Source organism: Lutjanus erythropterus, chromosome 23, assembly GCF_056507025.1.
Source record: "Lutjanus erythropterus isolate fLutEry1 chromosome 23, fLutEry1.hap2, whole genome shotgun sequence".
NCBI classification, from domain to species: Eukaryota; Metazoa; Chordata; class Actinopteri; order Lutjaniformes; family Lutjanidae; genus Lutjanus; species Lutjanus erythropterus.
Window position 1 is genome coordinate 27,113,985 of NC_139339.1, and position 61,758 is coordinate 27,175,742.

The 61,758-nt window shown below is 39.1% G+C and overlaps 1 protein-coding gene across 1 annotated transcript; it reads right to left on the bottom strand.

Annotated features, from left to right (window-relative positions):
* Positions 1-51,860: 51,860 nt before the first annotated feature.
* znf16l (zinc finger protein 16 like) lies at positions 51,861-59,276 on the bottom strand. Its single transcript, XM_084712980.1, has 3 exons — positions 57,920-59,276; positions 54,443-54,652; positions 51,861-53,286 (listed from the first exon to the last, which is right to left on the bottom strand). The coding sequence occupies exons 1-3, from the start codon at positions 58,662-58,664 to the stop codon at positions 52,580-52,582; spliced, it is 1,662 nt and encodes a 553-aa protein (XP_084569106.1). The 5' UTR covers positions 58,665-59,276; the 3' UTR covers positions 51,861-52,579.
* Positions 59,277-61,758: the final 2,482 nt, after the last annotated feature.

Genomic DNA, 61,758 nt, shown 5'->3' on the forward strand with positions numbered 1-61,758 from the left:
GAGTTCAACATACTCATCTGGGCTGATAGAGGAATTTAGTGCGTCTCACTGAACTGAAAGAAAATGAATAAATAAGACAGCCAAATCTGATTTGACTGAAAACAAATCTCAGCTGTCCTCATGTGTCTACAGCTTCTTAATCTATATTTGATTAAACTGCACCTCGCAAGATTTGCACATTTTCCAGCACATTTTCCAGTTTCATCTTATGTCATATAACCTTCTAAACCCCAGCAGAATTTAAAATGTTGCTGCAGTTGACGTGGTAAAAGGTTTTTGGCAACTAATGTAAGAAAAAGTGCTGAATATATGTGGTACAACCTGGTAAGTCGTCCCTACCAACTCTTCATCACATTTTACTGTGGAAAAAACAGCCTCAGTCAAGAGAGCTCAGTAGGTCCCACTGTTTTACTGATGGTGATTATGTGATATGATTTCCAGCAAAACACTCACATTGGGCCTCATTCATGAACAGTGTGTATGCACGGATTTGTGTTTAAATCGTGCATACAAACATTTTGGATGCAAATCTGGGAGTCATCAACATTTTCTTACCTGAATTTGTTCGTACTCTAGGAACAAATTTGGACCTGCCTTGAACCATGTGTACACACACATGATGACAGCCTGGCTGTCTTACAAAATGTTGAAACACACCTTTTAACTAAATGTAAAGCAAATCAAAACTACATTTATTAAAAACAGAAATTTTAATAGCAGTCTTGGGAAGTGTTTTATAGTTGATTTATTTGATTTTATTTTCCTTGTTTTTAGGATTTTATCATAAATGTCATGATGATCTGAAAATGTTAAGCACATTTGTTGCATTTTATTTTTTATTATTATCATTGTTATTATTTACTATCATCATCATCATCATTACCGTCACTGGGTGAAAGTTCTTGCTGGATGTCATCACTTTCACCTTTGATTTTTTTTATCCCACTCATGGATTTTTCCAGTAATTGGAGTGAGTCTCTTATCTCGGGCTGACGGATCAGGAGCTTCCTCTTCTCCACCTGTTTCCGGTCTTTATTTATGGTCTGTCTTTCTTTAACTTTAATATCAAACTATTCCTTTTTCATCTGAGACACAGTTTGTTTCTTCTGGGACACAGCGCAACATGCACCTCTTTGGTTTGCAGCCCAAGGAGTTTTTACTGAGTCGCAAAAGCGTCTTTTCTGTCCTCGATAGGAGAAGGCGGTGCTCAGTGCTGGTGATGAATGATTGGTGAATGATTCTGATTCACTAACATACGCACGGTGGTATGAACAAAATGGGCAGATGTGCTCGTTTCATGAATCAGATGCTAACTTTGTGCTGGAACTTATTTTGTGTGCACAGCAAGAACATTTCTATGCAAATGTTAGTGAATGATGCTCATTGTCTTTGTTTTCCATGATGGTTTTGTCAGTTGTGTTTTTGGTAACTGCTATAAAAAAAATTACTGAATTTATATCTGGAAAGGTCTCGACCTGGTCAGTCTTGAATACTGATTCTACATTACGCCACCCCTGAGACAACAGTGTCTGCCTCAGGCTGTGAGAGCTGCAGAGGTCCTCTTTGTATTTGACATTAACTCAGATAATCTGTTAAAATCTGATAATCTACTGAGTTACTGATGTTCAAACAAAAAGTGTTACTACCATCCCAGGTCTCCCCTATTATATAAGAGTGAATGCATCAGTCATTATTTCTTATCGGACATCGATAATGTTTTTTATCCAATAAAACAGACTTTTTATTTATCTTACTAAGGTCCTCTGCTAAATCTGGCACCATGTTTCACTAAAAACAACACTTACGGCAGACAAGCGTTATCTGGGAATCATCACATTTATACTCTACACGGAGTGAAAACTAATACTGAACTATGTTAAATGTTTGTCAAATGAGTTAGTGTCTGTTAATGAGTCGTAAGAAATCCTAAATGATCTTTTAGAAGGAGGAGATGTTTTACTGTGAGCTCGGTTCCATTAAATTAAACAGTATGTTAATAGAGCATGGCAGTGCACCCTGAATCCATGCAGACTATTTCATCTAAATATACTTATATCACTCTAAGTGCTAAAAGGGAATTAACATACATATTTTGGAACTGATTAACTTATGTAACTGATATTTACCTTGACAGAAACAGCAGGATGGTGTTTTTGCACATTTCTTTAATCCACAAGGCGCTCGTCTTCATTGGGAACGATACAACAGTCCTTCTTTCAGTTTTAATATAAAAGAACGAGAACAAGAACAAGATGTCTCACCTTTTTCTTTTCATTTCTTTACACCTAAGGGGCTGCTGGTAAAGACTAGGCACACACTCAACAGCTCAAAATTTCAAGGCAACGTACTGCAATAGATTTTTGAGTTTAAAGCCCAACTCAAACTCTTAAGTTCTTAAATAAACTTTCAAATGTTTTGCTAACATATACTCCTTAGTTTACATAATTTATTTTTCTTCTTTAGATAAACTTCAGTCTTTGCGTCTAACAAAAAAGTATTTCAAACATTGTCACAGTGAGCTGTGAATTTGGTTTGCCTTATTTTGGTGCCTGAAAATGAAATGGTTTTAAATGAAAATAATAAAATTGTAACCATCACTCCCTTTCACTACAATGGGTTTACTCCAATTTTTCTTAAATGTAATTTTTTTGAGGTTTCTACAACTCAAAGATTTAGGTTTATAAAAAGGAGAAAAGTAAATTATCTCAACAAAAGATTAGTACTTGGCAAAACTTTTTCAAAACTTAAGAATTTGAGTTGGGCTTAAAACTCTAAAACCTATTGCAGTACATTGCTTTGATTTTTTTTTCTCAACTTTTTTGTTTTAACAGTGTTTGCCAGATTTATTAGTGCTTTGAGATGGCTAATTATTGTGATCTAATTAGATTATCCACCCAAACAGAGACAACCATTTCATCTCGTCTTTATTTGTCAGGGAAGAATGAATTATACTTATCAATATTTTTTTTTCATTTACAAATAAAAGTACATCATCAAATACTTAGACTCAAAATTTCCGTTTCTTTCATTCCTTGTCAGATTGGAAAGCTCTGAGTAAACTGAGCCAGTTAATAACCAGCTTCAAGTTACCAGGAAAGTCAATGTTATAGAACCAGACTAAGTAGCTTTGTGATACAGGTCTCAGGGGTGTTCAAACTACTGAGATGCTTTTACTTTTGCTGTATTTTTCCTATCTTGGGAAGAGAAAGTGCTTTCAGCTTCCAGGCTGTTTGGAAATGAGCGGTGAGACCTGTTTAAGCTGAAGGGAAGAGTTATTTGTTCTTCTAGTATCGATACTTGAAACATCAATTCATTCCAGAGGGCTGCCTCTGCTGCCCTAATGATCGTCTGGCAAACCTAAGGGAGAATTTTGTCAGACTCAAACACTAAATTAATCCCCAGAGCAGAGCTGAAATTGGCCCCCTTCGAAAATGTTCAACCTATTTTCATAATCATGTAGCCCGTGGCACGGTGCGGGGAAAAAAAATGAACTGTGAGAGAGAGTCCTTTGAAAACTCCTTTTCTCTCTTTCATTTGCATTCCCTTCACTCTCTGCCGTGGTGACTCCCGCTTACATGCTGGAGCCTATTTTCATCTCATTTCATATGACATATTGGCAGCTCGCAGCTCAGAGTGCAGCCTGTGATTAAATATGGAAAAAGGTTCAGCTCTGCCTTCTAGCTATTCTGTTCTCAGCTGAGGTGTTTGAGCGTCTGATAACAGTATTGTTACTGACTATATGTATCCGGGATGATTTAATGGCTTCACTCTTATGATTTATTGCGCCATTATATCTATAAAGAAGCATTTCCCAAACTTAGAGTAGCAACCCATAATGGATTACCGATCCATTTTTTTGTGTTGCCAGCCAGCAGAGCAAAATAAGCAAAAATAAGCTGCTATGATATTTTTTCTAATTTCTTTTTTTTTTTTTTTTCTGGATACATTGTGCTGTTCGGCTCAGATGCTGTGTGCAGGCCTGTTAATCCTGGAAACATGTTCCAGCTCTATGGCTAAGGTAACTTTAAGTATGACTTCTGATTCCCTCACTCTCAGTTGCATGCATGATGTTGAAATAAAATGAAGAGTTTATGAAAGTTGGCTTCATCACAGGCATTCGAATGGCATTGCTCAGTAATTACAGTTTATAAATAAAAAACATAAATAGGCAGATGTCTCGAGACAAAGTATTCCCAGCATCAGGACAAGTCAAGAGACAGTGCTTTGACACCAGAAAAGTAAGCCAGTTGTGTTTGTTTGTGCATCTTCTAATTGGTGACTAGTGTATTTTTAGCTAGCTAACATTGGAAAAGGGCAGGCACTTTCAAAAAACACTTGGCAGGTGACTGGATGAACCGTCTGCCTGTCATGTCTAGCATGGGTTAACTTCAACCAATCAGATCAAACTCTTGCAGAAGCCAGTTGGGAGAAGAGTGAAAATATCTTTTCCATGGAGAGAAAAACCTTTGGTGTCATTTTTTGTTCTTCTTTCAGTGAAGAAATTCTCTCCAGTTCTGATATAAGTCATGCTATCACAGTATCTGCGCTAACGTCTTCAGGAGTTCCACTGACAATGCTTCTCGCTGTTGTCACACCTAAAACCACACTCGTAGCTGCCAGTAGCCCCTCTTAGGATGCTAATTGGCTGCAGCGCTTTTGGTGCTGACAAAAATGGATGACTTGAATCTTGGGAAGGTGGATACTCTGGTGTGATTCTTATGATTTCACAAATCCAGTTGTCTCGCACAGTAACCAGTAACAGGCAGCACTGAACCATCAAATCATGTCATCAATCAACAGTTTCACTTATGCACCAAAAGTAATAGATTTAGGAAAAGATCATGGTTTACATCAAAGTAAGTATGTTGCATTGCATTGGGTTGCGTTGCGTTGCGTTGCGTTGCGTTGCTTTGCGTTGCGTTGCGTTGCGTTGAGTTACATTTTTTTAAGCTAGTGAAGTGAATGTGTAAGAAGAATTTAGCTTAAGTTTTATGTACTAGTCTGCCTTGTACAGTTGTGCTCAAACTTTTTCTGGCTTGCCAGTAAAGTTCACACCACCCCACATTTTTTTTTCTTTGGGGAAGCAACTGATAAAAAAAGGATTCACACCCTCCACTGCAGAGGCGCTATGGGCCCTCACAGGGGCCCATACTCTGGTTTGGGAACCACTGACCTAGTATGTTACCTTACATTATGTTTTTTTTTAACTAGTGAAGTAAATGTGTGATGTGAACATAGCAGGAGTGGAAGAACAAATTACAAATAAGCAGTTTTTCGGATACATGTATTTCAAGTCTGTACTTTGTTTATTTGTACTTAAGTATTCATTACAAAATGTAATCTACTTTCTTACTTTTAAAATCCTAATTGAGTACTGAGTACAATTTGAATAATACATTTCTGTAGCCAATAAGATTATCTGACCACAAATGGACCAATGAAATTCAGGATGTACGGATGAAAACACTCAAAAATGCTGCAGCAGGGACAGATTTGGCAACATGTCAACGATTTCTCACTACCTGTCATCTGATATTGACATACAAGGTGCCCTTTAGTGGCTGTTTAGGCCCAAATACTACTCAGTCAGGTTTAGGCACTAAAACTACTTGCTTTAGGGACTGAAACTAATTTGACGGGTTTAGGCACTAAAACTACTTTGTCAGGTTTAGGCATTAACACTACTTGGTTTCGGCACTAAAACTACTTGGTTTAGGCTCTAAAACTACTTTGTCAGGTTTAGGCACTAAAACTACTTGGTTCAGGGGCTAAAACTACTTGGTCACGTTTAAACAATAAAATTTGGTCACCATTTTTACAATAACAGTGGGTAATTCATTTATGTTATCACGTAAATACATATAAATTACACTGGTGTTCAGTAAATTGTTGCCCCTGGCTCCATTTAACAGTCAACCACAGCCCTCTGCTTTCCCTTCCCTGTGCCTTGGACCAGGGCTATTTGTAACCCATAGTTTCTGATTATTTTCTTTGCCTCTGGTGTTGTTCAAGGGCTGTGCTGTCTGGTTTTCTATGATGTGGGTTTGTGTTGTTCACAATCTGAAATTCAAACTGTGAGTCATGAAAGAAACATTTTGTTCATCTCATTTTGAATATTTGTTGCATCATCAGTATTTCAGTATGACTTAACCAGCTGAAATGTAGCATTAAATAATCATTACATATATCGGCAAACATCAAGTTTCTCCAGAGAATGGATCAGGAATGAAGAATAATACGTTTCCCTCAAATGTGCTGATTTAATTAGCTTGCTTTGGTTGTAGGAAACGTAATTAAATAGTACAGATGGCTGAGCCTGGCTCACGTCTCCTGAGTCCATTTAAGAGAGGGAAATGAATGTGTAATTTATTTTATGTTTATTCAGTTGACACCTCCACACCAACATCTCCTTTGAATTAGGTGTGGATCTGCTGGACATGAAAGACACAGTTTAACAATGCACAGCATTAGTTGGCACACACGCTCATCCTCAAGAGGCCTCAAATAATTCACTGAATTGTTATGCAGCCAGGACAGGAGGAGGAGGAGGAGGAGGAGGAGAGGCGAAAGGCTGAGTGTGGAGGAACAAATCACACTATCTATTAGCTCTGTGCTTCCCTCAGGGTGTCATACCCAGGTAGCGATATTTGCTGAAAAACAGCAGTTTGAGGTGTCTGTGATTTGAGAAACAATCACATAGGGCTTGTGACACAAATATTGTTCCAAATGTCTGTGCAGAGGAAATATGAGAGCGAGGACTGAATGAGCAGCTATAATCAAGCTGTAAATCAGGCTCTGAGAGCATGCAGAGACAGTTTGTTAAACACTAAATGAGTTCTGAGAGGAAAATGTGCACGTGGGCCAAAATATGTCCTCGCTGTTTGCTGGATTTTGAGATTTTGAGTCCTTGAGAGTGTCAGATGGTGCATGATAAAAAAAAATCTCAGGGTAAACTTCAAAGGATGAGTCCAGCCTCCTCCATATTTAACAGTCAGGTCTAGAAACAAACCAGAAAGTCACACTGCTTGGAGTCCTGTCTTTGGCTCCTGATTTTGCTTTAGTTTTAGTCTCTTAACAAACATGTGCATTAGTTTTATTGTAATTTTGTAGATTATTGTTAGTATTAGTCTATAGTTTCTCAAGATTCCCACAAAGTTTAAATAGAATTTTAATTACTACTAGATTAATTAATTATCCGAACTTTTGAAATGCAGAGTTTTACCAAGTGTTGTAGCAATAGCCTAGACTAACCGTTGAGGTTAACCATTCGCTGTTTCTGAATTTGCATAACCACAACTAAACCTCTACACAAATGTGGTCCGTCCAGCACAGCGTAGCAGACTCACAAAAGTCCGATCAAACTATCAAACTGGGCGGATCAAATATGAAACTAGATTCTGTTAAATATTTTCCAAAACGCATTTTAGTGATTGAACTTGATTGAACTTGAACTACTTGAAAAATGAGAATGTTGGTGACTCAGCCGCTACAGTCAACTGTAGTATTTATTTGGTAAACTTGGTGGGAGACATGCATAAAGCACCGCCTACTGGCCAGAGTGTGAGGTGTTCTGTTGCATCAAGATCCATCATTGCTGGACAAGTCTTTTTATAGCAATTTATGGCTTTTTATTGAGAGAATTTCCACCCCGAGCATGCCCGATTGCTTGATCTCAGAAGACAACCAGGGGTGGGCCTGGTTAGTACTTGGGTGGGAGACCACCTGGGAACACCAGGTCTTGAAAGCTTGGATACCATGAGACTCATGACCGCATGAGGACACTGCATCTGAGGCTTTGTAGAACTATTTTGGTTAATATGATTTAATAAGCTGGGCTTAAAACAAGTTAAGTAGTAAATTTAAGTGCAGAAACCAAGCATGATTAAAAAATGTTGAATGATGGGCGTGTTATGGAAAGACTGAAAGAGCACAAAGATGACCCTGGTCTGGAGCTGAAAGTGCTCAACAGGAAAATGGACGGGATGAAAGGAGCATTTGAGAGTCAGTCCAAATCCAAAGAGGACAGTCTGTGTGAGTCACTGGTCAAGCACTGAAAACAGAGACTGCCTGAAAGCTGAACTTGCTCAGAAAATTAAGGAAAATCAAGATAATTTGGACCTGTAAATTGGCCATGTAATGGAGAGAATTGAACAAATGGAAGCTCAGATGGAGCGAGTGAAGGAGAAAGTGAACACTCGTTTTGATCCTGATGTATCTCGTATTTTCTCCAGCCTACACCACGAGGAGGGGGAAAACATTATGGATTTGGTAATGAACCTGCTCACTAAGGGATTACAATGGGAGAGCCCCCGTGGGGTGGTGGCAGCCGAGAGGCTGGGAGACTTTCAAAATCAAGTTAACTTTATAAAAGAAAACAGACGAGAACAGACAAAAAGAAAGCAAAAACAACGAAAAAGAGAAAAACAAAAACAACTACATATTCAAGTTGCTCTAACTTCATTTTTTTCTGTTATTAAGTAAATTCAGAAATGTTTGTTCAAAATCTAAATATTACTGAGTTTAAACAGTTTTCTTAACTTCTTAAAATAAGTTATGAACTCATTAAAATGTGTATATGTCACAAACTTAATTGGTTTTGCCGAAAAAGCTCCTTATTTTAAGCTATACTTAATAACTAACCCCATGGGGAATCATTTCTTAGACAGCAGTAGCAATTCCTCCCCAATGACTACTGACATAAGCTCCAAACATTCAGATAATTCCAATATACACAGCTCCTTAGTTCAACTGTCTTTGTATAGTTCTTCCCAGTACTTATTTCCCACAGACAGAAAATTAACAACAAACTGTACTGTAAGCAACAAAGTATGAGTACTGTATGGATGAGAAGTAGGTTAATGCTGCAATCCATAATACACTAAACATAATTCCCTTCAGTACAGTGCACACAGCAGACCACACATGGCAGCTGCTTTACATTTTGCTCAGAGCCTCAGAAACCAACCAACACACCTGTTTGCCATAATAATGCACTGGTTTCATTTGATTTTTAGTCAGCGCACTTTGTAAGCACAGTACCAACTAAAATACTTCATTCATCACATTGTACTTCAGTGAAGCATACAAACAATCAAATAACAATTTCACACAGATCAGCTGAAACAATGGCCAGCCTGAGGCTGTCGGAGCCCCCAGGGTCCGAGCCCCGCAAGGCAGTTGTCCACATCACACTGTCAGCGACCAGCCTTGATCATTGGTTTGTGTTGAAAATAAGCTGACTGTCTGCAGTCAGCAAAAAACAGCAAGGAAAAGCAATAATATATGTGTGTTCTGAGTTTGTCACACCACAGAAACATGAGTCACCAAGCTAAATTTGAATGATTGAAAAAAATTGCCAAACATATAAAATTCTAGCCTGATCTTGCATAAATTGCATAGAAGTAATAATCAGTTTTGCCCCTGCCCCTAACAGAAAATTGATGCAGCAGATTTTACAAAATGCATGCTCCTTTACTTTAAAACATCTCTCAAGAAACAGGAATTATTCTTAAAGAAGTCAGCTTTGTTGTTGCTGTTTTGTTGTCTGGATGGAAACAGTAGACTATTGAGTTGTATAGGGCGTTTTACACACTGTGCAGTGTCAGAAACAGGTTTTGATAATGAAAAAGGGGGAAAAGTGTGAAGAAACGGGGTGGAAAATTTGTCAGAAATCTGGAGAAATACAGGAAGATTGAGATCCCAGGAGGAAATAGGGAGAGCGCAATGAAATACAGGAGTCTCCTGTGAAAATCAAGAGGGTTGGCAAGTATGGCTTAATGTTTTTAGAAGAAAAATGCTGAATCTTAAATGTGTAGTTTTGGCCATTTGGCCAACATTTCTATCAGTTATGATAACGATTAAAGTCCAAAAAGAAGTCAGATGCTGAGACAGGTTGTAAAAATTAAACCAAATGATCTAAAGATACTTTAGTTGTTTTTTGCACCCCCTGCAATGTCGCAAATAATCCTTCACTGCACTGGAAAGCACTATTAGTGTATACTATTACTGAAGTGATGTCATCATGTCCAAGTGATTAAGTTAGTGACAACAATGCTACTATTATTAACAGAAACAAAGGCAAATGCTCTACATCTTGAGACCTGAAGAATAATGTACAGTAAGCAGGTTGTTATTTCACAATAATGAAATGCTCACCATACATTATCCTTGTTACAGGGTTACTTACAAAAAATTGATTTGGCACCCAAAAAATGATTTTATTTTTAAAACAGTAATTTGACACAAAATATTAATTCCAAAATGATTTTAGTGATTTAACAATTATTTTATTGTTCCTCCTCCGGAGTCTATAATCCAATCTGTGTCCCAGATCGAAGTGTCACTGCAGAGAGGACTTGCAAATTTCACTGCTATCATGCAGAGATGGAGACTCAGTCATGCATTATCCAGGCTAGGGCTTGAGATCTGTGCCCGAACCTGACAGGACCCAATGGGTTTCGGTCGGGTTGGGCTGCATTTCTCACATATTGTGAGGGTTGTATTATTATTATTATTATTATTAGTAGTAGTAGTAGTAGTAGTAGTATCAGTTGTAGTAGTAGCAGTAGTTTTTTTTTTTTTTCTCCCCAATTTAGTCATTGCCAATTCAAATCCCCCCATGTATTGTCCCAGTCATTGCCTACTTCTACTGTTTGGTACATAGAGGGAAACTTGTTACAAACAATGTCGGGCTGTAATTGGGTTCAGGCTGAAACATGCTAATGAGGGACAGGTCTGGGTCGGGTTCAGATAGAACTTTGTCGAGCCTGGGCCTTTTCGGGCTCAACTTTTCAGGCCCGACTAAAGTTCCGATCCAGGTTCTGCTAACAATCTGCCCACTATCGTTAAACTGAGAGAAAGACCAAACTGATTGTAATCAGCTTTTAATCTGCCTGATGTTAATAGACTCATTAGGTTACCATTACACTGGGTTTGAGAGGCTGGAGGGATGTGTTGATTTACAGCAGATTATTAGATATCATTTTTGAAATATAGGTTAGGTTGCATACCTAATAATCTTTGCAATATTTTCCTGTCATCCTGAGTAATGTTGCTCTATATCCATATTTAGCTCCCCTATATTCAGAAACCAACTCATCAGTGCTGATACTGTATGCTATTAGATAAAGCAGTGATGACAACACAGTACATGCTGTGAATTCCTTAGATATAGCTATGCAGTGTTCTAGGCAGACCCAGATGGCTCGCAGCAGCAGACGATAGAGCGCTCATTACAACCATTAGAGACTTGACTTATGAGCATCACTGCTGTCATGGAACGTCATTTGAATTCTCAATACTGTACATAGCCAGTGGGGATTGCGGCTCTTGTTACAGGGTCATTATTTTTCCACCATGCAAAGACCTTCAGCAAAATCATTTGGGATTTGAAGAATCTTCTTTACAGCAACTATTACTAACCATGAGGTTGCTTTGGCTGTACTTTTCTCTCTTACCCTTTTCCCACTGTGCATTGCCCATGTAGCAACACATGACACACACATGTGAACATGCACAAAGGGATCCCTGGTTCCAGACTTCTGAATAAATGCCCACATGTCAGAGTTTTCCAGGGATTCATCAAGTGTGTTTCCATGATTGTGTACAACAATCTTTTTACTTCCACTGAGGTTTGACTGGCGCTCTTTTCCTGACATCTTGTTGCGCCCTCTTCTTCTGCTATGGTTCATGATCAACCACCTGCTATTATTCAGATGAAAGCAGTGGATGGAACATCGACATGCACATTCATTTGCATTTACCTTTGCTGATGTTCTGCAATTTTTATTTTCCAACAATTTTGTTTTATAATTTTCAGAACAGAACAAAAGCTCACAGTGTTACATATCATATCAGTCATGTGAAAACATAATTATGATCTGTCCTCCAACTCTCTCATCGATTTAGAGTGGTAAAAAGTGATTTAATAAATATTAGGGAAGGTTTTATGTGCCACTGGGCATGATTTGCTTCCACTCCAAGGGGTATTGGCCTTTCAACAGAGTATTTTTGAACTCGGATGTTAAATAATCTAGGACGGGGTTCCAAATTTTAAGAAATGACTCCTCATTATCCCTCAGGACCGTGTTTATCTTTTCATGAGGCAGAACACTGAAGATCGCCCTGTACCAGAGTGTTACTGTGGGTGGAGTATTTTTAATCCATTTTAACAGGATGCAATTACGAGCAAGAAGAATTTGTAGTGATTATGGGGGAGTGCTGCGTCCTTAGAGGGCAAACCTAGCAGGAATAGCCCTGGATCCTTTAAACATACCACTCAGTTCTCGAGCTATGTGACTCCAGTAGATATTCTGAAAATTTGATGAAAATTCGCTCCAGATTCGGATGGAAACTTGACTATCAGTAGCTTTTTCTGTTGGCAGGATGTTATCTTCCTGTGCTACAATGAGAATCCATTCCAAACTAAAGAGATAGCCACAAGCAGCAATTGGTGAGTTCAAACTCTTTTGCACTCAAGAGGAGACAGCAGCTCAACTGGACAAAATTAAAGCTGTGAGCAGGAACAGGTGGGTTTCAGGCTTCACAAAAGCGAACAAAGCTACTTCAGTTCTTCTACTTTAAGTCTGTTTAAACAAGGAGTGAGACTAATCATCATCACAAAGCCTGCAGCGTTTCAACAACTGCACACTCAGATCCACCATTTATTCCCTTTTTATTGGTTTTGAAAGAAAGTTGGTGTGTGCATCCAGGAGGTGGCACGGGATGTCTCCAGTGAGTTTAATCAGGACTGCTCAAAGGCATCTGTGATAGGTCATGCCCATTCACACCAACGAATACAGCGCTTCAGATCTGGTTAACACCCCAGAGCATGCAAACCAAAACTGGTGTAATTCAGTGACTTTTCAGAGACACTTTTTGGTATTTGTGGCCTGAAGATATCAGAGGAGTTTTATGATGATTGGACAAATGGTTATTGAGTTATAGTCTGACTAACCAGACGTACAATGCAGGTATAAATCCTGCCATTGGTCACTTGCTTCGAGCGGCATCACAGCGTCCGCTATCTTCATTTTCAAAGTCCCCTGGAAACAAGAACAGGCTTCTAGTTGCAACCTACACACTGAAAATGGTAAATTAGCGCCGCTGCTGCATCCTGGGCTTAGCTCCACCCAAGACATCTGCGGTTGGTTTAAAGAAATGCAAACAAGGCAGGGCGTTTTTCCCACTTTAGCAGAATGTGTCTGCGTGGAGCCAGACACACTGGAACTCTATGGAGAGAGGTCTGACTATACAAGACTATTATGCTATAACTAATTTATTCTAATCCCCGCCCCTTGTACAGGTATTTTAGGCTTGGTTATTTATAATAAAAGTGTATCTCAGTCCCATTATTCTATATACTCAATTTTGGTGTTTATAGAGTAAAAATCAAGTCACTTTTATGTTTGTCAGTTTTTGCTAATTAGCAAATATTCCATCATGGTGGACCTTCACGGTCCAAGAGGCCTTTTTTGTAGAGCACATTGAGCTGGACTTTTGTGTCCAATTTCAAGTCATTTCATAGACTTATGGTGTGAGAGATATGACCTTTCCAAAATGACATTTTTGGGCCTTAATTACAGCACCACCATGAAGCAAATTGGGCTCACATTTCTCGGGAAGCATCATTTCTAGATTCACATCTCTAGCTGATTCCAGTCACAACAATTTAAACTGATATAACAGACAACAAATAACGATGGCAAGAATGGATAAAAGCGATGCACGTGTGCGCCTGAAGCTTGCTGTAAGTCAAAATAGAGGAACTCAGAAATTGACATATTTCTTGGTTTATTGTAAGAAAGATTTACTGTTCCTGTAGCTGCTTCTGTGTTGAAATATTAACATTGATCACTCACCATGACCCCAGTGTTTCCAGGGGACATGGATATGGAAAATATGATCCAAGCAGAACACACTGAATATGTAAAGCGCTGTATTGTACTTCTGTTATTGGCAGGACCACTCTACTCAGTCAGTATAAGTAACCAGCTGATCAATAAGCTAATTGACATGCAGGATATTGAGTCCTGCCCGATCTGAAGCAACTGCACTGAAGCAGCACCTCAGTACTGATACTGACTGAAGAGAGACTCCATTTTATCTACAATCTTTCAACAGTGAATGTCACAGGAGACTGAGGAGTTCATTTCGGCAGATGATCATGACATCTGACCCGCTGGATCTCTCAGCCCGCCTGTGGTGAAAAGGACGGGGAATTCTGAAAATGACACAGTGGTGTTGCTCGCAATGAACAGCTGCTGCAGAAATCTGCTGTACATTCTAGATAATGTTGTACTAGATTTCTACCACACCTCCCAAAACCAAAAGCCTGCCTGAGTAATAAAAGGCCAGTTTTTCCGTCATGATCAAGAGATTACAGTTTGTGTTAATATGAGCATTTTTCTAGGAACAGCAGGAATGGAGCGATTATTTTAATTCTTTTCTTGATTAACCGATCAATCATTTAAGATGAAATGACAATAAAATGTCAGATAATAGTGAAAAATGCCCATCAAAAGTTCTGAGAGTCATCAGATGTCCTCATCATCATTTGACAGTTAATCAGTTATCAAAGTAGTTGCTGATTATTCTACCATCAGTCAATATGATTAATCAACTAATCATTTCAGCTCTACTCTGATCAATTATCAAATAAATATACCTTGAGTTTCTGTTGCATGTTCATTCCATATTATTTGGAGCTTGTAATAAACATTTGTCATTGTTCTTATTTAAATAATTATCAACCATATAAGCACAACATCAGTGAGTGCAGTGAGCTGAGAGGGAGACACAGGTGTAGTCACACACCTGCTGCACTCATTTTGGAGGATGCAGTCTGTGGTGTGTTAAATAATAGAGAAATATATCTTCATGTAATCGTTTTATTCAACAGCACCACAAATTACAGCCTCGAAAATGACTTGAATTAAAAGCCCATTTATATTTTGTGGAGTTTTTTAGGGCTGCAACTAACAATTCTTTTCATCATCACTTAGATGTTGATTATTTTTTCAATTAACTGATTAGTTGTTGGGTCCACAAAATGTCAGAAAATTGTGAAAAATGTTCATCAAAGGTCCAAGATGACATTCTCAAATTTCCTGTTTTATCCACAATTCAAAGATATTCAGTTTGCTGTCAGAGAGGAGTAAAGAAAACAGAAAATATTCACAATTAAGAAGCTGAAGTCAGAGAATTTGGACATTTTTTTATTTTAAAAATTATGTAAAACTATTAATCAGTTATCAAAATTGCTGACAATTATTTTAATAGTTGATTAGTAATTGATTAATCATTGTAGTTCTAGAGTTTCATATTATTTTACCTGTGCCTGCACACTCTGGGCTACACCTTGAGGATGTACACCACCTCTCTTTTAAACTCACCTTAAACCAAGTCTTGACCCTAAAATTTAATGATTTACATTTGGTTTGGTCCCCATAAGGAAGACAAGTCCCCAAAATGTAGTGCATAAACTTATGTCCCCTCAATATGACATCAACAAACATACACAGGTCCATCACTTCATAGGATAGTGATGAACATTCATTAGTTTTGTTCATTTTAATTAATTAATTTCCTAGAGACTTACTCTGAAGCCTTTTAGGAAACTATTTTATGTCTTCTTTTATGATTTTTATAACTATATATTATTTTGCCTGTGTCTGTGCACCACAACATACACCCTTAACCTAATCCTAAAATTTAATGATTTACATTGTTAGGACTGGCATTTGGTCCCCGTAAGGTCCCCACAATGCCAGTGTGTAAACTTTTGTCCCCTCAAAATGAGTACACATTTTCACACACACACACACACACACACACACACACACACACACACACACACACACAGTTCTATCACTTCATTGACTTACATTAATTAATTTGATTAATTTTAATTAATACATTTTCTAATGACTTACCCTAACCCTTACCCTGAAGTCTTTTAGGGATCTTTTTTTGTGCTTTTTTATTTTCACATCTACATTTTACATTATTTATGCACCAAAAGCTACACCCTTGGGATGTACACCACCTTTAACTTTAAAGTGTGAGTGTTTAAACCTATGTCCTAAGAAAATGAGTACACACACACACACACACACACACACACACACACACACACACACACACAGTTCCATTACTTCATGGCACACTGACTTACACTGATTAATTAATTCTAATTAATTAACTAACCTTAAGCCTTGACCTGAAGCCTTTTATGAATCTTTTTCTTGTTTTACAATTTTTATATCATATATTATTTTACCTACAAGATACACCTGTGGCTGTACACCGCCTCTGTTTTAACCTAAGTCGTCATTCTAAAACTTAATGATTTACATTATGAGGACTTGGTCCCCATAAGGAAGGCCAGTCTCCACAGTGTGCTTGTGTAAACAGACTTATGTCCCCTTTAAATGAGTACGCATTCACATCCACACACACATGTACAGTACCATCATGTCAAAGGACACTGACATAAATTAATTAATTTGATGAATTAATTTCCTACAGACTTACCCTAACACTTACCCTGAACCCCTGTAGCGATTTTTCTAATATCTTTTTTAGTATATTTCATATTGTTTTACCTGTGCCCATGTACCACGAGCTACACCCTCAGGATGCACACCACCTCTAACCTTAAACCAAGTCTTCACCCTAAAATTTAATGATTTACATTAAGGGGATTTGCATTTTGTCCCCATAAGGAATTCAAGTCCCCACATTGCAAGTGTGGAAACCGACTTATGTCCCCACATCATGAGTAATACGTATCCACACATACAAACCCACATTTTCCAGTACATGCTTCCACCCCGCTCTCTTGAAACATACATTCTTGTACAGACGCTGGATAACTTAATGACTCAGGACAGTAAGGGTTATTAGCTGTCCCTCAGAGAACGCCACAGTCTTATGTGGATCACAACTGATTAATGAGTGTAAACAGTGCAACTGAGCCCATTATAACAGCATTTAGACAGTGGTTACAGTAAATTATGAGTTCTCATTGATGAAATGACACTGACAATATGAGTATGAAGGTCAGACAAACATAGATACCTTTTTTTTTCCTTCATTTTGGTGGTGAGTTTGGTGCTGGGAATGTGCAAAAAATGCATTTACACTGAGGATCCTATTAAAACAGTCCAACAAAAACACTGAAAAAAGAAAGAAAAATCACCTGAACCCACTCATGAGCATGACAGCCTGTTTGCATCGACCTTCACTGAATCAGATGATTAACTTTGATTCTTGCAGGTGTGTGATGGTCACTCACCGTCCATCTGTAGCTGCAGAGATGCTCCTCTTCTCTTCCTCATCACTGTGATGATGAAAACAGACAGTATATCTGCTGTCCTCCTCTGGAGAAGGAGAATCTTGTGTTTTGCGTCCTCCTCTTCTTCCCATCAGCAGCTGTGCATCTGTCAGCATCCACTGATCTGTGAGCTGCTTAATGCCGCTGCACTCTCCTCTGCCTCTCCGCACGCTCCCTCTCTCCCTCTGTGCTGCTCAGAAACACTTGTTTTTGTAGCACGCTGGCATGTTCTCTCTCTCTCTCTCTCTCTCTCTCTCTCTCTCTCTCTCTCTCTCTCTCTCTCTCTCTCTCACACACACACACACTGTCACTTGCTCTTTTATCTCCTATCTCTCCACTGTTTCAAGTCTCATCTCCACCTCTGCCTGGTACATTCTGTTACCTCTGAGGGAGACACAGCCCACTCATTTCCCTGAAAAATACATCTTAAGGAGAAGTAAGAGGGAAATGTTAAAAGTTTGATGGGTTTAAAATGGGTTATTGCATTTAGTTAGAGGGGGAAAGAGGGATGGAAGATAAATAAGATTGCAGAGTGGGGACATCAGACAGGCAGCAGAAGATTTGGACACTAGAATTAGTTTTTAAAAAAAGCAAATCAACCACAGAATATATACAAACACAAAAATTAGTTGAAGCAATTACTAAGATACTAAAAGAAAGCAGAAATGAGAAAATCAAAGGGACAGTTTGCAGAATTTAATCTGAATCCTTAAAGTAAAAACTTAAGTTAAAATGTATTTCCAGTATGGAGGCAAAAAATGAGAATAATATTACAAGAATAAAGAACTTATAGAAAATAATTATAACCAGGCTTGGGGAGTAACAGATTACATGAAACAGGATTACCTAATCTGGATACAATAAAAAGGTGACTATGCCATTACAGTTACAGATAAAAAAAAAAAAAATGGCTTAAAAATGTGTATCATTTTAAAATAAAGAACGGTGCACAGTGTACACTCAGCTTCCTATTCATTATGACAGCCTCTAGTGAAAAAATGCTTTGCTCAGTGGAAATTTCAACATGTTTTGTGTATCAATCAATCAATCAATCAATCAATCAATCAATAAACAGCTGGACAATCTAATAAACCTAACAACAAACATAAAACACTCAGAGCTGCAATGATTAGTCTATTGTTAATCAACTATTAAATTAATCTGCATCTATTTTGATAATCGATTAATCGCTTTGAGCATTTTTTTTTTTACAAATTAAATGTCCAAATTCTGATTTCAGCTTCTTAAATGTGAATATTTTCTGTTTTTTTTAAACTCCTCTTTGACAGTAAACTGAATATTTTGAGTTGTGGACAGAACAAGACATATAAGGACATTTTTCACCGCTTTCTGACATTTCATGGACTAAACAACTAATTTAATTGAGGAAAAAATTGGTATTTGCAGCCCTTAACACACTATATTAGGTCAAACAACAAACTCCAGTCTGCAGTGTAGTTCATGTACTTCATATTATATGACCAAAGTTTTGACTACATTTTTCCATATTCGCAGTCACACTTGTGTTTTAACAGCTTATGATGTGAGTGATATTACTGCAATCAGGAGTGAACAACGCTCACTTTTCACTGATTGCAAACTGATCCGTTCACTTCACCATTCACCAAAATATGAGTACATTCAATGAACACCCTTCTTTTAGCATTATCACATTATAACATGAAATGTTTCATGTCCCAACATGATAACTTATTGCTATAGCAAGAAAATGTCCCTCAGCGTCTCATACTGATGCACAATTTACCCTTTAGCAGCTGCATCAGACAGAGCCAAAAAGCCTTTTTAACATGTGATTCATGTTGTGAAACAATCAGTTTCTTTAGGCACAAAATTACTTTTATAGGTTGAAGCATCAAGGCTACCTGGGTAGGTTCAGGACAGAGGTTTTCAAAGTGGGAGGCTCAGTAAATAGATGTGAAAAAATACTATATTAGTCATCAAAAGGAGATCACATAGAATAGCCTAAATGTGGATTTAGTTGAAGAGATAGTTTAGAGATACAGTTTTGAAGAATTTTACTGTTTCTCCCACTTTCAGAAACTAATAAATGTCTTTGTTTTCTTTGTATTTATTTCAATCCTTAGTTACATCAAACAGCAATGCTAGGCTTTCTTGGCTCAGTTGTTGGCTGTTGATGGGATCAAATAACATAATAATTATCTCATAGACATTCAGGAATTGGGTGAACCTAAGTAAAAAAAAATGAGGGAGTGTCTTTTTCCATGCTTTGTCTGAGGGGAGGCCTGCAATCTCAGACTCTGAAAACCTCATGTCTGGGGTTACAGTAAGTCTGTGATGTTATGTATGTAATGTGGTGTACTACATCAGCCCAGTGTGTCTCATACAACTGTGGATAGATTTACACTGAGGTCATTTACAGATGTTAACAGTACGATGAATGCTGATGAGTGATAGGAGATAATGTACAGTGAGCAAGTCATTATTGTGAAATAAATCCTAACAGGATGATGTGGGCACTGAATTATCCTGAAGGGGTTTATTTCACAATATTGACCTGCTCACTGTACATTATCCCACTTATCACATGGTTACTTACCAAAAAAATCAATGATTTGACACAAAATAATTTTAAATAATAATTTTAAAATTATTCAAATAATTTAACAATCATTTAACAATGAGTCTATGATCAGAGCCATGTCCATAGCAAAGCTCTGTTCTTCATAACAACGGTCTGTTATACAGAAATAACAGACCTAATTGACCAATCAGAACTGAGTATTTAAGGTCATGTATTAAAACATGTTAACATGAAACATTTCACATTATAACAACATAAATAGTATATTGTTAGAACAATAAAAGATTCTTGTTATAACATGTTAAGTCTGAATGTCATAATAATGTAAAAATATCTTATTATAATGTGGATAACATCATAACTTTTCACCGTGTAACATGTACATGTACACGTAGTTTTCTCAGAAAATGCTCAACTATTCACTAAGTGAAAAAACTCAAGATGCAATACAACATCATGAAAACCAACTACATTACATAAAGTCATACTCTTACAAGAAAAACATACAGTATCACAGGAATAAAGTCAGTGTTATAAGTACTGACTTGGGTAACAATTCAATTACCAGGTCTCATAATTTCATGGTAAATAGGAGGTGATTACCAGGTAATATATTTGAAATTTCTTGGAAATTACTCCCACATTTCATGGCTATTTCTATAATATTTAGTGTAGAGGGTGTTAATTACCAATTAACATATTTGAGAGAACAGAAATGGTTAAAGGCATTTCATGTTATTGTTCTGCAGAAGTTATACAGAAATTATTAGGGAATTAAGATGAAACAACTCACTCTAGTTTAGCTGTGTGGTCAGCACCTGTTATGCAGAAGTTACATAGAAGATAAGTGGTTACAATTCACCCTTGCTGACCTGATGTGATTTTCAAGTGAAACACAGTAGAACTTCAACTATTCCCTCATTAACAAGACTGTCAGCTACTGTACCAGGTAGGCCTGTGAGTTGTTTAGCCCCGGACCAATCATCATCATTAGTAGCAATTAACAAGAAATTACTTGATAATTATCTGTTTAGCAGGAAATGGCAGACGTGGCAATAAAGCATTTGTATGGCTGGTCAATTGACTTTGCATTACTGTCCTCGAAATGTATAAAAAGAAAGCAGCTATTGAGTGCTTATTTAGAAATAGTGTAATATAATTATTAAATAATGTCACATATTTACCATGGAATTTGGGTTAAAATTGCAGTTAATTTTAAAGAAAGTTGAAATGTGTCAAATGGCGACTACCACCTATTTGCATGTAAATGACACTTGAGAATTATTACATACTTACCATGAAATGTTGGGATAATTTGAAGGTAAATTCAGAGAAAATTTATAAAAAATATGTTGCTTTGTAATTACCACCAACTACATGAAAATGGGACTTGCTAATTATCACCTATTTAACATGAAATTATGGGACCTGGAAATTAAGTCATATACTTTTAGAACATACAGTTATAAAACTTTCTTTTTCTCATCCTCATTTCACCGTACACCCACCACTAGCCTCAGGTAGCCAGCTGGAAGCAGATGGGTTACCTCGAGGCAAAGCATCATGGGAATAAAGTAAAAAACAAAAACAGAATTACCAGAATTATGGTTCTACCAAATTTGTTTTCCATATCATGTCATGTATGAAAAGACCCTAAATGATTTGTATAGGAGGGATTCTGTCCAAAGTCTTTTCCATTTAAGCAGTTGATCAGTGTAACCATTGTCACTACAAGACATCTCTATTATATTTGAGTCCTTGTGTGATGCAGTGTGAGGAAGAGCAGGTGTGTGTGTTATGCAATGCACTGCAGTGTGTGTGCTACATATCCTCACCAGTACAGTATATGTGTGATAATCAGTGTGGTGTAGAGCAGCAGTTGGTGATCCAGCTGGGAGCTCTGGTGTCATGGACACCCGCTGACTCAGTGGGGACACTGAGACTGGACATATCCTCTTCATTAACACTTCTACAGGAAGAAAAGACGGTGATCAAATCACATGGACTCTGCTATGCTGACATGAGCACTATGCTAGCAGCATGGCTGTATGGATGACAGTGTCAGTGTGTCAGTTGGTCTGCTGGTTGGTTCAAGACTTTGGTCTAGACTGAATTATCTTGACTAACTATGGGTAATTGATTGCCTTGACATTCTGTAATTTTGACAGCCACTTGCCTCTTTTATTAGGTGTGCCTGCACCAAAATTATAATACTTCTGCCACCACTTTTTTTGGTGCCACTTTGTGCACATGGTGGATAATGGTGCTATAACTTCTGGTAATTATCGGATAAGCACTTCACACTGACAACACTTCAGTTATCAGATCACAGTCATACAAGTACAATGTATAGTGAAAAGAGTTTCAATCTTAGTATTAGGATCAATGGACCAACTCTAGATCTAAGCCAGGACCTCGGTCAGGGTCAGTGGTTAGAAAATAACCTTGCAAACATGTTTTGATGGTGGGGAAAACCAGAGGACCTGTAGGGAACCCACGCAGGCACAGGACCCTGCCTGAACTGAGATCCAAAATCCACGACCTTGACTAACCACTGAGCCACCAAGGTCCAAAGATCTCCAGATTAACACTTGAGAGACCCGAAAACCTCAAGAGCAAAATGTGGGGTGTCCCTACAAAAAAGTTTGAAAAGTTATTTGTCACTTGCAATTTTCACTAATCATTCATCACTATTATCATTATAGAAAGTATTGTTGTCTTTGATCTTATATTTCCATTAAATACCCAGTAGTTTCTTGTAAGGCGTTCTTCCATAGGTGGCACTGTTGCAAATTATCTGTAATCCTAATGTTACAATGTTCCTAATGTTGTTTAGAACAGTGTTTCTCAATCCTGGTCCTCAGAGCTCACTGCCCTGCACGTTTTAGATGTTTCTCTGCTCCAACACACCTGATTCAAATGATCCGCTCATAATCAAGCCTCTGCAGAGGCCTGATAGCAGCCTGATCATTTGAATCAGGTGTGTTGGAGCAGGGAAACATCTAAAACATGCAGGGCAGGGGTCCCTTTTTTTGCTTCCACATGGTTAGACTCAGTTAAAAACAGACTCAGTAGACATAACATCTTGAAAACATGTTAAAGAAAAAGCAAAGTTGCTAACTTAGGATTCACTTCCAAAATCCAAATCAGAATAACAATGCGAACGTAGTGCAAATGCCAGCTGCTAATGCCGGTGCCTCTGAAGCTGCTAGAATATGCACAGGTGAGGCTCCAGACTCCACTCAATCCCCAGAACCAGGTCAGGTTGAGGCTGAGAGCTCCTCTCAGGGAGACGGAGGTGGTGCAGCAGTTGCTAACACAAGTGACCTGCTGGCTGGTTGGATGATGAAGCCAGTCAGCAAATAGAATCAGAATATTTTTCTCCTTCTAGCATGTTTCCTCTACTGAAATATGACAGATAGAGGGGTGAGTGTGCTGTGTAGACTTGCAGGGCAGTTTGGCTTTATTGTTATCAATATTAGCTTTGGTGATGTGTTTGAAAACCGTGTATGGCCTGTGGTTGATTACTTTGGCTTGCATACGTTAAATCTTGTATATTGCATCTTGAGTCTAATGGAGCACCAATTGACACTGCGCATTTTGCATATTACCCACCAAACATATTAAATAAAGATCATTAAAGATAAAGATCAGTTTTTCCTCCAAACACACTATAAATGTTAGAAAATAGCTGCTGAAACCATGAAAACACTGAGAACTATGTAGTACTGAATTGTGGAATTAGATCAGTAAACTGTTTTTCACCATTTCTATGTTCAGGATTTTTTTGGGCAGATGTGAAACATGGCTCCGTGTTGTGCTGGAGCCATGGTCCCCCAACAGTAAATAAGCCCCATCAACCAACACATAAACGACAGTTACAAATATACCTTCAGCAGCTCTCAGTCCAAATCAGCCCAGCAGTTCATTTAAGCTCACTTCAGCCCCAACAACCTTATACAGAAGGGAAAAAAAGAACTTCCTGTCACCGTCCTCTGGCTTTGGTGGCTCAAACATGTCTGGACATGTCCAATAAAGCTGCTAGATGGAGTGTCCATGTTTCAGGTCATTTGCAGGTCAAAGTGATGTTTGACACTGAGACAGAGGAGAGGACACACCCCCAGCGTTTCAAACAAACTGCTTTTTTCATTATTTTGAAACCTCATTTATATATATACTTAGCAATTTTCTGTGGTGTGGCATTATTGTTTTATTTTTACACCATTTCCTCATTATGTTGATAGAAGACAACATCCAGTATCATTAAAATGTATCTACTGCTGAAAATTAGCTTCATGTAAAACTAATGTTTTGGAGAAAGGTTGAATGAAGTTGCAACTGGTAGGTCCAGAATAAGCCAGTAAGTGAGATTATTTCGTCAAACTAAAATCCTCATCATTGTCAATAAAATGCCAACCTGAGCCCAGTAGAGATTCAGGCATGAACACAGGCTCATAAGGTAGAACATTGTATTTATTCATCAGTATATTTATGTTCCAGTGTTGCATATTTGAGGTTTAAAGCCCCAGCGAGTGATCTGACATCAGCCACCATCTGTCACCTGATGGAACAATCCCTTTGTAGGCTCCACCTCATGCTTGTTTACAACCTCAACTGTAAATTATATTTTGCTCTCGCATAAATACATATGAATATCATGCATTTATAACATGCTACTGATGAGTGATTCGTGGTGAATACTAAATGAGACCTCTGGTGTCAGGTGGCGGTTGCACAGTGGGAGGTGGGAATGGTTATTGATGCTATTATAATGTGCTCATGGCTCACCTCTGAGCTGAACAGGCTTACTTAACCATGTGCAGGCCTATGGCAGGCCATTTTAAGATTTAATAGCTGGATATGAATTGCAGATATCTGGAGTTCATTTCTTCATAGTCAAAAAGAACATCTCAGTCATCCACACAATGACATTCCTCCAAGGACAAATTATTTGACTTTTGACATTCATGTGTATTTGGCTTTTAATTTCAGGTATCCACAATTGCATTTTTGATACTTAAAATGAACATTCTGGTTATCTGCAATAGAATTCTTGCTAGGAATATTTAATCTTATTGTCATATCCAGTCTAGCTATTAAATGTTAAAACAGCCACTTCTAATTTTTAAGGATTTATAGATTTCTTAAAATTCCAATAGAACAGCTAGGGGAGTTCCTATTCCTTGTGTGAGGAGGGACTTGTTGCAGACAATGATTGGCATTTACAGTCATCAATAGCGCTGAACACATGTTACACACATGTTGCACACTATCTGCTCAGTATCTGCAGCTAACGGTTGCTATTTTAGCAACAAGTAAGCTGCTAAAGCTATGTCTCCATCAGGAAACTACCTTAATATCATTGGTACTGTTTTCTCCTATCAGTCCTGGTAACAGTGTTCATCCCAGTAACTGGCTGTGTTCACTGAGAGGCTGCTGAGCCCAGTTCTGTTGCCTGCTAATAGCTGCTAACAGTCACAGTTAGCTACTTTAGCAACAAGTAAGCAGCTAAAGCTATCTATCCATCAGGAAACTCTTCAAACAACATCAGTACTATATTCCCTGTCTGTCTCAGAGACTGTGTCCATCCCAGTGACCAGCTGTGTTCACTGGATGGCTACTGAGCCCAGTTCTATTACCCGTTAATGGCAGCTAACACTCATGGTTAGCTACTTTAACAACAAGTAAGCTGCTAAAGCTATCTCTCTCTTAGGAAACTCAGTAAACAACCTCAGTACTGTATTATCCATCTATCTCAGTAGCTGTATTCATCCTGATGACCAGCTGTGTTCACTGAGCTGAACTGCACCTAACAGTCACAGTTAGCACTTTAGCAACAGGTTTGCTGTTAAAGCAGTCTGTCCATGAGGAATGACTGTAATTAAATCATTGAGTTGAAGTTGACCAGCTGGCTGACATCAGAAGGAAAATCAAAAAATATTTTCTCCATAAAATATGATCCAGTTTCACCAAAATCGGTTGATGAAATTATAAAGTTATGTCTTTTGTACAGTGTACCCAAGAAACACTCCAATATGTTCCAGTGAAGGGATATATTCTCCTTCCATGCTCTGCTGCAAGAAAGTGTTTCACTGGATGCAAATTTAGGGTAACTGTGCCCCCAAGTGCAGGATGAGCCGTCAACAGTTTTTAATCATTTTTCAGGAAAAGACAAACTCTGAAATACAACTCTGTTTCTAAAAAAGCTGAGACCATAGACCAGGGGTATTCAACTAAAATTCAAAGAGGTCCAGTTAGAGAAAATTTGCTAAAGCAAAGGTCCAGAACATCATAATGTCTAACTTGTGTTATGAGAGTGACATATACTGAAGTAGTGTAGTAGTTGTATCAACATCTACATCAGGGGTGTCAAACTCATTTTGGTTCAGGGGCCACATACAGCTCAATTTGATCTCAAGTGGGCCGAACCAGTAAAATTAAAGCATAATATCTATCTATTCTATCTATCTATTCATAATATCTATCAATTATTTTGCAGATTAATCAAGTAATCAGATGAGAAATATTGCGTGTTCTGCATGTTTTTCAATTACATTACTTTTGCTTTATTTAAGAACAATGGTAACATACAAAATAGAAAATAAGACGGGTCTATTAAATGAACAACTATAAATTGCAAAAGTAAAAATACTCAGTGAAGTAACTTTACTTTTAATGCAGATTTACTTTTACTATATTTACTTTTTACCTTTTTTTCAAGTACAAAGGTAAAAGTAAAGGTAGTAATGTCTGCAGAAACCACAAACAGAAGAGTGAACTAACTCTTGTAACTGAAACAGTCACCAGAATGTTTTGTTAACATGTTAAAATCACAACATTTTTCTTCTGGAGCAGGACAGAGAGGTACAGCTGTACATGTTGAAATACTTTGTTTTTGTTTTGTTTTTTTGTTTTACTAGTTGTGGATATCTTACCGTTCTGACATTTGACTTGGAGGAACACTAATATGGATATCTAGAACACAATTACAGATAGGAGTGTGGTTTGATAAAACAATAAAAAAGGCTTGTTATGTGTGTGGCTGACAGCCATGAGGTGGCGTGATATCATAATGTTTTCATTTAACAGTTGTTGACGTGTCGTGATGTGATGTGATGTGTATGGCATTTTGGCAATTTTTAAGGTTTGGCATACCAAACATCACACATAAAACATCATGGACTACAAAGCCTGTTTCTGTTACCGTGGCAACTGGTAGCGAGATAGTAGCGAGATGCACCTGGTACCTTGGGGTTAATGGTACATGTGTACAGACGTTTGTTCAGTTCAGTTCTCAGACCTCTGTTGTGTTCTGACCTTTAGTGAATCACTACAGCAGGTGGACTGCTCAGTGTTCACTGCAGGAAATTCGCGCAGGAGAGGCAGAGGATGATACTGACTGACTCTCATCGCTCTGCACATCACAGTGCTAAAGTTTGCAGCAGAAGAAGAGGCAAACTGTCAGTTTCATGTCTGTGTGTTAAGTGCAAAGCTGCGGCCTGTATGTGCTTGGCCTAGTTCAGCAGGAAGACTATTAATTACATGCTGGAACTATTTCTTGGTCAATGAGAGTCCTGTGCAGAGACTGTGTGCAGCTTCCTGAAGTCTTGCTGTCACAGTGAAGGTGGCAGGATTGATACCACAACCAGAACCTGTGCTAACAACCTGCGTCAGAGCTGCAGATGCTGCACTGAATTCCTGAGTGGATGGACACACATAGCAGCAGTAGGGCTAATCCTTTATCCTCATTGTTTGTGAATAATGTATGAGACATGCAAATTGACTATATTGCATATCACTTAAAGGGATAGTTCAGATTATTTGAAGTGTGGTTGTATGAGGTACCTATCCACAATCAGTGTATTACCTACAGTAGATGTTGGTTGACGTGCCTCCAATTTGGAGAAGCAACAGGAGCACTGGTGCAGGAAGCTAAGCAATGTCCTGCTGTGGACACAGTTAGCAGAAAAAACACATTTTAGACACAGTCCCACAATCAGTATCAGTTTCAGGATGTGTTCACACCAGCCTTGTTTAGTCTTGATTGAACTGCCCCTGGAGCATTTCGCCCCTTGGTGTGGAACAACCGCTCTCTGGTCCACCTTGAAGAGATGGTCTCAGACCGCTGTCAGGTGAACTCTGGTGTGGTTCATTCCAACTGTGAATGTTCTGCCAAGTTCCACTCCACTGTACCATGTTGGCTACTGTTGCTGAGCTGCAATTGGCTAGGTCATGTTGTCTCGACGACGTGTCCGTGTGATTGCCGACGAGACTTTCCAATGTTGTGAAGGGTCTATATTAACCATCAGCCATGTTTTTTCGTAAACCTACCCAAGTACTTTTTGTTCCTAAACCTAACCAAGTATTTTTCTTGCCTAAACCGAACCAAATGGAGACTGAAAACTGAAAATAATAAGTCAAGTCCATAAAAACGATGACATGGACTGATTTAAATTCACACAGGACACATAGACCATCCATCTATCACAACCACCTTACTAAACTTCTCCTCCGGTGCTAGTGCACATTCACACTTGCAGCTAATCACACCACAGTGGAGCGAACTTTAAAGGACCAGTGTGTAGGATTTAGTGACATTTAACAAAATACCAACCACCTTGTCTGGCAAGTATGTGGGAATAACAATTGTGGTCACAAAACTCGCTCAAAATGTAAAAATCCATAAGTACTGATGTGTAGTTTGTCTGTTCTGGGATGTTGCAGAAACATGGAAGTTCACTCTATGAAGGACACAGATGCCCTCTGTAGATATATACAGCTCACTCAGGTAACAAATATATATATGAAATACTATACTAAAATACTAGTTTCTTAAACTTGTTCTTATTTTAAGGTGATACAAACTAATGAAAACATACTTAGGCATATTATATTCCATTTCTGCCACATTCTTCCAGAAAATCCCCATATATCTCATCACACACTGACAGGAGACAGAATTTTTTTCACCTAACCTGCTTTAATCAGGTGAATTATTATTAACATTGTCATGTTGCATTAAAATAAAATAAACTATGGCAGAGAGATGAGAATACATACACTGGATGAGCACAGGCATGTATGCGCTTACACACCCATACCACACTCATTGATGCACAGAAGGGCAAATATTAGTTAATTGGATGTTTTCCAATGCGGTGCTGCAAAAATCAATTCAGTTTAACTGATAATGCCTCAAAAGGAGCCACCACATGCACACGCTACACAACAAATTAAAGGCTAGACAGCAATCATCAGGCCACACCGAGCAATAGTATACATAATTATACAGCCATATGCATTCACATCCAGTAATGATTACTCCTCAAATCTTCTTTGTGTTGGTTTCATAATCTGTTAGCGAGTTCAGCAAGGAATTTCTTTCCTTATCTGCAAGTGCCAACTATGGTCCATGCGACATGAATTTTGGCATCAGAGGGTGCACACATAGCATCTGTGTGGACATGTCCGCGACTTGTCCACACAGCCATGACAAACATCAATACTGAGTATGTGTGGAAAGCGTCCTCCAAGCAGACACCAAATAAATAGAACTAAAAGGCGTCCTTGGTGCTGCATGTGTAACATCTGTTTGGGAGTATAATCCTGCCTCGACTCTGCAGCACGTCCGTTATCAGTTCAAATGTCCCTCAACTTAAAGAATCACTTTTCAGACAGGATTAGCTGCTTAGCTCCAATTTTTGTCAAACTCTGTCCATCCACACATCATCCATGTGTGCTGCTGACCATCTACTGTTGATCAGACTTTATTTGTGTAGCACTTTTCATACAAATGAAATAGAACACAAAGTGCCTCAGACAATAAAACAACAGCCCACCAAACCCCCCCATCAACACACAAAAAAATAAATGACTTTAACTAATTAATACAGAACTTGATCATAACAGAACTCATTAAAGACAGAAACTGAGGAAACACTATCTCATCAGTTTGCAAAGACGAATACTGTAGAATAGATTTTATTATATGGAAAAACAAATAAGCAAACAAATAAATAAGTGCGGAGGAAATTCTGCTGGAGAGACTGGATGCACCTACCCAGTTTGCCTTGCAGGAAGCCCCACCCTTATTCTCCTTCTGACTGGCCTTACCTTCCCAGGCTAACATTTACCTAGCCATGATGCTAACTGCTACGTTTCCCCACACCTTAACCCTGTTAAATCTGACATGTCAAATTATTTCTTGAAACATTTTTGTTTGTTTGTTTTTTGTTTTTAACTTAAGTGTTTATTAGACCTTTTTTGTATCTTATGATAAGGCATTTATAATAATTAATTGATTACAGTCATTTTTATTTTAGACCAAAACAAATGTTAGTCATTGCTTTTGCAAAATTAAATAAAAAGGAAGCTTTTTGTTTTGCCTTGTGGTCAGAAAAAACTACTTGGTCAATGTAATCTGAAATATATCAATATAACAGATAATTCTGATAGCCCAAGAATTATTTTAGTGAAAATCAATTAAAAAGACTTTATTTTTAGCAAGTGCTCACTTGTTAATAATGTGACATTCAAGTTATAGTTTATAATTAGAGCAGGTTGCATATGCAAAAAGTAAAAATAAATATCTCAGTTTATGGATTTTGCACTCAGAGGCCGGCTGCTGCCTGCAGTGCACTGATAATCCACCAGAGGGCAGAAGACATGTCTAAGATTTCTCACAGCGGGGTTCTCAGGATAGTATTGATCATACTGATGATGTCGAGATCTCAGAAACTCATGTATCAAGTAGAATACAAACAGTGCTGTTCCAAGCTCATCCCTAACTCTAATCACAGCTCAGTTTAAAGTTATTGGTTTTATTGTAACTGTCAGTAACTGTGGTCTGAGAGCGGAGCTTCTGCAGTGTTGAGCACGGTCAGAGGAGCAGCAGCTGCCGGTGATGAAAACAGAGTTATAAAAGTTTCTCCCTACAGCCCCACTGTGATTCACATGGACTTAGTTCCAGTAGCTGCAACAGTAGCTGGGTAGGTTTAGGGATAACGTTGGGGCAAGATTAAAGGGCGACTCCATCTTTGTTCTTTTCCAAGTTTTTCAAACAGAATGAAGACATAAACACTCCCCTGGTGCTTTGACCTGCAGGTTCAGACAAATTCCAGTCATGCTGAGGCCTTTAGCCACACAGCTAACAGAGCTAATGGCAGCTAGTAGGCTAACTCCAGCCAAACAGAGAGGGTACTTTTATTACGTTGAATTCTGCCTCCTCGTCTCCTCTCTCCTCCGTCGACATTGAAGTTGTTTCCCCTCCGCCATGATGTGTATCCTACACGGAAGTCATTTATCAAGAGGACTGATATTGACTGGACACTTCAGTCATACTCCATCATCAGGACTCACACAGGGAAATCAAAGTCCAGTTTCTGCAGCACTTTAATGATTCTGATGTGAATATATAAGTTATTTGATGCTATTGTTTTATTGTGTGAAGCACTTTGTGTTGCACTCTGTTTGTATGAAAAGTGATATATAAATACATTTTGATTGATTGATAGTTAGCATCATAGCTAGGCAAACATTAGTATTTAGCAGATGTATAGAACACCACCAGGAAGGGGACAGCCAATCAAAGACAGAGTAGGGGTCATAAGTTCATGTGCAGCACAGTGGGCTTGATCGATTTTTACTACATATGGATTTTCTGACCTGCTGATACTGTCAAAAATGCTATACTACTGGATTTGACAGGACTGAAGTTGATGTCACATTGACTGCTGGTCAGCTTCACAAATGAAATCCACTGATTGTTACTCATTGACTGTTTTGCTCACGTAATGAGATTTTGATACAGCTGTACAGATACTGACACCACTGACTGGACTGGAGTGTGTCCAGGTTTGTGCGTCTATTTAGCATAGGAAGGCAGAGATAGATTTATTATGTATATATAAAAACACATTTATGTGACCAGTGTAAATGGAAATAAAATCATTTTTGGATATGGGAAAAACCTAAAATAACATGTTGACATGTACATCAGTAATATAGTCCATGGTAGCAAATGGTCTGATACAGTTACAAATTATTTGCTAAAAATGTGTCACAATATTGAAGTTATGTAACTTGATTACTTTCTGTTACTTTTGGATTAGCTTGATTTAAAATATGGTGAAATTATTTAGCCTAATATTGGGGTTTTACGGGTTTTCATCACCAGTTAATCAGTCCTTTATTTTCTCAGTTAATCGATGACTTGTTTGGTCCACAAAATGTCAAAGTGGAGAAAAAAGTCCAAGATGTTGTCCTCAAATGTCGTTTTGTCCACAACTCAAAAATATTCAGTTTATTGTCAGAGAGGAGTAAAGAAACCAGCAAATATTCACATTTAACAAGCTGAAATCAGAGAATTTGAACTTTTATTTATTAAAAAATGATTCAAAACGATTGATGCAGTTCATTTAATAGCTGATAAACAATAGATTAATAATTGCAGCTCTAAGTGTTTTGTGGTGGTTGTTTGGTTTATTAGTTTGTCCAGCTGTTCCTTCCTTGGTTGTGTGAAATTTTTTTATTTATTGATTGATTGATTTAAAAAAAATGTTAAATTCCACCCAGTGAAGAATCTTTTCACTAGACGTCATGATAATGAAGTGGCTGCTGTGTGTGTACTGTATAATCCTACTAATAATGCACATTTTTACAAAATGTATCTGTGACTGTAAAGAAATACAGCTGCCCTTTTTGTATCCAGATGTTACACATAATCTGTTACTCCTCATGTCTGAAGACATCAACATCAGTGCTGTCAAATCCTGTGGAACAGCATTTTTGACTGTATCAGCAGGAGAGTAAATCCATACATTGCTGAAATCAATGACACCCACTGCGCTGCATGTGACCTCACGACCACCCTCATGAAAACATATGAGTTCAAGCTCTGCTGGTTCACCTTCACCCTGTGGAGAATACAGCAGCTCCCACCAGTGCACAGCCCTGCACAATGTTACAAATGGTAATGACTGCATGGAGAATGGAGAGACGCAGAGCATCTGCTGTACCTGCGTTAAACTGGAGCACCCGGGGTGGCAGAAGAGGAGAACTAATGCAGCCTCTTGCATGAGTGAAGAAATACCAAAACACAAAGAGAGAAACATGCTGCTTTTGATTTACTACATGTAGATGACTGGCATGCAAAGGCCCCTGGTACATGTAGGCACTGACAGTCTGTGAGAAGGGAAAAGGCAGTTGCTGCAGAGTATTTGACCACTCTTTCCTTTAAAAAGGTCAATGTCCGGCAGCTGACTCTTAACGAGTGTTTTTGAACGCACCGAGAGCTTTTGGATCAGTCCCTGCTCCCTATTGTATAACCATGCAATGAAAAGGTCACCATGATAGATTACCTATCTGAAGAAAGTCTGTGTGCTGATTTCAACGGTGTACTGAGACAAGTGGGAAGCAAAGGCTGCCTGGAAGGCAGGAAACTAATCTACAATACATGCAAAATAGATCTGGAAAATAGACAGCAGGTAACATGAGGTGCACAGTATGTGATTTATAGGTAATGTGCCAAAACATTCCATGGGCCTCTGGGCACAGACACACAAAATAACCCATCATCTCTTGTGTAGGAGCAAGACTCAGTCCTTCCAGGAAGTTGTTACACTGTGATCGCAACAATTGACTCTTCGCTAAACCCCGCCCCAAACAGTACCTGTTCAATCATAGGTTAGCAACCGTAACTACAGCTGTCAAGCTTTCCATTTCTCTACATGGTGAAGTGCAGGAGGCTCTGAGGCGAGCAATACTTTCATGGCATTTCATGACAGTGATGTCTTTCAAAAACATGAAACACAAGAGAACGTGTGGATCAAACTCTTTCTTCATCTGCTCTAACATAAGCTGTGAATGTTAGCATGTCCGGCTAACTGACAGTAGCTTACTAGCTGCAGTAACTTTAGCTCCAGACAAACTTGTTAGATCCCACTGCATCTGCATTTGTTCTGTGGGGGTTTGAGGAGGAGGATGTGGGTTGATGCAGAATCAAAGTAGCTCGACGACAATGCATCTCATTCTGGCTCACTGTCTCTGAGCCAGGTTAGCTTAGCTCTTATCCCGGCTCTCTCCCTGTGGCGATCATGGTCCGGCTGGTCTGTCTGGGTGACCCGTATCAAGGTCAGCTGCACTAACTGGGTCCCTGTGTTTCCTCTTCCCATGTTAACGAGTGTATTTCTGTCACCTGTCATGCTGTATTTCACCATCTGACCAATGATTGCTGAGATGTAACCTAAGTTTAGCCTCAGTCTGTTAGCATTAATGTTATATCATGTACGCAGCTGTTAGCTAACTTTACATAAGTTAAATACACACTTTCACAGGGTTCTTGTTTTAAAATGTGTCAGATGGAAGCTGAGACTTCTCAGCTGAAAAAGCCTGAAAACACTGCAACACGCATCACAATTCTATAGAAAAGCTGCTGTGAAATCAGGCATTTTAGGCTGCAACAATCTCAGAAACAGCCTGTGAAATCCTGGAGGAACTGAAGACTTGGTGTGGGGTTTTTTGCCTCTTTTTGTAGTGGATTTACATCTCCTTGTAGTCATTTTACACCTTTTTGTGGTCATTTAGTGTCTCTCTGTAGTTGTTTCTGTAGTTTTGTTTATTTTTGTGGTGATTTTGTGGGATTGTTTTATGACGCTTTGTGGATTTTAAACTCCTTGGGGGTGTACTATGAAGCAAGCTCAACACAGCCAGGCTTTCTTTGCATGATCTGGATCGACAAAGCCTAAAACCGCAATCAGAGATAATTGGTATCACGATGGTGGTTATCAACTCGCTTTGTTAACCCAGGCTCTCATCTTACGGCTTTGTGCGCGCTCACATAAAAGGGGGCGTTTGAAGCGTCATTTGAATGGACCGATCGTGAGCCGCGTATTTCAGTCAGGAGGAGCAAGTTGTCATAATGGAGGGATATGAGGAGTACAAAAAAATCATTACGGCAAAAAGCAACACTGTTGCTGCAAATAAGGCAAGAGAGGAGTGCTGGCAGAAAATTGCTGACCGTGTCAACGCGTAAGATAACACTTATTCTAGGACCCAGTGGTTACTTTCTCACTGCTGAACATGTTAGAAATCTAAAACATTAAAAACATTTAAAAATGATTCTCACAATGTGCATTTAGTCTGACACTGTCCTGTAATGAGGGACACGTTAAAATCAATTTTATTTGTGACCAATTTAATGAAGTGAAGTCGTTTTTTGATTGATTATTATCTGTGATAAATACCAGTAAATTAATGAATATTTTATTTATTAGCTGTGGTACCAGCACCGTTAAAAGGACTTGGCAGCAAATCAAAATAAAGCATAAAAACATCATCCAAAGTGGTATGTAACTGCTTCATTTTTTTCTTTACAGTGTTAATAATTCGCTGTGTCACATTTTAAAGTTGCAATACTATTAAGCAAACAGGAAAAAAAATGAAGCGAGGAAGACTGGAGGGGGGCCAGCTCCACCGCCATACACAGCGTCAGAGGAGCTGGGCCTCTCTAACAATGAGGGGCGCCCAATAATGGAGGGGATCGAAGGGGGCATCCAATCCGATCCCTGTGCCGGCAGCTCCCAGCATAATTTATATGTCCAAGGCATGTATAGAGGCTTTGGTGGTAAAGTACTAAATGCCTATGTTTCGTGGCTTTTAGGTGTGAAAATATCTGTATCAGTGTCTGTCTACATCTAATTTCTAGTTGAAGGAGACACAATGATCTTGCTGGAGCCACCGGCACACATCCCTCATGACCCCTCTCCAGAGGAAACTGTCATGTCATTTGTCAGGAACTATTCATGTTTGCTTTGTTGAATCTACATCATGCACTTCTCTTAAATCATTCTTTAGGTGGAGATTGATGATGAAGACACACTTTCTGTGTACTCGGAGAGGCCTTTAGGGGTAAATGTATCTTCATCACTTTATCTTTACATTTATCTTTAATTAAATAACCTAGCTTTGCTTGCTAATTTATTTCACAGGGAGAGGAAAATATCCATCACTCCCCTCAGCCTACAGCCTCCATCTCTAGGCAAGCCAAAAGGCAAAATGTAAGGGTTTTATATTTTCTAGTAAAGTAAGCACCATGTTAAGTAAATCATGAACACAGTACAACACCAACATGACTGAAAACATTATCCTAGTCATCTCTGCTGCTTAAGGTCTTTAAACTAAAACCGCTTATACAGGTAGGAGCAGATACCATCCATGCTCTGTACAAGAGAAATTTGGAGCTGGACAACCAGAAAAAAGAACTGGAAATAAAAAAACTAAAATTGGAAATTGGCATTCTTGAGATCAAGACCAAGGTATGACTCTAAACAGTGGTTTAAAATATTTTAGTTAAGCATGATTGACATTGTCTACTCATGACTTTTTCTCTCTCTCCCCAGCACATGCAAAGACATTGAATAAAATGAATGAAACATTCAGCAAGTGTGAAATTTACTTTAATGTGCAAGTTTCTTTTGCTGGCACACTGCCATGTAACAAGTTAAGAAAAAAACTGTTGTGTGATGGCCTGTCGAATGGCTGTGCCGGTAGGGTGATCGAGGGTGATTGGGTCCACAACATCTGGTGCCACAACATCTGGTGCCACGGAGGCAGCTGAAGCGAGACTTTCTCTGATCCTGAGACTCTCTATCCTGACCCTGCACTTACTCAGAGCCACATTAAAGCGGCTCTGAGATGGAGTCTCAGGATCAGAATAGGGGGTCATCAAGTACTTTGTACATGGATAACCCCTGTTAATAAAGAGAGAGGAGATCACTTAATTATTGTTAACAATTAATCAAGAATAGAATGATTTTAGAATATTTGCCATACCTCGCTCAAACTGGTGACCCAACAAAGACTCTCTAAAAATTCTGGAGTCATGTACACATCCGGGCCACCTTGCTTCAACACTTGTGACCATTAGCTGGTGGTCACATGTCATCTGCAATCTGCATTTCAGGTTAATTTCACAATGAAAGCAGTGAAACGAAGGTACTAGTGAGCTCTTTTTAAAATTAACTCATAAGGTTTGTTAAGTGTGATAAACAACTATAATAAAGTGTGCTACAAGTGATTTCTGACAAATGTGCATACTGCTGTACAGCACTATTAGTGTACCTGCATGTGACGTGCATATGTGCCACCAATCACCTAACAAAAATGAGTACTAAATAATTCACCTGGACATTAATACTGTGAAAGGATTTCCTGTTCACATAATCACCCTCATGCTCTCCCAAGGGTCCTGTGATGGGGATGTGGGTGCAATCAATTGCACCTAGGATCCTGGGGAATCCTGTTAAGGAATCCAATTTATATATTAAATTATATCACGGGAGTAGACGTCTACTGCTTAATATAGGGAAATAGTAATGTATACTACCGGTTATTTTGTAGAACCATTCTTTTACAGTTAATGTGCGCACATGACTTGGAAACACCACAAACATGTTCAGCCTCTCAGTGAGAGCAAGAACAACCTTCCGTATTGCGCGACAGACTGTGTTCTTGCTCAGATTTTCAGCATCACCGACTGAATGCATGTAGGTCCCCGTGGCAAAAAAACGTAATGCCACACACACTGTTTGGCCTACGGTGAGCGCACAGCTTCTCTTTGTGGCATTCCTGATGTTTGGCTCAATCAGTGCGCATATGTATCGTATTCCCTCAGCTGAGAATCTATATCAGTTATCGCAAATATCATCAGGAAAAGCCAGCGGGTCAGTGCGGTCATGGAATACTCGCTCCCTCCGTAGCCATCCTCTTATTATCCTGGCACCCAGGTCCACCGGAGCGTCCACGAACGGTCACGCCATTTCCAGTGAATTTTAAAGGAGTTTAACAGTGAACGGGTGGCGCTTTTATAGCCGATTTAATCATAAACTCTGAACATAACCTGCTCCCGACCAGGTTATGAGCTTAGCATAAGTTACCATGGTGATCTAGCAGGTTAAAAGAGAGCCACCTTTGTGACACTGAAAACCGTGGCTTTAGACTCAACATAGCTCGCTAACCCATTAATCTCACTTTGTAGTACACCCCTCTTTTGTAGTCATGTCTTTGTTATTGTTTTGTATCTTGTGGTTTTGTTTTACCTTGTGGTTATTTTGTGTCTCTTTGGATATTTTCTTTTGCTTTATGGTTGTTTTGTACCTGCTGTAGTTTTGTGTCTCTTTGTTGCTATTTACTGTCACGTTGTGATTGTTTTGCATTTTGTGGTTGTTTTGTTTTACCTTGAAGTCATTTTGTGTCTTTTGGGATTGTTTGTGTTGTGTTGTTGTTGTTTTGCTCCTTTTTGTAGCTGTTTTGCATCTCTTTATAGTCATTTAATGTCTCTTTGGGGTTGTTATGCAACTTTCTATAGTTTTATGTCTCGTGGGTTTTTTGTTCCTCTCTGTGGCCTTTTTGTGGCCTTATGGTTGTTATGTATATCTTTGTACTTAGATTGTGTCTCTTTGAAGAACATTTTGCCAGTAGAACCCGGAGGTGGGGGTTTAACCATTTTAGACCCTGGACCGATGCCCAGTGGGCTCAAGAAAAAGACCCAAATGATGCACAGTGCAACATGTGTGTTTCTAACAGTCCATACACACTGCAGTTAAAGAATGAACTCCCTGGACTGGATCTTCACAGGTCCATCACACAGGAGCTGCATGCTGTCTGACAGACACCTGTAGTCCTGTTTGGGACTGATCCCACAGTCCTGGATGTTTCCACTGAAGAGGACAGGGAAGCAGATGTGAGCTGCACTAATGGAGGTGGGGAGGTCGACATCTCTGGGGACAATAAGCTGCATGGGTTGAGATTAATGCTTGATTGAAGTGTTCTCAAATATGTTTTGGTTGTAAGGCAAGACAAGACAAAGGGCTTCAGGGAGGAGGACTTAATGGTTGGCTTGGCAGATTAACATCTCATTAAATTCACCTCCAATTAAGTGCAGCATGTTTAGAACATCTAATCCATTTAATCCGTTAAGGCTTTTTATTTGTAAAGCTGTCACAGAGCCTAAAAAACTGGTGGGATTTGTGATGCCATCACATCGTAAAGTCTATGAACTGAGCAAAACACATTTTGTCACATCCCTCAGTGTCATCATGTTGCTTGTTTTACATTACTTTTGTCTTGGGACATCTTGTTACATTGTTTTTGCATTATTATGTCATTTTTATATAATGTCATTTTTGTCTTGTTACATCTTTTGCGTCATTTTCATCTTGCGCTGTTTTCATCTTCTGCCATTTTTGCCTTATGTCTTACGTAATTTCTGTCTTACATTGTATTTTTCTTTGTTGTATACCCTTGCTAAGATAGACAGCAACACGACAACCAAAGAATTTGAAGGAGTCAGAGTAGAGATGGCAAAATTAAGGGAGTTTTATTTACATCATCTTTTGATATTCACAAACACAAGGTTCTCAAACTCATCAAGAGAGAGATTAGAAAGATGTGGTTGTGCCAAATAAAAGAAAGAAAACAAAAACCAGGCCTTTACCTTCAAAACAAAACAGAAACAAAAGGCAAAAGGTGACACCAACCAAAAAAACTAGCATTTCTACTCAACAAAAGCAACAGGAAGCTGTACACAGACTCAGAGCAGTAGAGTGAGAGAGCTTGGACCCCTCAGGCTGGTTCCTCTTATTGACTGGCCTGAATCCTGATTGGCCAGCTCCAAGCTGAGAGGACCAATGAGCAGCATGTCCATGTCTTCACAGGTGATTCCCCATTAAGTCGTCATCACCTGGAGACAAAAGGGGGGGGGGGGGAGAGAAAAGACAAGCAGGAGGGAAAACAACAAACAGGCCCCTATATTCTACCTGGCATGTAACAGTCTTGTTACACCTTTTACATTTTTTATATCATATCGTATCATACTATATGTCTTTTACACCATTTTACTTTACTTCCTATCTCCATGACTTAGACAGAAAACAGGCTGTGGATGACATTTTTGTGTTGAACACTGATGCTTTTTGACTTTCCTTCAGTACCAGCTATTTCAACAGATAGAAACAGTGAAATCACCAAATGTCTCATTTAAATGATGATGAATTAAATGATAAAAACTTCCAGTTAGTCAATGTCCTCACAGTGGTGCATAGCAGGGGAGAATATTCTTGTAGGCCTAAGCATTGTTCCCCCAAATACCCTTGGATTTGGAAATTGTACAGACAAGCGTAAGTGATCCTAGAAGCATTACTGAACAACGATGCAACTGAGCTCTAAATATATTTTGGAAATCTGTTTTGGGCTGTCTGTAGTCCACTCAGGGGTTAGACTGAAAAGGTTTAAACTGTGATCATCACATACCATGGTACCTTTGTGCAAACAAGAACAGGTTTTTCCATTCGCCACATTCAAATTTATTATCCCTTTCAGGCACCAGGCATGTGTGATCGCTGGACCTACAGCTTGTCTGCAGCTAATCTCACATACTACTGGACCGATCAGGCTATTTTTTTTGTGCACATTCATGACTGTATACTGAAGGACCTCTGTGAATCACACTCTTTGAAAAAACTTTAAAAACCTTTTTATGACTGTTATGCCTTTATTTTTATTTATGGCTGGGCATTTTTTTTTTCAGGTCATCCCATTATTGTGAACATATCTCATGAACGCCTTCAGGGAATTTCTTCAAACTTGACACAAATGTTCATTTGGACTCAAAGAAGAACTGATTACATTTTGGCAGTCAAAGTTAACTGTGTCCTCATGTCTGTCTCACTTTTGTGAATGTGACATTTGTTCAAACTGCAAGGTCGCAACGCAACGCATTTTTGTCCTAATTCAAGATTTTGTACGCTAATTATGACAAAACCACACACAAAAATCTAATAGGATAAAATGATGAGGTGAAGACATTTTGTATCCAGAAGGTCAAAGGTCAACTTCACTGTGACATCATAATGTTCAGCTTTCTGTCAGCATGTTTTTACCTAGAAATTATTTACTGGAATCACACGTGTATAGTGATCATTTCCATTTTGCCCAGAAAAAAAAAGAACACACACACTTAATACCTTAATTATTAAATTCCCTAAAAGTTACAGGTCAGTAGAGTGGTAAGTTCCATATTAAATTCCTTCAATCTTCACTACAGACATTATATGAGTCTGGACAGACATGGATTTAAACTGTAACTTGATGGACTGGTGGAGACAAACAACTGTGAGGCAGTAATTCTGTTTTTTACGACAGTTTTCTTTACCGGCCACTGGGGGCTGCAGTTGTGGTGTCATTGCAGTAGGTGCTTCACCATCTGTTGCCTGGCGGGAATCTGCACTCTTCTAGTTCAGTTTATATAGTCAGATTCTATCTCTGCATTTAACCCGTCCAATGTTAACATGCTATTTTAAATATTTATGAATATGAATAATATTCTGTGTATTTATTATGAGCATCTTATCTATAAGTTTCATATTTACTGTTTCCCCTTGCTCAGGATTGACAGGAAACTATCTGCACACACATTTACATTGATGTAGAATATAAAATAAGCACTTCCTCTCTGGAGATCAGTATTATCTTACATTCATAAGTCTGCAAACTGATTCCTTTTGTCATCTTGAGTGATATTAATGTAATATTGATTCAGCGTGGACATCATGTTGATTCTCATTAAACTCATCGGTTCCCCTTCCTATTTTCAATCAAGGATCTATTTTCATGAAGTCTGTCATGACATATTTGCTGGTCTCATCATACTTTAACATGTCACCATGATGGAGCTCAGTGTCTGGTTTGCACTGTGGATTTATTATACATTTTCTAATAATTCAAAATTATGATTACATGATCCCTCCACACGCCTGCTGTCTGCATAAGACGTGTAATCACTGGTCATTTGTGTCATGAAGCTGTAATTGTTTTTGCTTTAATTAGATGTTCAATTAAATTTCCTGGGATCCATCATCATCCACTTTGTATTTTTCACAATTTCTCCGAAAGTCACATTCAGTTTCTTTTGCGTCCATGTTAAATCCCACAGTGCCTTTCATATGGAGCTGTTGGGACTTTTTCTCTCCTCACTCAGAGTGATTTTTGTTAAGCTGTTCTCACATGAAGCCTTTTAGAGTCTCCCACTGAAGCTCATTTTAGACATCACAGCTGCCGGCAGAAAGCTCTCCGTGCCTCAGTAATGTATTCATGTCCACACACAGAGCTGCTGCTGCCGGGCTGCTGTGCAGAGGAGCAGCGCCCCCTGCAGGCACAAAGCGAAAAGTACCAGACGGGCTGTTTGTGTGTCTCTGCAGGGAGCCTTTGATTCATCCTCATGTAGTCCACACAACCTTGTCATGTACCTCAGGATAAAAACACAACAACAGAGATCGTATTCAGTTCTCGGCTTCTTTGATGTGGAGAACAACAAGCGCTTGGTGTGTGTTCAGACTGTAGATTTTAGAAATGTATTTTAAAAGATCAAACTTGTAACGGGTCAACATCCTAGTGATTAAATTTTTCTTGGATTGGATTCTTTCTCTGCAATCCAATTGTGGACATTTTGGTCACTGTAAGGATTGACGTGTACATGTGCACATTTTCTGTGAGTTAGCAGTTTGTTTGTTTAATTTGGTTCTGTTTTGTTGGGTCTCTTTGCCTATTTTTATATTGTGTTGTGGAAAAAGAAAAGAAAATCATAAATAAAATATTTTTAAAAAGAAACATGGACAGGACAGATGTGGCTGTCTTACTGTGTTACAGATGTAGGGAAATTGTGGACCCATATTCTAAAGCATCATCGTCCATCCATCTATCTTCAACCGCTTATTCGAAATCAGGTCGTGGACGTAACAGTTCCAGTGGGGGAACAGAGAAATCCCTTTCCCTGGCTACATTAACCAGCTCTGACTGGGAGATCCAAAGGCGACTCCAGGCCAGGGTGGAGATATAATCCCTCCACCTAGTCCTTGGTCTGCCCCGTGGCCTCCTCTCAGCTGGATGTGCCTGGAACACCTCCCTAGTGAGGCGACCAGGTGGGGTCCTTACTAGATGCCTGAATCACCTCACAGATGACTGAGCTTCTCACCCTATCTCTAAGGCAGATGCCAGCCACCCTCCTGAAGAAAACCCTTTTCAGCTGCTTGTATCAGCGCTCTCCGCCTTTCAGTCATTATCCACCCTTCATGACCACAGGTGAGACTGGGAAAGAAGACTGACCAGTAGATTGAGAGTTTTGCCTTCTGGCTCAGCTCTCTCTTTGTCACAACGGAACGCAATACTGCTCTCACTGCTCTGATTCTCCATCTGATTCTCCGATGATGCCATCAGAACCACATCACCTGCAAAAAGAAGCTTTGCAATCCTCAGGCCACTGAACTTCAAACCCTCCCTTCAATGATTACGCCTCGAGATCCTGTCCATGAATATCACGAACAGCATCAGCATCATTAATGCTCTATAGGGAAACCCAGAACAAAAAAACTGTAGGCCCCTAGATTTTATAGACGTGGGTATCGATCGGCAATATGTCACCAATAGTAATAAGAAAGAAGTTCAATAAAATGTTGGATAGTTTCACTTAAATGCATTAAAACTAAACCACAATGAAAGCGCATAAGGAATACGCCCCAGCTCATAAATAGCCTTCCTTGTGGGTTCCATGTCAGCGCCTGATTGGCTATTGCTGTCTTGTGTTCTCTCAGAGCGTGATGAATCCAGCTCCACTTTCTCCTTTTGAGATGATGTTAGTATGGTCTTAATGTTGGAGTTGAAGAGCTTCTTACCTCAGAATAAAATAAATAAAAATTGCAAACAGAGCCGAATAACCCTTTTTTTAGCATTTAAGCACTCCTTCACAACTGTCCCATCACTAAAAGTTTTTTATGTTGCCCCAAAATCCCCGATACCTTTAGTGAACACTTGTTTGCACGTTGCTGGGCTGTAAATGTACGCGTGATGAGTCAGGTAGATCTGTCATACTGGGCTTGCAGTTCGGTTATTTTGTGTGCCCTCAGCTTGGACTTCAGGGGATGACTTTGCTCAAAAGAGCTGTGCTTTGTTTCATAGTGGCGCTTCACGTTGCCACTTTTAATTAATGCCATATTTTTGGAGCGTATGAGGCACACTGGTTTTGAACTGCTTTTCAGAAGAAAGAACGTAAATTTCTCTGTCCATTCGTCTTTAAAACAACGGTTTTCCGCATCAACCTTCCTTCTTTTGGAACAATGCTGTCATCACTGTCTTCCTCTCTGCTCTGCTGCGCTGGCAGCACAGGGTAAACAAATGATTTGATTGGCTCAACTGAGTGAAGCTACAAACAATACTAGAAATATAACTAAAGATTAAGGCGAGTACTGCTGGTAAAAACAGCATAAATAGAAAAGTAAAAGAACACAATAAAACACGAGAAAAAAACAAAGTGACTAAAAATGTACAATATAGAAGAAGAAGAATATTTACTAATGTTACTGATATTTACAGAGGTGGATAGTATAAGGAGCTGTGCAGTTTTGTGTGGGAGTGCACTGAACGTGCAAATTCACAGTATACAGGGATACTGCAATGTGCAAAATAGAAAAAACATAGAATTATGTTAATGTAGCGTATAAGAAGGAGGGGAGGGTGGGGCCAGTGTCAGTGAGCAACGCAGAAGGGGAGAAACTGTTCTTATGGCGAGAGGTTTTGGTCCTGATGGATCGCAGCCTCCTGCCAGAGAGGAGTGTCACAAACAGTTTGTGTCCAGGATGGGAGGGGTCGCCTACAATCTTACCTGCATGTCTCAGGGTCCTGGAGGCGTACAGGTCCTGCAGGGATGGCAGGGTGCAGCAGATCACCCTTTCAGCAGAGCCAATGATACACTGCCACAGTAACCAGCCAGTAACACAGCCACATCTGTCCTGTCCTGTCCTGTCCTGTCCTGATACCCTTGTCTCTGGCAGCGGCAGCAGCGTACCAGGTGGTGATGGAGGAGGTGAGGATGGACTCTGGCAGGTTGAATTTCTTCAACTGCTGCGGGAAGTACATCCTCTGCTGGGCTTTTTTGATGAGGGAGCTGATGTTTAGCTCCCAGATATTGTCATTTTCTGATGTAACTGTATTAAGTGCTTAACTGCTTTGTTACTGTCCACCACTGCAGATAACCTCATGAATTATGACCACAGCACTGTGGATCCAGACAAAAATGCTTAGGAGATAATAAATGCTACATTCTCAGCCTCCAGCCATCCACCTTCACTCAACTGTATATATTTATTTCTGCCGCTGCAGAAATGTGCACTCATGCCCACACACTGTTTAAATGAAGGTGGTCCTGTAATACATGTGTGCATGGACAGTGTCGCTGTGTGCTGCTGGAGTCGGGTTGATAATTATTCCTGTTTGAGTTTGACACAGGAGATGTTACAGGAGCAGGCTGTGAACAAGGCTCATGGAGAAGGAGAAGGGAAATGTAAGATCTCATTTTAATTTGCATGTGTGAAAACGCCTGCATGAAAATGAAAACATCTGATGAATAATTTTTAGTGTACTTGTCATAATGCAGCCTTTGTAATAATAATAATAATAATAATAATAATAATAATAAAATGTAATGTTACTGTACCAGTGCCTGGAATTCTTCCTGAACTGTTTCCAGAACAGGACCAAAACATACAAAGCCGAGTGGTCAGATTAAATTTTGGCGACAGCCTCAGAGGCATTATGTTTTCAGGTTGTCCGTCCATCCGTTTGTCCTGTGTGAACGTGACACCCCGAGAACGCCTTAAGGTAGTTTTCTTCAGATCTGGCAGATTTGGCATGTTTTTGGCCATAACTCAAGAATTTATATGGTAATTATGACAATTTCACACAAACATTAACTTCACTATGACATCATAATGTTCACGTCTCTATGTCCTCTGTAAAAAAAAACAGTCTGCATGATTCTACCTGGAAATTATCCAGTGACATTAGATGTTTTGTTATTAAAAAAAATACACTTAAAGCTATACTATGCATGTTTTTTTTTAATGAAAATGAAATGCATAGACTTATCACTTACGTCCCACTGACAGTGTGTGGTGGTGTGTGTATCTGCAGAGAGCCTGCAGCCCTCTGCATGTATTGTTCTCATTATTTTGCTGTGCATGATTTGATTGTCCAGGCTTAGTTTAGTGAAATCTTTTTTGAGTTTGAGTTTGTCTGAACCTGCTTTCTGAAACAGGCCCCAGTCATTTTTGAATTTGACCATTCACCAATCACACCACTTCACCAGGTAGCGATGAACGTGTTTTGCCACTGTTAGTTAGCTGACATTCCCTCAGATGCAGTGACACAAAATGGATTGTGTTTTTGAAACAAAAAATTGTGTGTAGCGACAACACTGAGTCAGCAAAGCTCTAAAGTGTGAGGTGAGGAAATATGAGCCTAAATATATGATATCTGGATTTATAATGGCAGCAGTGGTGCTGAGATGAGAACATGGAGAGTTCAGTGTTAATTCAATGTCAATTTTTAATCATAAGTGAGCCTGAAGTTACAAAAGGAAGAAGACTGCTGAACTAAAACACAGGAAACTATGTCATGATCAATATCTTCCTTTACTTGAGCTTGGATTCAACAAACTCTGTTATTATAATCAACACTCACTTTTATACTGTATGGTAGCTTCAATCTACACGTTTAAGTTGAATAAACTGTGAAGCTGATATTAACAAAATTAGCGAGCTAATGCTTAGCTAACATTAGATTAAATCACATTATGTTACATTATGACAGTGGTTCCCAAACTTTTTTCTGGTATGCTCCCATTCAAAGGGTGAAAAAAGCTGACAAACCCCCAACCCGTTTTTTTTTTTTAAATCAATCATTATAGAGTTGTAATGACTAATCACTTATTAATCAACTTTTTCTTTTTTTTTTTTTAAGAAAAAAGTCATACTTCTCTGATTTCAGATTCTTAAATGTGAATATTTTCTTGTTTCTTTCTTTCTCTCTTACAGTAATCTGAATACCTTTGAGCTGTGGACAAAACGAGACATTTGAGGACGTCATCTTGGACTTTGGGAAACACTGATCAACATTTTTAACAATTTTATGACATTTTATGGCCCGCACAAACTAATTTATTAATCAAGAAAATAATGGGCGGATTAATCAGTAATGAAGGAAATTAAATTACAGGAAACACCTGATAAATAGACCCTTTTTTTCAAGTGATAAGATTGTGACTGGATTAATTAATTGATTCATTGAGAAAACAGATTAATTGACAAAGAAAAAACATGTTAGTTGCAGCCCTAAATCATTATCATTAACTAGGGAGACAACTAATAAAAATGGATTAAAGAGTTGAATTTTAGTGAAATAAAGGTCAACACGACAGCGTCCACAAACTCGGTCTGGGAACCACTGTATTATGACTTGTTTAGGGCTCAAAAGTCAAATTGTAGGATTTGGGACTAAACTCATGACTTGAATGCAAAAAATTATAGTGATAGTTCACCGAAAAATGAAATTTCACTCAATATCTCCTCCCCCTGTGCTGATGTGAGGATGGGTGAAGATCTCCAGTTCACAAAACACTGCTGGAGCTTCAGCAGAAAACAGTGTTGCAGCCAAATCCAGTACAATTGAAGTGAATGGTGACCAGTTTTAAAATGTAAAAAAATAATACAAAAAAAACCCACAAAATGTCTCCATACTGCTCATGTGGTGTAATCCAAGTGTACGTAAGCTGCGACATTGAAATTTGACCCAAAAAGACGTCATTTACACCATGTTTTTAGCCTCAATGTCAGCTGTAGCCTCTCAGACCTGATCCTCGTGCACACACCTGAAGCAGGTACACAGACTCTCGCCCAAGCGGCACGACAGCTGCAAAGAAATGTTGTTCTTCTTCTATGTTGAAGTCCTCAGATATTTCCTTCTTTGTTGAACGTTTGTGAAGTCAACTGTGCGCATAACAAGTGACTATTTCTGAGCAGATCTCTCTCTGTTGACTGAATCGCTTCCAGGTGGAGATGTAATTAACATCACATGAACATGACCTGCGGCTCTTTTTAATTAAATAAAAAGAAGAAAAAAGGACATACCAGGGTGCAACCCAGAGCTGAACTGAACTCAACATAAATCAACCATTGATGTGGGAGCTGTATCGGATACATACAGGTTCCAAAAATATTATTGTGCATGAAAAAGCCTTTACTTATGACTTGCAAAACCACAACTTGGTCTCATCTGTGGTATTACATCATTTAATTAAATAATTTGATTACTAAATATGATGGAGTAAAAAGTACAATCTTTTCCTCTGACATGGAGTGAAGTGGCTATATGGAAAAACACATCCAGTACATAAGTTCTGTATTTGTATGTTTATGCTGTTATTTGATAAAAAACACACTCATTCATGACATGAAGACAACTGTTTATTAGAAAGCAGATTGTCAATGATTAGCTTCCGCATGTTGTTCTCTGTCTTTAGTCTTCCACAGTGCTAAGACCTACAAACTCATTTTACAGACAAGCTCGAGCAGCGGGTCAGTTTTTCTAAATGGGCTTTCGACTGAGTAAACACACCAGACACTTGGGATGTTTTTATTCTGTCATCACACAATTTTTAGTGGTCATACAGGCAAACGTAGAAAATAACCAATATACTGTATAGTCTGTAACATTAGATTACACTGGTTAAAAAAAGTGGATGATAAACTTGCTGCTCTTTGCATTCTGCAGCACCGAGCAGAGTCATGAGAGGAGAGCCAGCAGTATGTTGTAGTTACATGGTCGGGCCACATGTGGGCGATGGTGCGACAGACCCATCCATCAGCACACAGTGAGGTCATGACAGGACGTCCTGGAGGCTCAGCAGCTTAAGGCGGACATGACTGAATGGATTCATAATTCAAAGATCTATTCAACAGTTGAATTCTTATATTTATGTAATCAAAGATGTCCAAAATACCACATTAATCATCTGTGTGTGGGAGTTTGTGCTAAAACTATCATCAGTAGTTATATGATCATATGTCAGCATGTCTCCTCAAATCTCAAAACTAACACTCAGCCATGTTCCATTTATGTCAGAACTTTTCCTATTTCACAGACAGTCACTCATGAAAAACTGAGAACTGGCTTGTGTTTGAGATAGGTAATCCACTCAGCATTATCCAAAGATTCATTCATAATAAAGTTACTGTGCCATCATGAATTTATAGGGTGTAAAAACAGCAGCAGAAGTAAAACTACTGCATTTAAAATCTTACTTAATTAAAACGACATACTAAGTATTGGCATCAAAATATACTTAAAAGTACTATTTCAGAATAAAAGCAGCATGATGTATATGCATAATAATACATCATAATGATAGTTTATTAGTATATTTTTGTATTAATAATCTGAATCTGCAGAGTGACATAAATAGGGTTGTTCTGATACTGATACCAGTTATGGAAATGCCTCTGATATAGTCGAAAATACTGGACTGGGTGCCATGAGTACGCAATATATATACAAATATGTATGTGTACATATATGTATAGGTAGCTACACATATAGGTGCTCAGCCAATACACAAAGTTTGATACTGGAACATTGGAATCTAGAATGAGTGTAGTTGACTGACAGCATTTGTGTTTTCTTTTTCATTTCTGTTTTCTATTCAACTGTTGAATCTTTTTTTTTAATCAGTTCCATCCCCAATTATTGTTAATGGTTGATCAAAACTCTTGGGGTGAGGGGACTCAAATTTTTGTCGGTTTCTATAAGGGCAGAATACCAGAAAAAGTTTGGGAACCACTGTGCGAAGAGAACAGACAGCTGTACCTCTAATGATATCGATACACAGCAGGATAAGAACTTCTGATACATTTTTATTCTGGCAATTTAAATTACCATATTTAAATTATTGACATAGAGTTGGATGACTGTTGCAATTAAAGTGTGATCCTAATTCTTACTCAAAAATTTTATATAATTTGTTAACACACTCTACAGTACGTACCTTGTGTTTGGGGAGTATGGAGAAACTAAAACTCACCTGGAGGAAAACATGAATACTTTCAGTCCTGATGGTGCACTTCAGCCCCTTGTGGCTGAAATGAGTATTACAGCAACAAACAATTTATTTCAAACTTAGCAAATGAATCATGATTCTCACTTGCCTCTGTAGATTACCTATCTCAAACCAGATTCAGGTCTGTTAAAGCTGATTTCCATCATATAATGAAACATGCTGCAGTGTGCTTCAGGAAATGGTTAAAGGACAATTGCAGTTTATTACAACTTTGGTAAAAGGGCAAATGGTTCATCCAGAGTATCTAAACCAAAGTTTACGTTAGCCGGCATATGCTAGCTTTCTGATGGCATCATGTGTAGTTGCCCTGCAGATGAACATATTTCCCACAAAGCATTTTGCCTATTTTATATACCTGAAAATACGTAAGACTGTGTAAACTATGTCACAGAAAAATAGCATTTTTCTAAACAATACAGGAATGGCATTTTTTGGCCGTCCACAGTACTGAAAGGAGCATTGGGGAATTTAATTTTGGCATGATCACGTCCTCTGTGTATCTGCATGAAGAAAGGCAAAGAAATGAACCTGACATTACAGGTACAGACTGTAAAAAAAAAGGACTAATGTAAACTCTGATCTAAACAGCTATATTTGGGGGTCAAATTCAAATTGAGTGACCGGCAATGTTACTAATAATCCCTCACTGCACACAGAACTGTATGCACAACCACAGTACAGCAGGACATCAGTCTGTAAACTGTGATGGCTGTTTACAACAGACTAACTTGTTCACCTTGTTGTCTCTTCCAAATAACTTTGATTGATCAGGGGTTTAGAACAATTTAGAACCTGTCTGATCGTCTCACTGCTTGTGTTTCTTGCCCAGTTGGACTTGGGTTCAGTTTAATTATAACAAGGAGAACTGATCGGAAAAACAAAGTTGTAATAAACAGGAATTATCCTTTAAAGTAAGTAAATGACATGGTAAAACACTGGTATATTCCTTTTATGAGCCTCTGCACTGCTGCCTTCCAGGGCTTGAGGCCTGGATCAGTCTCCTCATGATGACTCTGACTTGGTCTAAACACACGATCACCTCTGACATGCTCCATGTGGTGCCTGATGGCCTCTGATAAGCTTTTTGGCAAAACATTGTAACCTCAAGGTCTGACTAGCTTGTTCCAAAACTTTCAACCACACCTTAACAGTCTCCATCAGCAGAAGAGTTTGCTCTGTTGTCATGGAACTGTACATGTCTCTGTAGTTTCCAAACTTTGCAAAGTCAAGAATAAACTTCCAGGCTCAGCTTTGAAGTAGGGTCGTTCCAATACTGATATCAGTATCCGGATATGCCTCCAGTACTGTCGAAAATGTAGGATCAATTATCAGTGAGTACGAGTCTTTGCACCAACCCAATACCGGGTAATGTATTAGCCCAGAAACAGGACCCTGGTACTTCCCAGCAGCATCCTGTGTGCCAAATTTTGTTTTTTTCGAGAAGAGAAACACCTGCTTACCATGGCATCGGATCATGTTTCCAAGTCCATGTGATTGTAGCAAGCTCGTGGTAAGCAGAAAGCAAAATAAACAGGTGGATTGTGTGTTTCCCAGTCTGACTTTCTCCAGGAGTTGCCCAGGTCTTGGTGGAGTTCAGGCTAATTTTGATTTCCTGATTTGGTTTATTTTTGTAGTGATCCTTGGCAAAACCCAGACTTTTTGAGGTGTCTTTCTTCTGTGATTGTGAACTGTATCGGACACTTTACTGAGTCCAAAAAGTCCTCAGAAAAACAGTTCCATGACAGCTGAGCAAGCTTGCTGCTATCTGGTGTAGACTTCGAGTTGACATTGTTCTGTCAAAGTGCTGTGTCTGAGGTCAAGCTCAATGATACAGCTTTTCTTGATGCCTGATGCAGAGATGAAATGACATGAATGTGACAGAACATTGAACCTTGGGCAGCATCGCAGGAAACCAGCCCTGTTCTCAACATGACCAGCACCTCCTCCATAGGTCTTTTCCACCACTGCAGTTCAGGCATGTAATTTTGAACCTTTCAGAGCATTTTAACCAGCTTGAAACCCATAAGTTGCTTCTCAGCTGGAACCAAAAAATACAGGGTTTCCCCCCAGTGTACTGCAAGTGTGGTGGCCCACTGGGCCTAAGCTGATCCCCCACTGGGCTTAAGCATTGGGGAATTTTATTTTCAGGGTATGTGTTTTTAAATTTTTTTTAAATCTCCAGTCTGCTCCGAACACTGACCCTGTAGGGCCCTATGAAATCTGTGTTATGGCTGATTTAAATTTTCATTTAGGTGATTCTGGCCATGATTATGCTATCACACAAACTACAGAACCCTTACTCAATGCTGCCACCGGCCCACACTGGCACCAGGCTCCCGTCAAAAAAGACTTGCCACTGGGCTCAACAACTTTTCTGGGGGAAACCCTGAAATAGCAGATTTTCCTTGGGAACCAAAGTGGGCGTTTCGTATTCTACGGGTTGTTGCTGCAACTCCCCCATTGATGATGATCCTTGATTATAATGGTTCCCCTAAAAACTGGTGGAAGTGCGGGCTTGTTCTCTCAATAGCACCAAGGTTCCAAGAATCTTGAACAGAACCGGTTCATGAACCAGAGCTAATTTGGTGGAAAAGAGCCTCCACAGTGTCCTCAGAGTCAGCTGCTCTTCCTGTCTCTGACATACACTTTACATTTCTTGGTACAGAAAGTGTAGCAGCGGGGCTGGTTACTGTGCCGGGGTGCAGCGGTGGCTCTTGTAGGTTCCCAGATGGCGGAAGCTGCGTCCACACTGCTGGCAGCAGTAGGGCGTGGCCCCGCTGTGGATCCTCTGGTGGGTGTACAGGTTCCCAAGCTCCTTAAAACGCCGGCCACACTGTGGGCAGGCGTACGGGCTCTCGCCGGTGTGAACCCGTTGGTGTCTCTTGAGTCCAGAGAGCACTGAGAAACCTTTCCCGCACTGAGGGCAGGGGAAGGGGCTCTGGGCCCCGCTGTGCACCAGCCTGTGGCTTTTTAAGCGGGCCGCATGGCGGAACCTTTCCCCACACTCTGGACACATGAAGGGCTTCTCTCCGGTGTGGATGCGCTGGTGCTGTCGCAGGTTACCAAGGTAGTTAAAATGTCGGCCGCAGTCCCCGCACTCGTACCCGCCCTCGATTTTTATCTCCTTTTTCACAGCCCCCACTCCCCGACCAATGCCGGCACCAGACCCTACTCCTGCACCGCCTTCATTCTGTGGCCCACCACCCCTCCTGGAGTCACTACTGCTGTCTCCTATGCTGGGTGCGGTTGAGCAGGTGGACTGCAGGGCCTGCAGAGCCTGGGCGTCAGCAGAGTCTGAGTGTATCAGTTTGACATGTTCCTCTAGGAACACAGAGTCAGGGCAGAAGGTTCCACACAGAGAGCAGATGTAGGTGTGGCTGGGGAACTGCTGGCCTGAAACCACAAACAGATGTTATTTCAACAGCTAGTAGCAGTCGGTTACATATTTAACTATGACATACTGGAATGTTTTGTGCTTTGACAAAAACACACAGTGAGGTTTGGGCCAATGTCACACATTATGAAAGCCCTCTCTAGTCCACCACTGTCTGTCCATACTGTCAGCTCACTCACCTTCATATATAATTCCATATACAGCATATGAAACAACAGCAAATAATGATGCCTATAAATATACTGTGGGAGAAATTATTTCTTATTATCACTGCATTCTCTTACCAGCCAAAGTGAAAAGAATAGTTCACCTTCAACTATTATACAGCAATAAAGATGCACCGATCGCAATTTTTTCCAGTTTTCTTTCTTTGTAAAACTATTGACAGCATACACAAACATGTTTGCAACTTTTTTTTAACGGAAAATGAAACTGTACATTCATGATAGAACACCTCTACCCCCTTCTCTCTTTCTGTCTCCTCTCATATTTTCTTGCCCCCTTTACTCATGTCCTCTCCTCTGTTTCTCCTTCTCTTCTTCCTCTCGTGTCTTTATCCTGGTGTTGGCAGCGTGTTTCAGCGCAGCTGCTTCATCTGGAGAGTCTGCATCTCGCTGATTTTTTTTGTGCATTACAGTGAAAATGATCTTTTGACACTCATATCGACATCACTCCAGCCACATGGAACTTTCTAATACGGTTTCAATGTCTGCATCTGTAGAATGTGTCACAGACATGAAAAAAAATAATGTGAAAGGCAGTATTTTTCTGGTGCGCTCTCCCTCTCTCTCTGCACAAAGGTAAACAAAAATCACTGCCTGGTTTCTGGCTACAACTCTTTTCTTCTCTGCACAACTCTTCTGCAGCTCAGTGTAGAAAGACAGGGCTGGCAGTTGCAGCGCTGCAGCAGTGATGTTGTCTGTGTGAACACCACAGAGCACATTGTGTTGCGCATGCATGTGGAAGTGACCGGCACAGGATTGCATTTATCTGACACTGATCAAGCTGAAAACCAGCCAATTTAGGTTACCAGCTGATCAATCAGTGCATCTTTAAATTACATAAGTATGCAAATTATCTACCATTAATATAATGCCTAAACTGTTTTAGTAATTCTGACCATCATTCCTTTCTCTTCTCACCATTCTTACCCACCTGCCGCGGGCCTGTCTGTGTTGCCCTCCAGAGGACTCCCTCCCTCCCCTGGAGAGCTCTGGGGCTCCATGGAGAACTCAGCGGGCTGAATGTGTGAGAGCGGGGCCTGGGCCTGTTCCAGTCCAACCCCCTCCCTCCTCGACGACTCGTCCTCATCGTCATCCTCGGTCTCGCCGGTCGGGGTGTTCTCACACTCAGGCTCCTTCATGACTGGGGGAAAAAAGCAGTACTTCTCATGTTTTTCCAGTTCTATCAGGTTGTCTTTCCTTTTTGACATTTTACAGAGGCAACTAGAAAAAAAAACTGAAGAAAGATTAACAATGTTGTCCTTTGCTGGTTTAACAGCCTTTTTTAAAGTATTATACCTGTGTTGAATGATGCAAATTTCATCATCAGAGGGAGTAGACATAGGCTCTGTGTGGACATCTGCGTACCCTTAATTCATGTGACTGCGGGCCAGAGTTGTCCAGGCAGCCCTTTTTGTTTGGTGGTTTAAGTTACAGCAATGTATCACACTTTATAGATCATCATGTTTACACTATTTGAGAGTGTAGAGTATATTATTGTAGGTCAGTCAATATTATTGGCAGATACAGGTCTATCACAGGTATATTGTACGAATACATATGTTGTCTGATACGTAGTTCTATTTGTGTTTTATTCAACATACTAGTGAAAGTCTCCTGCTTCAGTGACCTCATGTCATTTTGGAAAATAAAGTTTAACTGTAAAATATCCTGCTCCCATGACATATCTTTTTTCTTAGGTGTTTGATAACCACATTTGAGGGATCATCACTAAAAATGTGTATTTATGTATACTCTGTATATTATACAGGTCTAGTCACTCTTGTTGTCTAAAATATTAATATATTGAGAATCTTTTAAATGCTTCAATATTCATTTTCCACAGCCTTGATACTAGGGCTGCAAGTAATGAGTTTCATGTTGATTAATCTATCGATTATTTTCTTCATTAGTCAACTAATCAACCCTGTCACAATCTTGTCAGCTGAAAAATTGATGATATTTTTCATGTGTGGAGAAGAGGAAAAGAACAACATAACAAGATGAAAAACTGTGTAACAAGAGATGAAAGTAACGTAACAGATGTAACGCACGTCTGTGTGCTCCACATGTTTGGACCCTTTCCTGTAACGATTATTTTCTTCATTAATCGATTACTAGGTCTGTTAAATGTCAATTGAAAAATGTTGATCAGTGTAAAGATGATGTCCTCAAATGTCTTGTTTTGTCCACAACTTAAAGATATTCAGTTTATTGTCAGAGAGGAGTGAAGAAACCAGAAAATATTCACATTTAAGAAGCTGAAATCAGAGAATTTGAACATTTTTTCCTTAAAAATGACTCAAATCGATTCACTGATTATAAAAATAGTCTGTGATTAATTTAATAATCAATTCATAATTGATTAATCATTGCAGCTGAACTGTCTCTCTTCTCTCTCCGACACTGTGTTTACACACAGTGCTGCAGTGTCACCTTTGTCCTGTTTCCTATCACTCGCCCACGGTGCTGTCTTCTCCTCATCTCTCACTCGTCTCAGTTGCTGTATCTGTTGTCGTGTTACAACCTCAGTACATCTTTCTGTAAACAAAAACCTAAAATTTTATGCCCTCAGTCTGAGTCATTTTTTCCCTGGTGGTCTCGAAAACGATATTGAATACTGAAATTAGAAATTTCAGTATTGTGACAACACTAGTCTCTCTATATATCTATCATGAATAGAGCTGCAGTAATGACTTGAATTAATTATTAATTTATTAATCGATTAATAAATTAAACAACAACTATTAAGTAATTTTTTTGAAAAAGTCAAAATTCTCTGATTTCAGCTTCTTAAATGTGAATATTTTCTGGTTTCTTCACTCCTCTCTGACAGTAAACTGAATATTTTTGAGTTGTGGATGAAACATTAACTTATGTAACGTTGGTTCCTCATGTCTGATGACATGGCAAAGTGGTAAAAAAATAAATAAAGAAAAAAAAGCTTGTTTTACAGAAATCATGGTTGTTGCTGCCTTATGTTCCACCTTGGACAATGAGCATTAAAGAGATCATTCAGTATAAAACAGTCACAGAGCAGGCAGATTCTTTTAACAAAAAACGTAATTTTACCTCACAGAACACGGGAGTTGCTGAAGCACCGCTGGTTTGATCAGTTAGTTTGTGTTACTGTGTGACTTCAGTGAATCTTACTGCTCCTTTAAAACATTTAAGTCCCACAAACTAACTAATAGATCGAGGCAGTGGTAGACCAACAACTCCTGTGTTGTGTGAGTTAAAACTTTTGTTTTTGACAAAGGAGTCTGATCATTTTGGGGACAGAATAGATGGCAGCTTCAGTTTCCAATCAGAAAAGTATGACAGCAGTTAAAACAGTGAAAAAGGTTGTTTTTTTTAAGATGTCTAAAATACATTTTGCTGCTGACCCTGTCCACAGCAGTACACTGCTCAGCTTCCTACACTGGTACTCCTGCTGCTTCACCAAACTGGGGGTCCGTCAACTGCCATTTACTGTAGATAATACACTGACTATGGATAAGTGCCTCATACAAACATACTTCAAAATAGCCAGACTATCCCTTTAACACTAAACTTAACAGCCAAGGTGGTGATTTTGACTGTTTTCAAAGTTATATGCGCAAATAACCGTTGAATAAAAAAACAATACAATGCTGCTGGTACCTGACTTTCTGAAAAGTTTCTGTATTTTCATGTAAAATGTTTTTTAAGTCAGCCTTTACTTTGACAGTAATGTGGCTGTAACTAGATGAAAAGACAGATACCTTTATTAATAGCTTATTAAGTGATTTTTCATGACGTGGCAGCTCAGAAGTTTTGTTATTATTCACTCTAATCAAGAAAGAAAAGGCTTTGAATTTCTCTTTGAGTTGTCATTTTTGACTGGTCGCAACATTTGAGGAGATCAGTTTGAGTTTTTGAAACAATGATCATGATTTTTCACCATTATATTACATTTTATAGACTAAACAACTAATCAATTAGTTGAGAAAATGATCGACAGATTAATCGACTATGAAAATAATCGTTAGTTGTAGCCCTAATCAATAATACTGCCTGATATACAGTTATCAGAATTTTTTCTTTCTCCAAAATATCAGTATCAACCTGAAAAATCCTGTATCTGTAGGATTCTGACATCATATCACAAAATACTCTAGAAATATTGAGATATTATTTACAAGCCAGACCGAAAAGCCATCCCTCCTCCTGCTAAGAATTTCTTAATTATGAAGAGAAAGTCACAATTCTGGCACACCTCATACCTTTTTTTTTTTTAACTATATTAATTTTCTTCCTAACTTTTCATGCATTTTGCTGGCTACAATAGTCCTCCACAGATCAGGTTATATACAGTCCCTGTCCTCACATGTGTCCTCAGGTGTGCAGTAACACCTCACACACACCTGATCATTGACTGTGTGTGTTTTACCTTTCAGCTCTGCAGAGTACTCCATCGGTGCGATCCACTCGTAGTCGTATATGCGTTTGCTGCCGGAGGGTAGCATGCTGAAGATGTCATCTGTGGTGGACTCAGAGTCTCCGTGTCCGGGCCCGGAGCCAGTCATCCCGCTGTCCGGCCACAGGTTGAGGGAGTGCGTGTCGGGCTCCGGCCGAGCCTCCCTGTCGCCGCTGGCTTGGCTGCTCTGGTCTCCGTCCAGGTCACCACAGCCCCTTGAGTTCTTGTCCTTCATCAGATAGTCGCAGATAGCGTCTATATTCTCCTTCTTCACCCCGGGCAGGACGGGTTTGGTCCTCCGGGGGTCCACACTGTTCTGTTTGACCGAGCTGAAGTCAGCTTTCTTCAGGCCGGCGTCAGACGGCTCCCCCGTAGGACCGCCGGGGTAAGGCTCCCTGCCATCCCTCTGGACCGTCTCCAGTTTGGCCTTTAACACCTCGATCTCCTCGCTCTTCTCTTGCAGCTCCATCTTGAGGACCCTGATCCGGATGCTGACCATCTTGCGGATCTCGGACAGAGCTGTCTCCAGCACCACCGTGATGTTCCTGCCCAGGTGCTCAGTGATGTCGCTCACCGAACACAGCAGCTCCTCGTCGGGCTCCAGCTCCAAGAAATCTCCGTCGACTCGGCCGGCTGCCCCGGGAGGCTCCATGAAGGCTCCGTGGAGTTCAGGAGACAGACCCGTGTCCCCGAAACCCGGGTTTCTTTTACGACTCATTGGTTAGCGTTAGCCCGGCGACGAACTCTGTTTTCTGAACAGCTTGGCTAGCTAACAGCCACTCAGCAAGCTAATGTTTGGATGGTGCTGAAAGATGGTCGTGTGTTGAAGGGAACCCAAAATTTGTGAAACTCTCGCGAGTTTTGGACCCGGTGCTTCTTTATTGCACGTTGTACAGACTAACTTTTTTTTTATAATATCATAGCGGTAGATGATTAGGTTTACGGACAGAAAACGTTTGGTTATGGTTATGGAAAGATCGCGGTTTAAGTTAAATCATCACTCTCGCGAGATCTTTCGCGGGTCTGAGGTTCCCTTCTAGCACAATCAAAGAACTGGCGTTAGCTTTGTCGGTTAGCATGAGTAATGCCGGATGTAACAGGAATCGATCTTCAAAATAAAGGCACATCATGTTAAACTACTGTCATTGTGGTAGGTTCGTTAATTTGATTTTTATTTTGAAGGCCGTAAACGGAAGTATTCTTTTTGATAGTAATGTACTTGACAGACACACACAATAGTTGCAGTAATGGCTGAATTCGGCAGAGTTTAGATCAATTTTCATAAGTAGCGCCCTCTACAGAGTAGGAAACCACCCGTGACAGTCAGACCAGAATTATAGTACTAGTTAAGACAGCATTCATAAAAGGTTTAAACCATAACTAATGGAGTCATTAATGGTTAATAAATTGTTTATTTCAACGGATCTCAAATAGGGGTCCCTGTGAAAGGGGGATTCATTGAAATTATCATGATATAAATTAATTTTTTTTTGTTTTTACAAAGGGCTTCATAGTTAATTTTTTTGTGCTCGCAATATTTTTATTGTTTCCATACTGAAAAAAAAAATGAAACATAGACTCACAGTTAAAACAAAAATACATTAAGAACCATCAGACATGAGCACAATCATAAAAGAAAGAAAGAAAGAAAAATACAGGTAAGCAATATCAGTTGTCATAAGTATATATACTTATATTATATTTGTTGCCCGCATATTTATTACATTTTACCATTCCTCTTTCAGGTATGTTGTTCAGTCCCTTACAAACTCTTCTAGAGTACCTCATATCACATGTGATAATCTCTCCAATGGTAACATACACAAAATGTTTTCATACCATGCTGGAATATCAGGTGGTAATTCATCTAGCCATTTTTGTAATTTTGTAAGACGTGCAGCATAGAAAATGACCTTTAGAATGTACCTGTACTTATCATCCAAGGTAGAGTCTAATCCCAGCACAAGATTATATGGGTTTATATGTATCCCAAATACTTTATTAATTTGGGCTAGGATGGACATCCAATATTTTTTTATTTTAGGGCATTTCCACAAATATAAATATATATATATGTATATATATTTGAACTCTAGTTCACAAATTACTTTTTAATTTAACAATCTATTACTGTTCTTTTAAGATTTTTTTTTTTATTAGGCCAATTTTATTTTATTTTTATTGTAGATTATTCAAATGATCAGAATCCAGATTATGCTTCTGACAGCAATATAGTGTACACTTCAACTGATAGATTTTTTTTAGGTGTGTTTTTTATATAAATTACACAAAAGGCAAAGAAAATGTGCTCATTTTTACCTATTTTGGCCACATTAAACACATGGAAATCACAACTGTTATGTTGTTACTTTTCACACAGTTGAAGACACATCTTGGTGGTCTCAATTTCAAATTTCCAGACATTGAAATACAAATATTTAATTAATTAGATGCAATTTAATAAAGTAGGGGAGACCAGGGACAGCTGTAACACTTTTTGACTCAGCATCTATAACTCAAAATGAATTTATTTTCAGTAAGTAAGTATTGTTACTTATTACAAACGGCGCTGTTTCCAGCTTTTTTTTTGTTTTACTTTGTCCTTGTTTCCAGACTTTTCCCATAGGATATGATTATTTTTTGTGATGGTTCTAGGTATGAAATTTGTTGTTATTAAAGTTAAAATAACAAGTTTATAATCTTAGAAAATACATTTAACTGTTTCTCACTCTGAGTAATTCTAGATTAATCTAAAATTTGAGTTGGATCACTGATAGTTATCCTACAAAAAGCACTGCTATGTATACATGCAATTATTACATTTACACATTGGCATGCATATTGATAAATATATAAATACATTTTTACAAAAATTCCATTTTGGTGTTATTTCATTTTTTAAAAAGATAAACTGACAGAATAAATGCATTTATCTCTTAATCTGGTATTTGTCATGAGAGATAATAAAGTTTGGACTAACTTCTAATGGTTATAGAATTCTGCCACTTCCAGAGTTAAACATGTGAATAACTGATATATCAGCATTAATGAAGCCATTAGTTAGACTGACTTATTTGATGTGGAAAAACATTAATTACATAGTGACACAAAATGACGACAGCTTGGCCTGGATGTTGTGTTCTCAGCTCTGCTTCCCCCAAGTGGCAAAAAATAAATAAATAAATAAATAAAAATCGGATGATGCAGCTTGATAAATGATCAACTCGTGAAATGACTGAAAGGTAACCTGACAAGTCTGGACACACACAGACAAAGAATTTAAAGCAGGGGTCGTACTTTCAGAAGACTCCTGTACTTTATACCGCTCAGTCATCTGACTGTGTGGAGTAAAAGTGTCATAAAAAGAGTATATGACAGTAGATTTTCAGACACCTTGCAGAATATGAAGTGAAGAGCTGAGCCATCACGTATCTTGTGATTCCTCCCCTGTCATTGTCTGTTTGCTGCTGTTATAAATTCCTGAGTGTTGCTCTGGTTTTACTGCTGCAGCTCTGAGCGGCCAGAGGAACTGAGCGGAGGAAAGGAAATGCTGAGTCTGTTCCTGGGATGTTTGAGTGAAAACACACACTGACCCAATCCCACACACGTCCAAAGACAGAAGGAAAGTGTGGCTGGAAAGTTTAAGGATAAAAAGAGTATAAATACTATATTTCTTTGGTTATATTCGGTAGATCAGTCTTTATTTAACAGAATAAATAAAGCAGGCCTGTGTCAACCTCGCTGGGCCCATTCAGTGATTTGGTAATGAAAGGAGTTTATTTGTACAGTGAGTGATGATTAACCTGAAAACA

Bases quoted from the DNA above. Each gene is read 5' to 3' on its own strand.
- znf16l (XM_084712980.1), bottom strand. From the start codon at position 58,664: ATGAGTCGTAAAAGAAACCCGGGTTTCGGGGACACGGGTCTGTCTCCT. The intron at 54,653-57,919 runs GTAAAACACACA...TTTTTCCCCCAG, and splicing joins GTACTCTGCAGAGCTGAAAG to TCATGAAGGAGCCTGAGTGT. The intron at 53,287-54,442 runs GTGGGTAAGAAT...TTGTGGTTTCAG, and splicing joins CACAGACAGGCCCGCGGCAG to GCCAGCAGTTCCCCAGCCAC.